This window comes from Lactuca sativa, chromosome 8, assembly GCF_002870075.4.
Source record: "Lactuca sativa cultivar Salinas chromosome 8, Lsat_Salinas_v11, whole genome shotgun sequence".
NCBI lineage: Eukaryota > Viridiplantae > Streptophyta > Magnoliopsida > Asterales > Asteraceae > Lactuca > Lactuca sativa.
The window spans coordinates 183735728-183807816 of record NC_056630.2 but is presented as its reverse complement, the minus strand read 5'-3'; the positions used below and the strand labels follow the sequence as shown (position 1 = coordinate 183807816).

Here is a 72089-nt window from a genome sequence, read left to right as displayed (position 1 = left end):
GCCGAGTCTCCCCTCAACACCCAAAATAAAAGAACAAAAATATAATACATGGGAAACCGGATGTTACAATATTTATATTCGTAGTCATTACTACTAATTTATTAATAAGATTTATCAGCGACTATAAGTCATAATAGTTATGGATCCTACTTATGAGAGTGATGTCTAGGTTAGATCTAGTGAGGTGTTTAAAGTGAATTTTTCAAACAGTATATTTTATATACCAAACAAATCCTACCTTCGCTAGGACCTTACTCAATCAAGTGAGTGCATAGTTATTTTCATGAACATGATTTTAACACAATATTTTATTAGACGTATTAAATATTTATTGAAAGTTTATATATGAATTAATTGCTTATTATTCTGAATATGAGTTAAATATATATTTGATGAAACTATGAAAATGGTTATTTTTATTTATTATTTTTATCACGTTGTCGTGTTTTTTTTGTGTTTTTATTGAGACATGATTGTCTTAACGAAAAAACATGATATCATGTCGTTTTTGGGTTAAGAAATAATAACTTATGTCTTGTCGCGTTAGGCAAAAACATGAAACGACTGCTCGATATACACCCTACTAATAAGAATTGGTGCTCGCATGGATGATCAAATTCTATCTCCTCCTCATCCTTTTGTCTAGTTTTTTGATCCCGATGTCCATTACATTATAATTCTCGAATCACAGTTCACAAAATATTTTCTCTAAGTCTCTTGTATCATTCACTTTGATAAACCTCACAAACCTAAACCTTATGCCCATTATTGATAACTTTCGTGCAATGTAGACATCTATCATTGTATTAGTCTTCACATAATGATTCCACAGTTCACGTAAAGATTTGTCACTAAATATGATACTGAGATCTTATAAACGAATTCATACTTCTTTTCAATTCACAATTCCCCATGGTTACCCTTAACTGGCCTTTCGCCTCCAGTCCTTTGTTGTGGACCATCACGTCCCCTACATTGGATGGTGTACACAACACACCTTAGACCTTTGACATTTATCACGATCGAAAAACATGAAAGTTAATGTTAGTGTAAAAGTTAACGTACGCCTAGGATGTTCTACAAAAGAGGCATGTTTAATGTTTCATCAATCAAATGATTTTAACTATGATTTCCATAATTTCATATAATTAACCATTTTACATAAATTTGAAACCTAAATCTGCAAATTTTAAAGAAAAGATATATATATATATATATATATATATATATATATATATATATATATATATATATATATATATATATAAATTCCGGGTGTTTCTCTTTCACTAGTTTAACGGTCAATATAAAAAATCAAATGATAATAAGAAGATAATATGTAAGGACTTGTAATTATTTCTTAGGTATTTCGTAACTCTTTGACATTAAAACACTTATAGGGGTACAATATATCAAACTTATGGTAAACCACTAATTCAAAATAGAAATTTAAATAAGAGAAAGTGACATTATGTGCATGATGTGTATGCTACAACTTTCTAAGCTCATTCAAATTGAATGACCAAACAACTTTTTACCATAACCACATGTCACACACACTATTTTCATACCAAACATCTTTGTAATCAGTAAAAAAAATAAAAGTAATAAACAATTACTCTATCTTCATATACCTAATCCTAATCAATAGAAATTTATAATTCAAAGTAACAAACAACAATTCTATTTTGATATGTCAAATTATGCAAAATAAGTACGTTTTTTTATTCACTTTTATAATATAATTTAGTTTTATAAATAACAAAAATATGCTTATCATTTTTTCCATAAGTAATATATAACAGATGCTTGCAATATACTTACAAGTTTTATTTATAAAGTGATATTAACTAAAAATCTAACCTAATTTATTGGTTATTTTAATAACCAAATCATGAAATGAGGAAGCTCAAACTTTAGATTTTAATCTCAAATATGAAGAAATTAAAGAAAAGTAGATTACATACCCATTTTCATGGAGATTTTCGGATATGGAGATTAAAGTTGTTTTTCCGGTTAATCTCAAGACTATCTATAAAATCACTCAACATAAACCTTTAGATTTTTTGTGTGTATTTTGTCTATTATGAATATGTTTCTCATCACATGTATGTAAACATGGAGATATAACATAATGTGAGAAATAAAAGGGATATAATGGTTCTTGAGGCAAACTGGGAACTCAATCCACAATAGCAAGTAAATATCTTAATTTATTAATAAAATCACTCCTTCAACAAATTTATATTATTACCATAATAACTGGATTTAATGATAATGACACACACATTTATAAAGTGGTCCCAAAATTATGTAACAATCATTGCGAACACCCAAATGGATATATAACCATATAAACCCTTTAATGTATGTTATCATGATATTAGTACCCTTAAACATTCTCTTTCATGAATCATAATTATATAGGATAAAGGCAGTCTTTGTTACTGAAAGGTTTTGAACATAGTACCTAAGAAGATCTAGCAACGAAAACATATAACGGTTTTCTAGTAAAATGTTCAACAAACCTACAAGGATCCTACTATTCATACTATTATTGTAACTGATGGGTTTTGAGCACTATAACAATCCTATGGTGCACATACAACCTTAATTCTTTGGATCTAAGTTTTCTCAAGTTATACATGCAATTTTCAGTTTTCCAAAGCATGAACCCTAAATAGCATACGATTTAGAGATTTACAACATAAAACAAGTTAGATGAATACCTCTTGTTGTAGCTTGTAGAACTTGGCCTTTCAAGAGCTTAGTACCTTAAGTGTGATACCTCAAATAAGTGACAAACACCAAAAGCATGAGGAGGCTTATGAGAGAGAGGTTAGGAAGCACCAAAATCGGCTAGGGTTTCACCTTGGAAGAGACAGGCCGATTTTGGGATGGCTAGGGGTTCAATTTATAGTGTGGAATCCTTAGGATTTCATACATAAAACCCTAATTTACTTAAACATTTAAGTATTCCAATGATCCATATGATAGGGCCTTTGGACTAACTCTTCATGGACTCTCACATAGATTTAGTCCATCCCTAATCCACATGGATCATTAGCCCAAACTATAAGTATTACTGATTTACCTAATCAGTCCCTATAAATTTATCTGCCTCTTTTAATCACTAAATTAATTCTTGATCAATACTAATTAAATAATATGATTTCTCAATCAATATATTATTTATATAATATATTAATAAATCACAAATAACCTCTTTCTCAATTATCCATCCTATCAAATTGCTCCGGTGAAGGCAACCCAAAAGGACCACGCTACTATCGGGTCAAGTACATATTAATTATAGTTATGAGCTTAGATACCTAATCCAATAGTCTCACAATTGGATAAGTCTAATAACTATAACTGCCAATGTAACTTCAAAATACGATTAGCAATCGTAGCTCTCAAAAGACACTGTCTTTTAGATAAGGGATCATATAGTCCTCTGTTCTTCAAGATATCGTGTAGACAAAGACATGGAATAAAGTCATACTCATTATCCAACAATTTTTTTCCAAATTTCTAATTTTTTTGACATAGAACTTAATTGAACACATTAATTAAGTCCTGACTCGGCCCGACACATAAGTCAAAACAAAATCATCGAGGGGCACAAGATATCGCTTTTAATCCTCTTAGGATAAAAAGGAACAGATAAACTTCGAATTATATGCTTGTACTAATTACTTGTTAAATTATTCACAACAATACGGTTTATAACATCAAGTTGCTGATGTGTTTTCGTACTATCAATGCACAACCAAATCGTAATCAACAACTTATATATATTGGTTTGAAAAATAAGCGATATTATCGTTTCAAAATCACTCGTGATAAATTCCATGAAGTGACTCATGTGAGCGTGCGTTTAATCCAATACTCAAATGTTATCTCAAGAGCACTCATGAACGTTGTAGCAAACTTTTGCTATGTCTAAACAAGTTAGACAATCTACAAGCGAATTCTTGACAATCTAACCTCATAGCTTACTTCTAAAGTATGATTTACTGTGGATAGTTCGAATAATCATATTATTCTGGAAGTCAAAACATGCAAAAGTGAAACATCAAATAAACGATTGACAAAAGACAGTAAACTTTATTTACAAACAAAATCCTTATTATTTAATCATCAAATGTCAATTACATTTATTTATCACAAGTTTCTAACTTTCTATTTAATCACTAAAACTAATATTCTCTCTTATACCAATGCTCTTAGAATGCTGCAAATGCTTAACCCTACTCAATCCCTTGATAAAGGGATTTACTGGGTTATCCTCTGAAGATACCCTCTTCACTACGAGGAGTCCCTCTTCTACTCGATGTCTTATGAAGTGATATTTTCTATCAATGTGCGTGGATCTGCCATGATCCCTTGGTTCCTTGGTTAAGGTGACCGTACCCTCGTTGTCACAGAAAATCTCCATAGGCTCCTTTACAACTGGTACAACTCCAAGTTCTTCGATGAAGTTCTTTAGCCATATTGCCTCCTACGACACTTCTCTTGCTGCTATGTACTCTGATTCGTACGTTGAGTCAATTAAAGTTTCCTGTTTGGAACTTTTCCATGTTAATGCTGTATGAAAAAAGGGCTAGCCGATTTTGATAAGTGTAGAATTCTCTCAAGCTATTCTAAGTGTTTTGATGATTGTGATTCCATTTGAGGTGTCACACTTGGGGCACTAGGCACTCAAGCTTCATGAAGACTTTCTACATCAAAGAGGTATGTATTCTATCTTGCTATAGTTATTGTTTTGTATGCTAGATTAGGATAATACCTTGGAAGTTCTTATTTGCATGTATAATAGAGAATACATAGATCCAAGGTATTTAGGGTTGCATGTACACTTAGGAGTGTTAGAATGCTCAAAACCCAACAGTGGTATCAGAGCCTAGGCTTGTTTTCTTGTTATACCTGCAATAGAAGCTGAAAAAAACGAATCTGGTGCTGTCTGGCCATCAGACTCGGCGAGTCCATGCCTAAAAAGTGATGAATTCGATCCAACTCGCCGAGTTTGTTCATGCACTCGACGAGTTGGACCCCCAGACAGCATATTTTCGAGTTTTTTGGCTAGAAATGGACTAGGAACATTACCCTAAGTTGTTTTTGAACTTATAAACTTGTTTTTGATGTGGTAATGTTCATGCTAATCCATTTTCAAAGATAATTGTCAATAGATTCATGTTTTGTATTAGTTTAAGGTTTAGACTAATTACATGAAAAAGTTTGATTTGATTATCTTGTTCTTATGAGTTGCTTAGATTAATAGAAATGTTGAGTGAAATAGTTGTTTTCAATCCATTTTAATCTAAGAGTTGAGTATAAAATGTGTTTGTGTAACTTGTCCTCAAGTTACATGAAGAGTCACATTAAAGACTCATAAAACTCATAATAGTTGGCAATGGTTACAAAATGAAGAGTCTTGTGTCATTGAATAACTTTTTTATGACTCCATAACTTGTCCTCAAGTTATGGAAGTTCAAGAGTCACTTCATTAAAGAAAAATATGTAACCATAATTAAATCCATAAGTTATAAAATAAAGAAAAAGTTAGTTCTTTTATTAGTTTAAAGTCTTCCATAACTTGTCCTCAAGTTATGGAACTTGAAGAGTTTTTGGATTAAAACTACTTTAAACACATAAGTTATGGAATTAATTAGTTTTGAATAGTTTCAAAACTTGCCCTCAAGTTTTGGAATTTGAAAAGTTTTCAAGTGTGAATACTTTAATTCCAAGTTAGCCCTTAGAATTTTAAAAGTTAAAATTCAACCCTTATACTTTATAATATTATAAGTTAATAATATATATATATATATATATATATATATATATATATATATATATATATATATATATATATATATATATATGTATAAGAGTAAAGTCAGTCTTACCGCTAGTACGCCTCATTCACGAAGCCGGTCTATAAGGTGGGTATAAGGTTGTTGCCTATAAAATGGCAACTTAATGGGTGTCCACTCTCACCCACCGCTTGCTTGACTGGTGGAGGGTCGTTAGCCGAACGGGTTTGACAGGACTAGAATTCTCCCTTCATTAAAAGTATTAATGAAAATACTAAGTAACTAAACCCTTAATAATACCCAATCTTAGTTACTTAGGAAAAATGTGAATAAGGTGCTAATCCATGAAATTACACTTTGCACTTTGTTTAAGTCGTTAGTGGAGCGTGTGTGGTTAACCGGCACACTAACTTGGACTTAACAAGGTAGGTAAAGGGTGACTTAATATTTATCATAGTATCGATGGAGCGTGTGTGGTTAACCGGCACATCGATTGAGGGGTAATTTATTAAGGGTACCAAGTGATTTGCATGGTTACTTCACACCTCGTTTTGTGATCCTCGGCATCCCAGTCACAAAACTTGGAGGGCACACTCGAGATTGAAACATGCCTTTGAAAAGTTCAATGAATCTCAAAGATCTAGGAGTTTCAAAACCAATTAAAACCTAATAATACATTTCGTTTATCTTGGTGGAAATTGGTGAATCGTCATTCACCTACCTTCAAATATTTTATAGCTTGGATTACAGCATACCTCTTCTAAGTTATAAAATAGTTTGTTGGGTCCTAGCCTTAATATTTCATATTGGGTGTCATATTAAGGACTTAAAATCAACTATCTTGAATATCTCCCAAAAGATGTCTGTAATAGACACCTATGATCTTCCGAATCTCTCTAAACAAGGTTTCCTAATGAAGATGATGTCCCAGGGATATCATACTTCTTTCTCCAATTATTCTCCCTAACCCATAAGTTCTTGAAAAGTTTAAGGTCACTCAAGCCCTATTGGCAAGGCAAGGTCTAGGTGTGGTCACATCTTGGAGATGTAGTCACATATTGACAAGCCGGGAGAGTTGGGTGTCAAAGTCTTGAAAAAGTTGGTGGTTCAATCACTTTCTAAGTCACATAGTGAGTTCTTTTGGAACACCTATGAAACAGACTATGACAAGACCCTTAATGATCTTATCTATTTGTTAAGATCAACTTCCTTAAAACTTGATGGACATTGACAATAGTGACACGGGAAATCCAGAAAAGCATTCTCTTCCCAATGGAAAGGGATCGGCCATAGTCAACTCGGTTGACCAAATGGTAAAGAGGAAAGCTAAGTCTGTGAAAGTCTCGTGTACCATTATCAAAGGGTCCATATGTTTATGTTGCCAAAGGAAGGGGCATTGGTTGCGAAGCTGCCAAATTTACCTAAGGATGTTAAAGTCAATAAGTTTGACTCTACTTCAGGTAAAAGTCCACTATCTAACTCTGTTAAGTTTCTATTCTGAGATTCTTGATACATGATGTGACTGGGTCACATGGTGATGTTTAAGAATCAAAGAAAAGTAAAGGAACTTAAAGAAAGAATATGCTGAATCTGATCGCGTAGATGGATTTCTATCGCATAGTTTGAAGATCGGATTCTTGAGCTACTTCTTAGGAGTTATGAGATATTGCTTAAGGAATAGATAACAACAAGTTTTCATATGGATTGTAAGGATAAGTTTTTCCGCAAAGTTTTAAAATAAAAGAAAAATTGTTGATTTTATTTATTTTAAAATATCCTTACAATGGCATTTAAGGAAAAATTGTTGCTTATATGATTCCATTAAGAGCAAGAGTGGAAATATGAAATTGATTCTTTCATTTGTGGTAATGTCTAAATTTACCAAATAAGGAAAGATTCTCATCACCCAACTTTCAATTGGACCGGAACTTGGAATCATGCAAGTTGTATAGCATGATGAATGAGAACTTTCAAGTTTTGGAAAATTAAGACTAATTACTTGTTCACATGGATGTGTGAGTCAAGTAAAGGACTAAGGGATCGAGTACACATTCTTGTGCACTGATTAAGTCCACCACAAAAGTTTGATAAGACTATTCGTCATAGTTTACTAAAGCTCAGTAAATATGATTATACTTACAAGCTTAAGTGTAACTCTGAGACATTGGAAAAGGTTCCAATGTATGGCAGAGCGAATAAGAAGAATCAAATTAGGCAGAAAGATAAAAGTTTCTCAAATCTGAAAAGATGGGAGAGTACTTTAGTATCAGTTTTGTGATCATCTTAATGATTAAGAAACCATATCACAATTATTTCTCTAAGGAAATCTTAGTGCATTCTTATGACTAAGAAGAGGGATCTTGAATTGTTGAAGTGGTTAAATCAAGAAGATGAGTCATACTTCGTTCCAATACAAGTCTTAGAGTCATACTCCAAGATTGTAACTTGAGTGACATGTCTTAAAGAAGGTTTAAAACACTTGTCAAATGTAAGAGTAAAAGTTTTCTACTCTTGTACATTTGAAATTGGTAAGTTGTGATGTTTTGGATAAAACAAAGATCAACTAAGGCCAATTGTGTGAAGTGTTTGTCTTGATTAGAATCCACACGATCTCTTGGATATTTGACAAGGGAGTCTTATAGGTCAAGAGGAAAGTGGGAGTCTTAAAGGTCTTGAAAGTCTCAAGAACTAATCAAGAATAGAACCTAAAGTTCTTCACTAGCACACAACTTGAGGTTTATAACCTATCGTGTTGACATATTCTGTGCCCATTCCAGTTAAAGTTGGTTTTGCATATGAGTTCTTAGAGTTCTCAATTTGTTGCACAACAACTTGGAAGCAATGGCAGGCCCTTGAGCTGCCAGGAGGCAAGAAGTTAAGATTGAGTTCGGTGCATATGAGTTTGGATTTGTCATTATCTTTGTCTTGTGATTATGGTTTTGACAATTCACATGGATAAGAACACATACACCATTAAATCTAAGTGTCATAAGGTTTCTCTCCGATTCATGAAAATGATGGTGAGGAAACACTTTCACTAAGTAGATTTTAGCTAGATAGCAATTGTGATATTTGCATTCTCAAAGTCGTTAGTGGAGCGCGTGTGGTTAACCGGCACACTAACATGGACTTGTGAGAAGTGGCAAAAAAGGTCTAAACATTATGATTACGGCATCCCTCTTCATAATTGTTTAGATACACAAGTGTGCTATCTAAGGGAAGGTGTATGATTTTGATAAAGACTTATCAAAACAATCTAGTATCAGAAATCTGAACTTTGGTAAGAAAGTCAGCTGATTTCTGAGTACATGTCAAAGCTAGTGGGAGCATAAGTGTTATGCTAATAATCATCATGTTAGTGGGAGCATGATAATTAGCAATGTTAATTATAGAAAACAAAAGGTTTCAATTGGGAAAAAGTTGTTTTGCTATAATTAAGGGAGAGGAAATTATACTTCATCTCAAATCTATAAGCTTAGATCGTGAGGTTTTAATCATTTAGTCAAGGATATATATATGAATTTCATGTTGGAATGGCTCAACATAAGGAAATTCTGTATATGGGTCCATTATTTGCATTCTAAAATTCGATTATGATTACGGCATCCCTTTTCATAATCTGAATTATGAGAACTTGGCAAATTGAAATGGAAATGTTATAACAAAAGACTGGATTAGTCTTTATGTGAGACATCATGAATCGATTCCCATATGCTTCGTATATAGGATCGATTACATGTGCTATATTCATCCTTTCTAAAATTTTCCAAATGCCTGGGGCATTAAGAAGGGAAAAGGTTTAGAACTGGATATGACTAAAAGGATTAAACAATTGTCGAGGACAATCTAAGGTTTACCAAAGATTGGTTACTCAAGGACAATTGGAAGTATAGTGATAATTCTGGAAGGACCATATTGACATAATCTGTAAGGAGACAACTCTTGTTCAGAAGTGATAGTCAAAATGGAATCTGGAAATGTTTCAAAGTTAGAATTTTCAATCTGTGTAAGATTAAGGAAACTTAATGCAAGAAGGATGTTTCCAAGGAGTTGATCTCCTTTGGAATACTCTGTAATGATTGTTGCCAAGTCTTTATGACTTTGTGCATAATCATTACAAGAGGATCAATGCATATAAGTTTAGAATCTGACAGATTCCAGTAAATGGCATGAATTTGGAATTCTTGCATTTGCAGTAAGGATTTGGGAGTGTGAAAAGAGAATCATTGAAGTAATGTTCAATTGATCTAGTTCACAAAGTAAAGATCATAGACAAACATAGTATGCATACTTGGTGTGTGGCATGACTAGTGTTTAAGAAAAACATAAGTGTACATTCTTGGAGCATGGGACAACTATTGTTTTAAATTCAAGATTAAAGTTGATAGCTGAAACAGTATACAATGAATAATGTGTAATCATATGGTGATAAATAAAAGGTGTTTTATTTATATTCATAAGTTCTGAGACCATATTGGATTCAATTATTATTGTGTTTCACTTTGCATGTTTTGACTTCCTGAATAAACTGGGTTATTCTTCCGGAATGACTAAGTTATTCAAACCATCCACAGTCGGTCATATGTTGGAAGTAGATATGAATTAAGACTGTCATGATGGGTTGTAGAGGTCTAAGGTGTTGGACAAGGCTACAACAATCATGAGTGCTCATAAGTTCTGAGTATTGGATTCAACCCGCGCTCATTGGAATCACTTCATGGATTTTATCACGAGTGATCATGAGACGATAATATCTTATATTCTTCAAACCTAGAGATATGAGTTGTTACTATGAGTTGATAGTACATTGATTGCATGAAACCGCATTTGGTAACTCTGTGCTATAAAACGTGCCTTTGTGTATGATTCAACAAGTAGTAGAACAAGCCATATGAGTCGAAGTTTATCCATTCCTTTTACCTTCGGGATAAAAGTGATATCTGTGGGCCCCTCGATGATTTGATGATGACAAATGGAAGTGCTCGGCCGGGCCAGGACTGATTTGATTTGTTCAATTAGTTAGTCGTCATAAATTGCAAATCGGGAAACAACAAATGGACAGAGAGAATGATTATAATCCATGTCTCAGTCCATATGATATCTAGAATGGAGGAATATATGATCCCTTATCTAATGGACAAGTCATTGACAAAGGTCAGAGTTTATCTACAAGGTCAGAGTTCGACAGAAGCTTTTGAGAGCTACGATTGCCAGTTGGTTCCTGAAGTCATATGCAATAATAGTTTTAGACTTATCCAAGTGGGAGACTGTTGGATTAATGTCTAAGTCCATAACTATATTTGGTAAGACTTGACCCGACCCGGCATGGTCCATTTGGGTTGCATACCATCATGCACTTGGATGAGAGAAATAAGACACTTATGGTTATTAATATATTATAAGTTCTAGTATATTAATAATAAGAATAATGAGATTATTTAATTAGTATTGATCAAGAATTAATCTAGGATTAATTAAGTGATCAAAAGAAGACTAATTAAATATATGGGTTGATTGTGTAAATCATCCACACTTGTATAGTGGGCTAATGCTCCATGGATAATCAAGTTGGGCTAAAACCCATAGGATGGTCCATGGATGCTCCATGGTGTATTTGTACCCATGGATCATGGAAATGAAAGGCCATGTCAATTAGGGTTTACATGGTGTAACCCTAACTATATAAGCATCTTATTCTTGACCAAAATCGGCCACTAGAGTGTATGAAAAAAGGGCTAGCCGATTTTGATAAGTGTAGAATTCTCTCAAGCTATTCTAAGTGTTTTGATGATTGTGATTCCATTTGAGGTGTCACACTTGGGGCACTAGGCACTCAAGCTTCATGAAGACTTTCTACATCAAAGAGGTATGTATTCTATCTTGCTATAGTTATTGTTTTGTATGCTAGATTAGGATAATACCTTGGAAGTTCTTATTTGCATGTATAATAGAGAAAACATAGATCCAAGGTATTTAGGGTTGCATGTACACTTAGGAGTGTTAGAATGCTCAAAACCCAACAAATGCTCCTCCATTTAGGGTAAATACCCAGACCAACTGAGAGCGGAAATTATCTTTGTCGGTCTGAAAGTTGGCGTCACTATACCCAATTACTCTCAAGTCATCACTCCCACCGAGGGTAAGGACCCAGTCCTTAGTCCTTTATAGGTACTTAAGAATGTTCTTTACTACTATCAGTGAGTTCTAATAGGATTCCCTTGATATCTACTAACCATGCTCATAGAAAAAGCCACATCAGGGCAAGTACATGTCATAGCATACATGATCGAGCCAACGGCAGAAGAATATGGTACTCGACTCATTTTTGCTATTTCGACATCGATACTCGGACTCTGAGTCTTACTCAGTTTGGTATTGCTCTGGATAGGCAATTTTCCTTTCTTGGAATTCTCCGTGTTGAAACGTTTCAACACCTTGTCAAAGTAGGTACTTTGACTAAGGCTTATTAGTCTTTTACTCCTATTTCTCAATATCTTTATACCCAGAATGTAAGCATCCTCTATGAGGTCCATCATAGCGAAACACTTCCCAAGCCAGGACTTAGCTTCCTGCAAGGTTGGAACATCGTTTCTACGAGCAGTATGTCATCCATATACAATACCAGAAAGCTAACTATACTCCCACTAGCTTTGAAATATACGTAGGACTCATCCTCACTTCTCGAAAAACCAAACTATTTGACTTTCTCATTGAAACAAAGATTCCATATGTGAGGTGCTTGTGATAATCCATAAATGGATTTCTCAAGCTTACACACTCTATTAGGGTACTTCGCGTCTACAAAACCCTCTGGCCGACTCATGTAAAAATCTTCAACCAACTTTCCATTAAGGAAAGCGGTTTAGACATCCATCTGCCATATTTCATAATCGTTAAACGCAGCTATGGCTAGCATAACCCTTATAGATTCAATCCTCGCTACTGGTGAGAAGGTTTCGTCATAGTCAACTCCAGGAGTTTGAGTAAAGACCTTCGCAGCCAATCGTGCCTTATATGTGTGTACTTTCCCATCCTTTTAGGTCTTCTTCTTGAAGATCCACTTGCACCTAACCATATTACGAGCTGGTACATTTTCAACCAAGTTGCAAACTTTATTGTCATACATGGACTGAATCTCACTGTCCATCACCTCTTTCCACTTTGCAGACTCTTAGCCCTCCATTGCTTCCTTGTAATTGTTAGGTTTATCAAAATTTATCAATGTACTATTACGGATAAATGTATCACCTTCAGTTTTTATATGAAAACCATATAACACAGGTGGAACACTAACTCTACTGGAACGTCTTAGAGGTACGGACTCATCAACTGGTTCAATAGGAGTCTCATCCTTAGGTTGATTGCTAGTGTTAGAGGTTCCTTCATTGCTTAACTCTTGAAGCTCTTCAAGGTCAATTTGCCTCCCACTATCCTCGTGGCATATGATTTATTTTTCACGAAAGACAACCCTTCGCACTACGAAGACCACGTTCTCACTAGGTCTATAGAACAAATATCCAACGGATTTATGTGGGTAGCTGATGAAAATACAACGCTCACTACAAGGTTTGAGCTTATCGTGAGTCTCTCATCTTACAAAAGCCTCACAACCCCAAACCTTGATATGCACTAACGAGGGAACCTTCCTTATCCACATTTCATGAGGTGTTTTGACAACTTTCTTAGTTGGGACTAGATTAAGGATATAAGCGGCAATCTCTAAGGCATACACCCAAAATGAGATAAGTAACGAAGCTCGACTCAACAAGGAACGAACCATGTCCAACAAGGTTCGATTGCACCTCTTAGCCACACCATTAAGCTATGGTGTCCTAGGTGGTGTCAATTGTGAAACAATTCCACATTCTTTAAAATAGTCGTGGAACTCGATACTAAGATACTCACCACCACGATTGGATCGGAGCATCTTTATCTTCCTACCCAATTGATTCTCCACTTCTTGCTTAAACTCCTTGAACTTTTCAAAGGTTTCCAACTTGTACTTGATTAAGTAGATATATCCATATTTGCTATAATCATTAGTAAAGGTTACATAGAAGCGGTTAGCATCCCTTGTGGCAGATCTAAAGGGTCCATACACATCGGTGTGTATGAGATCCAACAGACCCTCACCTCTTTCAAAAGTACCAGTGAACGATGAGTTGGTCATCTTTCCAAGCAAACAAGATTCACATGTGTCATCCGACTTTAACTCAAATGACTCCAACACTCCGTCCTTTTGGTGTTGGGCTATGCACTTGTTGTTGACATGTCTAAGACGATAATTCGACAAGCATGCCTTGTCCAAACCATTGGACGAATCAATATGCAATACATTATTTCCTAGGTTGTCTACAACCATCACAGTTTTATATATACCATTACAAGGCAATGCTTCAAAATAAAATTTACCATCACAAAAAGCATTAATAGAACCAATTTCATTGTTAGATGAAAATCTAAAACCTTTTTATATAAAAACCATGAAAAGAAATAATGTTTCTCGCCATATCTGGCAAGTAGCAATAATTGTTCAAATCTAACCCTAACCCATTACTAAGTAGTAAAGAATAAACTCCAATCTTGGTGATAGGCGACGCTTTCCTATTCCTCATGATCAAGTTCATCTTCCCGTGCTCCACATCCCCACTTCTTCTTAGGCCCTGCAAATCAGAACAAATGTGAAAATCACATCCTGTATCAAGGACCCAACAACTAGAATGTGATGAGTTTTTAGATTGAATAGTGTAAATACCTGCAAAGGTGGGGTTTATCTTCCTATCCTTAATGTCATGCAAGTATTTTGGGTAGCTTCGTTTCTAGTGCCCTTTTTCATGACAATGGAAGCACTGTGCTTCCTCTGGATTGGATTAGGGAGCAGTAGAACCACCTTTAGACCCACTAGAAGAGGATCCATCATGAGAATTTCACTTTTGATTCTTTGAGGAAGCGTTCCTCTTCTTTCCCTTCCCATGTCCAATTGCCAGGACTGGGGCAGCAGTAGGAGTGGATACAACATACTTGCCTTTTAAACTACTTTTAGCAGTTCTAAGTAGGCCTTGAAGCTTGCTCAGAGTGACTTCCTCCTTGTTCATATGATAAGCCATTCTGAACTGATCATAACAAGGAGGCAAGGAGTGTAGGATAATGTCAATATCCAACTCTTCATTGAAATTTACATTTAACTTTAGCAAGCGGTCCACATATCTTTGCAACTTTTGCAAGTGGGCCGTGATGGACTCTCCATCCTTCATTTTTATGGTTATCATGGAGGCAGTGATTTCATACCTTTCATGTCGAGCACTCTGATGGTACCTTTCCATCAAGTCTTGGTGAATCTCAAAAGGCCAGAAGTCCTCATAGGACTTCTGAAGCTCAGAAGTCATAGTAGCTAGCATGATGCATGACACCTTTGTCGCGTCCTTCTCATGACCCCGATACTCAGCCAATTGCTCAGGAGTAGTGGTTTCTTTATAAATATCATTTAGCTCTTTGTCGAGGACCTATTCCATTTCATCATATCGAATGGCCTTGTAAATGTTTCGAATCTAGTCACTGAAATTCGACCCATCGAAAATGACCCTCCAACATAAGTTCATGAGGGAGAAAGAGCTAGAAGCATTTGATTTTGAAGCGTTGTTTGAAGTAGACATCTAAAAAAGAAAGACATCTTTCATTAGATAGAAATATTAAGGCTAGGACCCAAACACAACATTTCACAATTCGGAAGAGGGATGCTGTAATCCAATTGCAAAATATTTGAAGGTAGGTAAATGACGATTTACCAAATTCACCACCCTAAAACTAAAATTTTAAAGAAGTAAGTTTTATGAAATTCCTAGTTCTTTGAGATTCATTGAACTTTTCAATGGCATGTTTAAATCTTGATTATGCCCTTCAAGTTTGTGACTGGGATACCGAGGATCACAAACAAGGTGTGAATAACGATGCAAATATGCATGGTACTCTTTATGTCATTTATCACCTAATCAATGTGATGGTGAACCACACATGGTTCAATGAAGCTCTCTCACAAAATTTATCAAATAGCTTCCGTTCACAACCCTTTCCGATGAATCTGATTCCAGGTCTACATGAAGATGATCAATTACAAACCAAAACAGTAATGTGTTTACTTCATATTAACAAAACCAAAATAGTAAATGATATCTTTATCATCATATTTTTAGAAGCAATTAAAGAAACTCAGTTTAAGAAGCATTATACGAAACTCAAAGTAGGAATATATTGTTATTGTACCTTTATATGCATCTCTTTCAGCCTCAAAATCCAAGGGGCCTCTTGATTTGTGTAACATCCCGATTTCTAGGTATGGGATTTATTCTTTAAAAAGCAAGTTTCCTTTGAAAATCGGCGAGTTGATGGCCTGAACTCGGCGTGTGGAAAGGCTTTTTGGCCGTGCATCTTTTTGGACTAACTTGTCAAGTTGGTGAGGAGAACTCGACGTGTTGGTGACCATGTGAGAAACCCTAAATTTTAGGGTTTTGCACCCTATATAACCTCCTTAAGTCCTTAAGGTTGATTTTTATCATCCTTCAAACTCTCAAATCGGCCTTTGTGAACCTTAATCATCACTACCTCTTATATTATGAGCTAGTATGGCCTTTTGGAGCAAAATAAGGAGAAGGTTGGGAGAAGAAACAAGGATCTAGCAAGCGAAGCTCTTATATGTGGTTTGAATCTTTTTTGTACCTTGTAAGTGTTTAAGATCCGATTTTTATCTATCTATGTAGCTAGATATTGAGTTTTTCCCTTGTTCTCCTTGCTCTTGGATGTTGCAATAGATAGACTTCATAAAGTTTGTAGATTTATGAATGTCCAGGTCAAAGTAACCTTATAGTGGGTTGGATCTTGTATTTAGCCAAGCCTTGATGCCATACATGGAGTTTAGTTAATATTTTCCTTTTTTATGCATTTTGGGTTCAATACATACAATGGACATGCATGTCTATAAATCACCATTCTTTGGGACGTTCTTGAGGGTAGAATCATTTCTAGAAAGGTTAGGTTTCAGATCTCAAGGATTTTGTGCTTAATGGTTAAGCCCTTGAGTTTTCAAGCCTTGTAGAGGGGTTTTTGAGCATTTGGAGTAGCCCCAAAGGATAAGGTTGGAAACTTTATCCGTTTAGACACATTTGGAGTTTAGATCTAAGCCTTAGAGTCCCAGGAATCAAAGAACCATATGAATGTGTAAGTTGGGGAAAACTCGGCGAGTTGTCCAGCCAACTCGGTGAGTAGTCCAGCCAACTCGACAAGTTGTCTAGGGTTTTCTCGACCTTCTGAGAACTAGTGAAACTCGACGAGTTCATTGGTGCACTCGGTGAGTTGGGTGAACATGGATTGGTGACCTTGACCGTTGACTTTGACTTTGACCATGGTTGACCAAGTTGGACTTTTGAGGGCATTTTGGGTATTTCAGAATTTTGATGGGATTTGTTCATGATGGTTGTAGGCATTGGGTCAGGAGCTGAGATTTGGAGTTAGACCTTATCAGTTATGCACTACTTGTGAGGTGAGTCTCCTCCCTGTACTTCCAAGTCGAAGGCACCAAAGCCGGACCTTTGGATTTGATATCCTGTTGTGCATGCTATAGTGTTGTAGTAATATGTTAAGTTGGTCTCCTTGTATTTAGGATGTTGTTATGCTTTGTTATTTGTGAGATCTGTCTATCTGTTTGCTGATTGGTTAGTAGTATGTTATTTGTATTATGTGCACATGATTGGTTGGTAGCTGAGGCTTCACTACTTTGTGCATAAGCCAACAAGCCGATGCATTTTAACCTAATGGTTGAGGGGCTAGGGTATTCCATCCTGAGGATGATTGGACCCATAGTATGTTGGCAGTTCAACCCTGGGGTTGAGGGCTTGGGGTATTCCATCCTGAGGATGATTGAACACATAGTATGTCGGCATTCCTACCCGATGGTTGAGGGGCCTGGGTTATTCCAACCTGGTGGTTGATTGGGTCCATAATATGTTATTATTATAATTGTGCTATTTGTTATGTATTGGTATTTTGGGGGAAATCACTAAGCTTTGGGCTTACAATTTGAGTTATGTTTCAGGTACCTCAGTGGATCGCGAGAAGGCGAAGGCGCGATCATGCGCCTCCTCATGTTTTTGCTTTTACGATTTTGGGATTTCTCTGATATGAAACTTATTTTAAAAATAAATTGTAATAAATGATGGTTTGTGGATGTTTAAAAAGTTTATAATTTTCAAGAATTTTATGAATGTTACAAATTAGTATCAGAGCCTTGGTTTGAGTAAAGTGGAGGAACACTCATGTGAATCCGGTCTCAAACTAAGGAAAAGATTTGCAAGTTGATTTTTAAATGTTTTTCAAAATACTCAAGGAGGATGTGATGTGTATGATGTGTGCAAAAGTACCTACTAGTTTTAAATTTATGACATAACTAACTTAAATAACTAAAATGCACCTAGGCAGTGTACCTTGTCGAATTATAGAATAGTTTGGGTAAGTCGGGTGTCGATCACAAGGAATGGTTTTAAATAATTAATCTACCTACTATTAAATTAACCTAATTTTTAATAAAGGAAGGGGTTTTATCTAATTTTGCAAGTTTAGAAGAACTTAATTCTTTAACACAAATTCAATCAATAAACAAAACACTTATGTTAGTTCGAATCCACTTTCCCTCAATGGTTTATAAATTAGTTATGACAATTACTGTTGGTTACCAATTAAGATAGTATTATCAATTCAATTCTAAATTTACTAACATTAATTAATTCATGTTGATTTATGTATGGTCACACAATAGTTAACACATAATTAATTATTCAATAGAATTGGAGCCACATAAGTTTGATTTGAAAAACACACATATGGTCATAATACGAGTTCTCTAGCACATCCTAATTCAATAGGTCAATTACTTATCTAAGATTGGTTCTATCTTAGCTCTAATAATCTAATGTTCACTAAATCACTAGGTATTCAAATTCATGCAGATTCATATTCACTAACTACACCGAACGGGAATTTAAAGCAATCAAATATTAAGGCAAGCATGCTAGGTTCAATCAATCAAACACAAGACATAACCAACAAGTAAATCAAAGCTAAAGTATTTAAACCATGAGTTCCAGCTTCATATAGCTAATAGAAGTAGCTAGATTTAGCTGGACATCCTAGCAAACAAGCACAAACAAACCTTAGTCTTAATCATGTTTTGAATGTACCAAACTAATAAGTTGAGTATGAACTCTTCCTTCTTCTTTGGTATGCAACCTAATTCTAGACCTTTTCTTCTTCTGATTTTTGACTCCAAAAACTCTCCAAGTCAGCGAAAAGTTTTTTTTTACGTCGTAGGGAATAAGCCAATATATAGTTTTCTGATTTTCCGCGCTCACATTGTGAACAAATATGTCTCACGACGTGAATATAGTAATTATCCGTGTTGGGCAAGGACTCCTCTACGCATATCCTATCTTCTGGAATATTCATACTCACGTCGTGAATAGATATGTATCATGACGTGAATGTAGCTGATTACGTCAGTTTTCTTCTCTTTTACTCTCCAAGCCTCCAAAGTTCCAATCTTTGTTGATCTTAGTCCTTTTCTCCAAAAATGCTTCTATTTGGCTGCAAAGTACAATTACAGCTTATAAGCATCATTATTCAATGCAAATAACCAAAATATGTATAAAAATATCAATAAATATTGCCTGAAAGCATGCATAAATATGGCAATATCAAAGGCCACACTTATTCTTTGCTTGCCCTCAAGCAAATCTAATTATTTAAACTCAAAGTCTTATCACTAACATCACATAGAGCAATCCAATTCAAACATAAACATTATGCTAAGAACGCAACGCATGCATTGGTGTCTAAAATTTTCCTAAGGACCCCTCTAATTCTAAATACTCACAATCCTCATAAACACTCGCCCACTTCTTTTGAGCAACGCTCATTCTATGCATCCCTCCAAATCCATCCGCATAAATCTTTCCAACCTCACGGTATTTTTGTAAAGCTACCCAAGCATACATAATCTAGAAATTACAACTTTTGATACCACAATGGAACTCTCGGAATTCTTCACTTCTTGAATATTTGATCTTTAATTTTCTTTGAATTCACCACCTTTTTGTGTGATTTTTTGTATCTTCAACTTTTGAATTTCTTCAGAAATTTTGATCTTTGATCTTCATACTTTATACTTGAATGCTCTAAAAATTCTTCAACTTTTCACTTTATAGTAATTTCTCTCTCTTTTTTTTAACATGTAACTCATTTTTTTTTTCACTCAAAAACCTACATGCTTAAGCAGGGGCACTCAACTCTATCCTTTATTGGTTAAGGATATTAGTTTTCTTGGATACATTTCAAGTACACGATGCTAAACATATTGCGATCCTCAAACTAAGCGAGGTTGTGTTTTTGTCCCATGATTTCCCTACAATAAAGGGGGCCACAAATGCATTATAACATATATTGGTTCAACTAAACATTCATCGGATCACCTCATATAATACTAGCAACTTAAGTTCAAATTATTATCGCTAGATTAAATTATTAGATTATTATTTCAAACCTAATAAAAAGTTTAAATTTTAAAATTTACCTAATTCTAGTAATTTACTTTATCTACCCCCTACCCTACACCTATTACATACAATGCCCTCATTGTATGCATAAAATAATATAAAAGTAATAAAAGGGAGAAAAAGGAACAAACTCCCTTGGGATAGCAGTGGCATGATCGAACTCCAAATATGTGGAAAAATTGTGCATCTTGAATACGTACTCTTCTAAATAGGAAGTTGGATCTTGATTACACGAGACATGTAATGTGCCAGCAAAAATATGGAATCGAGCCTAGGTCTTCAACAAATGCGGTGCAAAACTCCAAAGCATGAGGAACAATGTAGGAAAGCATACGCCACATTATATGGTAGAGCAAATAAGCCATAATAATCTTCATAATAACCCCAAGAAGAATATTGGTGACCCAAGAAATAATATGTGTGAATGGTCTTCATTATATAGAAATATAAGATTCATGACATGAGTGTAATAATAGTCACGTCGAGAGGTCGCTAAAACACGAATTCTTGGAACCATTAAAACTTGATTCACGATGTGAACATTAAGGATTCACGGTGTGAGTACTGGACAAACAGAAAGTAATTATGCCTTCAACTCTTAACTTCAACCAAATTTCTTAATGGATTAAGACCCTTCTAATGCATCATTTTATGACTCTTCTCTAACTCTATCCTCTCTGTTGACTCACCCCACACTTATTTCTAATTGTGGGTCTCGACTCTCAATTCTAACGCTTTCTCGGCTAAACATGAACGCACTAATTTCTCGACATTCCTCTCCAGGGACTCCTCGAGTACATCTGAAAATTAATAACCAAAGGAAGTAAAAAGTAACATAATAATTTAAATAGTTTACAATCCAACCAAATTTCAAAACAAAAAAAACAAACCAAACTAAATCAAACTAAAAACTAAAAATAAATAAACAAAATTATCAATCTTCCTCATCGTCCTCGTGTGCTCCAGTCGTTCCAGCCCCATCTCCCTGCGGTATCCAAAGTTCTCGGGATATACAGGCAATGTGGCGGCACGGTGGGTGGTCGCATCACACCCATGTGGGAATAAATACCCTCGACAAGTTGGGTATTATAAGTAAATCCCCCATGAATGTTGTCCAAATATGTACCCACCCAAATTTGGAATGGGTCGGTGGGTATACTGCCTTCAAATCTTTGAGCACTTCCTTGTTTCTCCACGTCCTCTCACATTTCGTCGACGAGGTCTCGGCTGCGGTTGTTTCTCGGGTTGCACGCTTGGTTATTCTTCACCATCATCATCGGAGTGCACGATCCCCCAATATGTTCCATGGTTCCTCACCACCCTCATTATCTCCAAATAACCCAAGGACAACTCATTCCCCTCAATATAAGTCAAGGACCTCGTGATGTCGAGAATTATCACACCATAGGACTGGGCCAAACTGGTGATGAAATGTCTTCCACAAATCGGGCTCCCAGGGCAGGAACACACAACATACTCCGGTAAGTAGAGGGCCAAAAAGTATGGGATGTTGCAACACACTCTTGGCTTCAGAATAGCCCATAAGAAAAACAAATTCAACTTTGTAACATTGTCTCCATGGCACTTGTGGTGGATGGAAAAAGTAATGAGCCGGTGAATAAGACGGAGAATGGGTGGCTTGATGCTACTTTGCGGTGACATACTGGAATTGAACACTCCCGACGTGATATTGCTCCAAAATTCAATCCCCGATACCTCTCCATCATAATCTCGGGCAGCCTCTCGCAAAAACATAACGAACTCGGGAGTCTTGGCCTCGTGGGCCTTATACAAACCCATTCTTCACGAGAACTCAACCAAGCTACACTACTGGTATTCTCCACCTAAACGGAAAACCAAGGCTTGTGGATAAGTGGGATCTTGGACATTCTCATGAAATGCCATGGTAGAGAAAAATTCCACACGTAGCTCCTTATAAACCTGTTTCTAGATAACAAAAAGATTGTTCCACCCTTTACATGTGATAGAGTACCCGTTCCCCATAAATAATTTTGTAAGAAATGGGTTCAGCCTATCAACAATTCCAACATCCCTCAAGCTTTGCCAATTCACAATCGGGGCGACAGCAAACTCACGGTTATGTAACCACCCCAGACGGTTGTTATAAAGAGTAAGAACATCCCGCGACAAATTCGTTGGGAAGACATAAAGTGGGTGCAAGCTAGCCAACCCAGCTGGAATCTCTCGCCTAGGAGCCATTTCATGCAAAACAAGAAACAACATAAACCAAAACAAAAAAATATCTAGCAGACTAGAATTAAACAGCATAAGGTTTTGTTGGATTAGGTGTCTAAGTTCATAACTATTTCTGGAATGTACTTGACCCGATTAGCATGGTCCATTTGGGTTGCATGACATCCTGCATTTAGATAGACTAAAATGAGAGAAATAACACTTAAGGTTTATTAATATATTATAAGTTCTAATATATTAATAGTATTATTTAATTAGTATTGATCAAGAAATAATTTGGAATTAATTAAGTGATCAAAACAAGACTAATTAAATATATGGGTTGATTGTGTAAATCATCCATACTTATATAGTAGGCTAATGCTTCATGGATTATCAAGTTGGGCTAAAACCTATAGGATGCTCCATGCATGCTCCATGGTGTTTATAGAACCCATGGGTCATGGAAATGAAAAGTCATGACAATTAGGGTTTACATGGTGTAACCCTAATTGTAACACACTATATAAGCATCACTTTGTTCACCAAAATCGACTACTAAGAATACATGTGAGGGCTAGCAGATTATAATGGCTAAAATCAAAATTTCATGTTTACATGTGAGGGCTAGATGGTGTAATGGTTTTTCTAATCCAAGTATAATTGCTAAAATCAAAATTTCATGTTTATATGTGTTCATATGTTCTTGGAATTTTGATAGGAATATTCATGTTCTTATGAGTTCTTGATAGATCATATGAATTACTTGTTAAAATTGGTTAATGTTTAATTCATGATCATTATGTGTTTTAATGGAATCGATTATTTGTCCTTAAGTTATGGATTACCAAAAGTCTTTCTTTTAAAGTCCATTATTAAACACATAGGTTACATAAAATGAAAGGTCACTAATTTTATTAAGTCATTAACTCATAAGCTATGAAATGAAAAGTTTTGTAACATGTAAAGTCACTCTAAAAACTTTAGTTCTAACCCCTAGAATTTTAAAAGTTAAAATTCAACGTTTATACTTTATAATATTATAAGTTTAATAATAATTATATATATGTATAAGAAAAAGTCGTTTTACCGTTAGTAGGCCTCATTCACAAAGCCGATCTATAAGGGGGTATAAGGTTGCTGCCTATAAAACGTCAGTTTAATGGGTGTCCACTCTCACCCACCGCTTCCTTGATCGGTGGAGGGTCGTTAGCCGAACGGGTAAGACAAGGAATTTAAATCTTCATTAAAAGTATGATGAATATAAAGTAACTAAATATTTTTTTTTTTTATAAATTCTCAATCTTAGTTATTTTGGGAAAATGTGAATTAGGTGCTAACCCATGAAATTACACTTTGCACTTTCATTAAGTCATTAATGGAGCATGTGTGGTTAACCAACACACTAACCTGGACCTAACAACATAGGCAAAGGGAAACTTAATATTTATCATAGTATCGGTGGAGCGCGTGTGGTTAACCGACACATCGATTGAGGGGTAAATATTACGGGTACCAAGTAATTTGCATGGTTACTTCACACCTTGTTTTATGATCCTCGGCATCCCAGTCACAAAACCTGAAGGAAACACTCGAGATTGAAACATGTCATTGAAATGTTCAATGAATCTCAAAAAATCTAGGAGTTTTAAAACCAATTAAAACCTAATACTTCGTTTCGTTTTTCATGGTGGAAATTGGTGAATCGTCATTCACCTACCTTCAAATATTTTATAGCTTGGATTACGACATCCCTCTTCTAAGTTATAAAATATTGTGTTGGGTCCTATCCTTAATATTACATTTGGATGTTTTATTAAGGACTATCTTTATATCTAATCTAAACTTGTCTTTCTTCTTTTTAGATGTCTTCCAGGAATACTGCTTCTAGCTCTAACCCTACCGGCTCCTTCTCTCTCATGAACCTTTGTGGGAGAGTCATCTTTGATGGATCAAACTTTATGGATTGGATCAGGAACATCTGGATGGTCACTCGGTATGAGGAAAAAGAATATGTCCTTGACAAGGAACTTGAAGAACTTGAGTCATCTACTACTCCCGAGGAGATCGCTGAATATCAGGCCCATGAAAGAGATGCTACCAAAGTGGAATGCATCATGTTGGCCACTATGACAGTCGAGCTCCAAAAGTCCTATGAGGACTACTATCCTTTTGAGATGCACCAAGATTTGATGGGCCGCTACCAACAGATTGCTTGTCAAGAGCGATATGAAATCATCTCCTCCATGATAACAACCCGGATGAAGGATGATGAACCTATCATGGGCCACATGCAGAAAATGAAAAGGTATGTGGACCGTTTGCTGAAGCTAAATGTGAATTTTCCTGATGAGTTAGCAATAGACATCATTTTGCACTCCTTACCTTCATGTTATGATCAATTCCATATGACATACCACATGAACAAGGAGGAAGTTACACTCAGCAAAGTTCAAGGACTTTTGAAGACCACGAAAAGTGGTCTTAAACGTAATGCGGTTGTTACCACTCCTACTCCTACCGCAGCCCGTGTCTTGGCAATCGGGTAAGGCAAAGGAAAGAAAAGGAAGAGCTCTTCGAAGGGCACCAAGCGGAATACCCTTGATGGCTCCTCTTCAAGTGGAACCAAGAAAGGTTTTGTCACTCCTTCTGCTAACCCTAAAGAGGCGGAATGCTTATATTGCCATGAAAAGTCGCACTGGAAGCGAAACTGCCCAAAGTACCAGCAAGATGTGAAGGATGGGAAAGCTAAACCCAACCATGCTGGTACATACACTATTTTGTCTAATAATTCACTCCATTCTAATTCTTGGGTCCTTGATATAGGTTGTGTTATTCACATATGTACTGATTTGAAGGGACTAAGAAGAAGTGAGAATATGGAGCATGGGAAGATAAACTTGATCATGGGGAATAGGAAAACTTCACCTATCACCAAGATTGGAGTTTATTCTTTGTTGATAAGTAGTGGATTAATATTAGATTTGAATAAATTTTGTTACTCATCTGAAATGGCGAGAAATAGTATTTCCTTTCATGGTTTGTACAAACAAGGTTTTACATTTTCATTTGATAATGATAGTGGTGGTATTAATGCTTTCTTTATTTTAAAGCATTATCTTGAGATGGTGTATATGAAACTATGCCAGTTGTTGATAACCTAGGAAATAATGTATTGTGTATCGATTCTTCCACTAACTTGGATAAATCATCTTTATGGCATTGTCGTCTTGGACATGTAAGCAAGAAACGCATAGTCCAACTCCAAAAGGAAGGAGTCTTGGAGTCATCTGACCTAAAGTCAGATGATAGTTGTGAATCTTGTTTGCTTGGGAAAATGATAAAGTCACCCTTCACTGGTACTTGTGCTAGGGGTGAGGGTTTGTTGGACCTCATACGCACTGATGTGTGTGGAGCCTTCAGAACCGCCACAAGAGATGCTAACCGCTTATATGTGACTTTGCTGATGATTTTAGTAGATATGGATATATCTACTTAATCAATCATAAGTCAGAGACCTTTGAAAATTCAAATAGTTCAAGCAAGAAGTGGAGAATCAGTTGGGCAGGAACATTAAGATGCTTCGATCCGATCGAGGTGGTGAGTATCTTAGTACAGAGTTCCTTGACTATCTTAAGGAATGTGGGATTATCTCATAATTCACACCTCTCAGGACACAACAGCTTAATGGTGTGGCTGAGAAGCACAATCGAACCTTGTTGGATATGGTTCGTTCCATGATGAGTCGAGCTTCGCTACCAATCTCATTTTGGGGGTATGCCATAGAGACTGCCGCCCATATCCTTAATCTTGTTCCTACAAAGAAGGTTGCGAAAACACCTCATGAGATGTGGACCGGAAAAGTTCTCAATCTGGACCACATCAAGATTTGGGGTTGCGACGCTTTTGTGAGGCGCGAGTCTCACGATAAGCTCAAACCTCAAAGTGAGAGGTGTATTTTCATTGGCTACCCACATAGATCCTTTGGTTACCTCTTCTACAGACCTAGTGATAATGTGGTATTTGTAGCAAGGAGAGGAGACTTTCGCGAGATAGAATTCATGAGCCAAGGAAACAGTGGGAAGCAAATTGACCCTGAAGAAATTCAAGAGTCAAGTGGTGAAGGAACCTCAAACCCCAGCAAACAAACTGAGGAGGAAACTCCTGTTGATCTGACAGAAGAGTCTGTACCTCTGAGGCGTTCCACGAGAGTTAGGAATGCACCTAAGCATTACTATGGTTTCCATATTACTATGGAAGGTGATACACTTATCAGTGATAGCACACTGGTGAGTCTGTATGAAACTAACAGCTACAAGGAAGCCATGACAGGCCCTGATGCTGCTAAATGGAAAGTGGCTATGGATAGCGAGATACAATCCATGTATGACAATCAAGTTTGGAACTTGGTTGACAATGTACCAGGTCGCAAGACAGTCGGGTGAAAATGTATCTTCAAGAAGAAGACCGACATGGATGGTAATGTCACTACTAGAATATAGGCCTTTAATGACGCGCAAACCATGACACGCAGTGATATACGATACGCAAAAGCGTGTGTTCTAAAAATAATGTTATCTCTTCCAAAATTTGAAGGATTTTGGACGCGCATTTTCACGCGCCTTTAAATTTGTGTCAGAACAAAAAAAACACGGAGGGCACTCAACATAAAAGACGTGTCGTCTATGCATGTCGTTTTATAAAATTTTCATCAAACGCGCGTTCTTCATCCTTAATAGCTAAGGGGGGAAATCAAATCCCAAAAAATTAAAACACCCCTTATTTTCATCTTCTACCAGCCTAAAACCCTTTCTCTTTTCCACGACCTAATTAATGAAGCTCTGAAAATTCCGTGGCTGCTTTCATATCTATAGATACTCTTTGAATCAGATCTAACCATACCTTTGCCCAAAATTCTTCTATATGGTCCGTCTTCATCTTTTATCTTCGAATATGGCCCATCTTAACATAAGCAATAAAGATCCTAGGGTTTGAACCGGACCTCACATAATTCTTAGAGCTCACATCAACTTTTCATGCTTACAAGAGATTGTAAAAATGGTATGTTCAAACCCTTCCTGCATCTCGTTCCTCCCTTTCTTAATTATCGATCAACAACCACAGTCTCCAAAATTCATTTGTTCCTTCTCCCTTCAATCGATCGGATGTTTTCTTCCCTCTTCACACTTCGAGCGACAAGTCAGGTCACCTAAAATCACCGGTTATATTTTTCCTTTCTCAAAATCGACCGCACCACCAAGAACCGCAGATATTGTTTTTTCCTTTTCTGGTTCGATTACATCCCCTTCTTCTCCCTTCTTGTTATTTTTTTTTTCGATTTGAATGTGAGGTTGTGAGGTGGCGCTTCAAGGTTGTAAATGGGTGTTGATGATATGATGTTTGGTGATTGTTCTGTGATGGAGAAATAAGGGTGTGTTTGTATGGCTGTTTAACAAGGATTCAATGGTGTTGAATGCTTTTTTTTTTTGTATTTATAAGGCTTCATGTTTCCCGGTTCCTCCCACCGTATTCATGTTAAGTTGTGTTCATTGTTTAGCTGTTGGTTTTCAAGCCTTTAAAATGTAGAGGAATTCTATTTTTATGTGGATTTTGGTTGTGCACACCAACTCTTTGTTGAATTTCCCCCAATTTTACTGTCATTTTTTAGATATCGTTTATAGACAACACTTAATCCAGGTCTCTCTTTTTTACTTAAAGCTGAAAGTAAAAAAAAAAAACTTGTTACAAATCTGCTCTCATTATTTATTGCTTGTATTTCCGGTAGTGTGCAATGAAAAATAGGGCCTTAAATATAGAGGTGTTCCTTTCTGACTTTGTGCAGGAAGAACAAGTTAACAGAGAAAGTCATAACCGTGATTTATGTTTTCCTTCAATTCCCCAAGTTTGCCATATCATTTTTGAGATGTTTTTGAAACATGAACAACTATTTTGAAAAGAAATAGAATATGGTTGATGAATAATTAAGTTATAATATGACAGTGTTGTAACGATGGTTCTAATCCAACAGATATAAATGTTAAAAAGAAGGATCAACACTAGAAGATAAAAAATATTATGAATCTGAAACTGAAAGAAGCCATGTCACCACCTTCTTGTCCCTTATGTAAAACTTGCAGGCTGTAAACCTGTTTCGGAAGTGGCTCAGGATGTCAATTGTTGAACAAAGTGGGGGAACAATACCATATTATCATTGTTGATGGGCAAGTAGGAATGGAATAACGGATTGTTTGTAAAGGAAGAGTAAGTGATTTTATTTTGTATATTTGTATTTGTACCCGTAAATTCTCTTATATATCTAAGTTTCCTTCATGACCATTTATGACTATCACTAACACCAAGTATTACTATTATTTATAATCTCTCTCTGCACAGATAGTCAATGTACACGAGAAAGGGGCTAGAAAGCATCCTTGGTTTTGGAGAACCTGTTCGTGCTAATATGAGAAATGATAAACTCACTAACGCTTCAGTCACATGATCTTTACTTTAATATGTAAGCTTTCAAGCCTTTTCCTACTTCAATATTTCATTCTCCTGTAGTTAATTATTTTCTGTCTTTCTTATTCAGTTTGAAAGTAGAGATCTTATAGCTTATGGACAGATTTCGGAGTTTACAGGATGTTTTCCCATTTTACTTAGTTTATCAGCTCTAACTGAGGACCAACTTGTTCAAGTTAATATCACATCACCTATTCTATTCTATGAAACACAAAAGTGCATACAAACTTTACTCTTTTTGCTAATATTTTGTTGATTTGGTTCGAGAGTTCATGGTTTCAAATTTGGTCATTGGTATTTTATACGGGTTTGTGAAGGTTGTTTTCGTGCTTGTTCTTGTTACTGAAAGCTTTAGGAGCAATGGCTAATGTTTGTGAATCCATTACTACAATGTTCGTGAGAAGGTCAGGAATATAAAGAAGAATCTTTCCTTGTTGCTGAAAGCTTTGAGAGCAATGGCTATAGCTAATCATGTGTTCACACACAGGGAGTTACTCTTACTGGTTAGTCTTTATATATAACATTATATAAGATTGGATATCTTCTAAGAATACAAGGATTCATGGTGATGTACTTCGGATAATTTTCCTACATATGGACCCAATATTACCCTTCCACAGACTTAAAATGCTTTCAGTTAAGTTTCTAATTACCTACACATTATTTCTTTTTTCTTTTTCATTTCTATTTTGCTTAACATATGGATACTTTGTGCTACTTGGCAGGTTCTATATCACATGCTTGGGGCTATACCCTCCTATCAAGGGTCTCTTGGGCCAGCATTAACTGAGTTGTGTCTTGGTGAGGATATGATTGATTCTGGTTGGTTAAGGAGATAAGGGATTGCATTGGCTTTACATGCTGCTACTGATGTACTTAGAACCAAAGACCTTCCGGTTGTTATGACTTTCTTGATATCTCGAACCTTGGTAAAGTTTTAATTTTTTGTTCAAATTTTTTGATAGTTAGATTAGATATTATACAAATGCAGCTTTCAAACTTTTGACGATTTCAACAACAGGCTGATACCAATGCTGATGTTCGAGGAAGGATGATTAATCTTGGTATCATGATCATTGACAAACATGGAAAAGATAATGTCTCACTTTTATTTCCAATATTTGAAAATTACTTAAACAAAAAGGTCAGTATATGTTGTAAATCAAAGTTTTCACTTAAGGTTAAGTATGCTATAATTATACATATAAGTTTATATAATTTCTATCTCTTATATTTTAAATATTTCCTTTCAGGGGCCTGTTTGGGTTTTGGCATTGATAGTGACGTATGTGGTGAAGGGGGAGCTGAACTTATTGCAAGTTCTTTTCAAAATATCATTATATAATTTACGTTATTTATTTTTGTTACAAACATGAAACATTTACCAAAAAAGCCCTCCCCCACTAACCAGACTTAGCAGCCAACCAGTACCCCGACCAAGTGAAAATTTAGCCACTAGCATACCGTTATCTCCTACACCCACTTCCATTACTCTTCTGCAAGCAGACCACCTGCCATCATCTTCATTCTTGGATGATGATCAGCTTTCACCACCAAGCAGAATGGAGACGCCTGTCATGGAGGAAACATCTATTGATTTACCTGCAGTCCCATCTTATGTGTAGTTGACTGAAGAATAGCAAACAGATGCAAGGAAAATGGCAATCAAAAGGATTATAGACTCTTATAAGCAGTTAAGAGGGGCGGAGTTTATGCAGACACGCATGGAATTGCTTTCTCAATTGGTTACTCAGGTAGGGGTAGACTCCTCTTTTGACTGGTTAACATTTCTCCAGTTTAATTGTTTTTCTTGTTTCTCCTTTGGGGAGATATTCTTATTGTTTCTAACTTTCTTTTACTTATTATTACGTATGAGTACCATATCTTTATTTATAATCTTAAATGTATGATAATTTTGTAAAAGAAACCAATACATGTTTTATATGTGGGGTAATATAATATGTTCTTTATAATATAATTGATTTTTTTTGTGTGTGTGTAATGTGGTTCATGTTGTAATGTGTCATGCTCAAATCATTCATATCTGATATATTCTTTTCATGGGAGCTTATATAAACAACATCAAACCATTACTTTAACTGACAAGTGACAAGGTCAAGCATCAAAACATTTCTAAAACCAAACATATCAGCTACATAAACGTGGCCTTATATATAAAGTTATTAAAATATTTTTCCCAAGTAATTTGTAAACTGTAAATAGCAACTTAGCAGGTTGGTTGTAAACAGGGGCTTATAGTTGATAGAGAAATATTGTACTTGATGCTTCTGCTGCTTAGTTTTTTAGGAAAGATGACATGAACATGTATATGGTCATAATTACTTAGCAGGAACATGCTTCTGTTGCTCTTTTTTAGAAAAAGGTCATAGTTATCACGAAGTAAGATTAAAGACAAGATACTAAAAAAGTTCAGGTCACCAAGGTCAGCTACTGTATCAAAGCCACCAGGGAGTGCTTTCTCCTCACAATAGAAGAGTGGAAAAAGGCTAACAATAAAGTTAGACTCTATCATTTTAATTTCAATAAAGTTTCTTTCAATTGCTTTCAGTAAAAATGTAAAATAATAACTTTTGTTGATATGCATGAATCAGCAGTTGCATTGGCCTGTTTTTGAGGAAGGAGGTTTACCCGATGGAACCGAACTAACTTATGTTTCTCATGTAAAGGTAACAGGTTTTTATTTTATTATTATTTTTTTATATTTGTTAACATCATATCATTTTCTTGAAAAAAAATCTGACATTTATTTATCAACAGAAACTTCTAGATGGTTATAAGTTAGGTCATGAAATATTCTGTTCATGCTGCAAGACTGAGGTATATGCATTTCCCATTTTGACCCTGTGTTTTTTTTGAAAAAAAATTAAAACTTCATTAACGTTTTTACATCCATGAACAGATAAGCACCTCACAGTTTGAAGCGCATGTTGGTTGGCCTTCACGCAAAAAACCGTGAGTTTTCTTACAATAAATATTTTTCATGTGAATTTGCTATAATTCCTTAATTCATAACTACTGCTTACATATTTTCTTTTCTGATTTTACTATATTATTAATTATTATATTTATATTTATAATAGGAAGGGTTTTGACCCTATTATTGATGCTACAAGTGGACGTGATTTTATTCCATCCATGGTGTATGGGTAAGAATTAGTTAATGGAACATATATTAATAAATTTCTCCTTTTTTATTTAATAATCTAATAAACACACACCCTCTCTCTCATCTTAACAGAAGGAAAATTTGTAGTCAAGATTTTGCAGGGATGCTTTGTTCCATATTGACTATAGAGTAAGGCCATTCTTTCTTTTTGTGCTTTTTAATCATTAAAAACATAGTAAATTATATTAGCATATTACTGGAACCCGAAACACCAAATGGATCAAATATCATATCTCAAGTGTGGTCCCACATTCTTCGGATGGAGCTTTTGGTGAAGAAGGAATTCAGTTCTTCACCATTCCGTTAAAGAGGTACTTCATCCAAGTCTACATGATACTTTTCAATAAATATAGTTACTTTCTACTATTTTGTGACTTTTTCCCCTGACACTTGAAATCACAGGGCAATGAGATCATTCTAAATATTCTGGAAACTTTAAAAGAAGAGGAATATGGGTACACAGAAGATTTTGGAAGTTTTAGTCATGTTTCTTGTAGATGACTTGGTCCTTCACTTTGCAACAAAGCCTCCATCACTTGGTATGTGTTGTTATCTTCTCTCTAGTCTTTACTTACAGTGATTTTAATCAAAGTGGCATATTTCTATTTGTGCTTGTGCTTGACATAACAAGTGCTATTGGCTACTTGTTGTGCCTTTGAAGGGGTATGATTCTCATCACATCACTGAAGAACATCTAGGTGGCAAAATAATATCACGTTTTGTTCTTCTTTCTACCTTTGAAACTGCAAGAGATGTTGGAGCCCTTAGAGAACCTAAGGACAAAATGGAGAAGTGAGTTGAAGAGCTGACATGGAGATTAGACTTTGAAAAGCATTTGAGGGTATATTTTTTATATTTCTTGTATCTAATTAGTTTGTAAATTTTTGTTTCAATGGAACGATTCTTTGTATGACATTAAATTTTATGCAATGGATTGTATTTTTTGTATATGATATATTATTTTATATTATGAGACATTAAATACAAAATTAATTTGAAAATTAGTAAATCTATAAATAATATTTTTTTAAACATTTAAAATTATGATACACAAATGTGTGTCATCTTCATTTATGACATGGCCTTTCTTGACAGGGGCTTTCTTGATACGCATTGCGTGTCATTAACACGCGTGTCGTAAGGTTATGACATGCGAATGTGTGTTTTCTTCCTTTATGACAGGGCCTTTCTTGGTACGTATTGCGTGTCGTAAACGCGCGTCGTAATTGCGCGACGTAAATGAGCGTCGTAAATGCGCGTTGTCTATAGATGACGCGCAAAAGCGCGTCGTCTCTCTTTATGACATGACTTTCCTTGACGCGAATTTGCGCGTCGTCTGAGCCTTTTACGACGCGCAATGAGCATCGTAAAAGGCTGTTTTTCTAGTAGTGTGTACACACATATAAGGCGCGACTAGTTGCAAAGGGCTTTTCTCAAACTCTAGGAGTTGATTATGATGAGAGCTTTTCACCAGTAGCAAAGATTAAGTGTATTAGGGTTATGTTATCCATTTGTTGCATTTCATGATTATGAAATATAGAAAATGGATGTCAAAACCTCTTTCCTTAATAGAAACTTGGCTGAGGATGTTTACATGAGTCAGCCGGGAGGGTTTTGTCAGTACAGAGTACCCTAATAGAGTGTGTAAGCTTGAGAAATCCATTTATGGATTAAAGCAAGCACCTCACAAATGGAATCTTTTCTTCGATGAGAAAGTCAAAGAATTTGGATTTTCAAGGAGTGAAGATGAATCTTGTGTATATGTCAAGGCTAGTGGGAGTATATTCAGCTTTTTGGTACAGTATGTGAATGCCATAATGCTCATAGGAAATGACATCCCAACTCTGTAGGAAGTTAAGTCCTGGCTTAGGAAGTGTTTCGCTATGAAGGACCTTGGAGAAGCTGCCTATATCCAAGGGATAAGGATTCTGAGAGACAGGAGTAAAAGACTAATTGGACTTACTCGGAGTACCTACTCGGAGAAGGTGTTGAATAGATTCAACATGCAGAATTCCAAGAAAGGAGAGTTAACAGTCCAGAGTAATGCCAGACTGAGTAAAACTCATAGTCCGAGTACAAAGGCTGAGATAGCAGAAATGAGTCGAGTACTATATGCTTCCGTTGTAGGCTCGATCATGTATGCTATGAATTGTACTCGTCCTGATGTGGCCTTTGCATTGAGCATGGTCAGTAGATACCAGGGGAACCCTGGCAAGGCTCACTGGACTACGGTAAAGAACATTCTCAAGTACCTGCGGAGGACTAAGGACTGGCTCCTTACCCTCGGTGGGAGTGATGACTTGAGAGTATTGGGGTATAGTGATGCTAGCTTTCAGACTGATAGGGATAATTTCCGCTCTAAGTCAGGCTGGGTCTTTACCTTAAACGAAGGAGCAATTTCTTGGAAGAGTTCCAAGCAGGAGACAGTAGCTGATTCAACTTGCGAATCAGAGTATATAGCGGCAAGCGAGGTAGCAAAGGAGGCTATATGGCTAAAGAACTTCGTTGGAGACCTTGGAGTTGTACCAACTATTAAGGATCCGATAGAGGTTTCTGTGATAGTGAAAGTGTAGTTGCCTCAGCCATGGAACCAAGGGATAATAGGAGATCTAGACACATCGACAGAAAATATCATTTCATCAGACATCGAATAGAAGAAGGACTCCTCGTGGCAAAGAGGGTATCATCGGATGAGAACCAGACAGATCCCCTCACGAAGGGACTGGGTAAGGTTAACCATCTCCAGCATGCAAGGAGCATATGGCTGAAGGATGATATTAGTTTTAGTGGTTAAATAGCTTTGAAATGTGTAAAGTGTAATTAACATTTGATGATGAATAAAAGTTGTATTTATTTATGAGTAAAGTGTTGCTATCTTTTGTCAATCGCTTACTATCATTTCATTTTGCATGTTTTGACTTCCAGAATAATTATGTTATGTTGTTTCATATTATTCAAATTCTCCACAGTCGGTCATATGTTGGAAATAGATATGAATTAAGACTGTCATGGGTTGGCTTGTAGAGGTCTAAGATGTTGGACTTAGCTACAACACTCATAAGTGCTCATAAGTTCTGAGTATTGGATTCAACCCACGTTACTAATATATATTCATGGAATTTATCTTGAGTGGTCATGAGATGGTAACATCATATAAGTCTTTAAACCTAGAGATATGACTTGTTGCCTACGAGTTGGTTATACTTTGATTGTACGAAAACGAATTGGTAACTTGATGTTATAAATTGTGCCTTTGTGTATGATTCAACAAGTAGTAGAACAAACATATAAGTTGAAGTTTATATGTTCCTTCTTGGATTAGAAGTGATATCTAGGTCCCTCGATGATTTTGTGTTGACCCATGTACCAAGCCCGGTCAGAACTAAGTTGATGTGTTCAATTAAGTTCTATGTCAAACAAATCAAGAAATCGAGAAACAAACTGTTGGACAATAAGTAAGACATTGTTTCATGTATTTGTCCAGCTGATATCTAGAATAGAGGATTATATGATCACTTATCTTAAATGGCATATCATCATCATCTTAGTTTCGAGAGACCTTGAAAGAGCTACGATTGCTGATCGGTTCGTATAGTCATTCTTGCAGTTATAGTTATTAGACTTATCCAAGTGGGAGACTGTAGGATTAGGTGTTTAAATTCATAACTATTTCTGGAATGTACTTGACCTGATTAGCATGATCCATTTGGGTTACATGGCATCATGCATTTGGATAGACTAAAATAAGAGAAATAACTCTTAAGGTTTATTAATATATTATAAGTTCTAATATATTAATAGTATTATTTAATTAGTATTGATCAAGAATTAATTTGGAATTAATTAAGTGATCAAAAGAAGACTAATTAAATATATGGGTTAATTGTGTAAATCATCCATACTTATATAGTGGGCTAATGCTTCACGGATTATCAAGTTGGGCTAAAACCTATAGGATGCTCCATGGTGTTTATAGAACCCATGGGTCATGGAAACGAAAAGTCATGACAATTAGGGTTTACATGGTGTAACCCAAATTGTAACACACTATATAAGCATCACTTTGTTCACCAAAATTGACTACTAAGAATACAAGTGAGGGCTAGCCGATTTCAACGTGTTCTTTATTTCTCTCTAATTTATTCCATGTGTATTTGGTGTTGTGTGAGAAATTTGAGGCATCACACTTGAGGTGCTAGGCTCACAAGGTTTTAAAGGAATCCAATCTACTACAAGGTATGTTTTCTTGCTTACTATTATGATTAAAAGTTCCCTATGTATGCTAGATAGGATATAAACCTTGGAAAAACAAATTTTACATGTATCATAAATAATACATAGATCCAAGGTTTCTAGGGTTGCATGTACACCATAGGAGTTTTAGAATGCTTAAAACCCTACAGGTTCGCCATGCCCAGAATTCACGTCGTGAATTCCTAGGAACTCACGTCGTTACTTCGATAGTGCAAGTTAGAATCGTTCAATGCAGTGTATAATTTGATCCAATAAAATGTTTGGGGTTTACTCCTATAACAATCCTAAGCATAATCCAGTCACATGCAGCGGTTATAACACGAATTTTAGGGTAACATCTCAACAATTTACTAAACACAAGCCCTATCCCTATATTGAACAATTAAAGAAAAAATTAACCATTAAAATCAAGAAATCAATACCTTAGAGTGTAGATGAAGTAAGCTAAAATGGAATATTGAGTTTTATATGGCCGCAATCAGAATGGGGGGACTAGGAGAAACAGCCTCACTTCATGGGAATGGAGAAGTGATTAGGTCAAAGTGGGTTCTGGTCCTTTATCTATGCTCCCGTGTAATTCACAATCCACGTCGTGAGTTTTTAATTACTCACGTCGTGAGGCTTCCTGGGCTAAGCAGTCGGGCCATCCAATTAATCATCAAGTGGACTTATATACATATTAGGCTAACAGTAAAGTGGTTCATAAGTCCTCCTGGACTCACGTCGTGAGGCATACATACTCACGTCGTAAATTCTATCTGATCAAACATTCACTTAATATATCCAATCTTTTATTAACTATAAATCTTAATTAATTACCACTTAATTCTGGGACCCTACACTTAATGTTTTTTACCATTAATAAAATTACTTAGATGATGAGATGATTGATTTTCCTAAAACTAAAAGGAAAAAAAATCAAATCGGGCTCGAGTTCCCTCCCGAGAAGCGCTTCTTTTTCATGGAGTCGTGAGCCGGACTCCATGCCTCCTTACGTTGAGTTTTCTGAAGAGTCCATCACCAAATGAACTTTCTGCTCCTTCCATCACCTTTTGTAAGCTTGAACTAGCCTAATGTATGCTTTTTTCAAATTCTCCTTTTTAGTTTTTTTCTCATCTACTTCGAGCTTGCGTTTAACCCCTTTATTTTCCAAATTTTCTTCATTCTTTTTAAGCTCCATGGAAACCTTCTTTTCTTCAGCAACCGGATCTGTCTCCTTAGAAGTAACCTCGTTATCATCACTTGACACCAAGTCGTCACTTCCGTCACTCACCAGAGATGTATTTTTATAAGCAAATACTTCAAAAACAAGTGGAACGGATGCTCTTGCTTTGGTGCATTTGACTTGTTGAATTGTCTTAATTTCTTCTTCCATTAACTTCTCCAATTCTTCAAGTTCATCCTCTTCATCAATGTTGAAAACCTCGCCTTGAACATCACTTCCTTGGAACCTATCTTTGTAACGACCAAAATTGCAAAACAATTAAAACTTTTCAAAAACCACCCATTTTAATAACGTTGTTACAAAAAGGTTTTCAATACATTATTTAACAGAGTATTCTTCCCAGGTTCAAATCATAAAACACCAACACGGGGAACGGTACGATCACGCCTTTGCCTTGCCACAGACTCCTGAGAATCTGAAAACATAAAACCACAACTGTAAGCCCGAAAGCTTAGTGAGATACCCCCAAAAATACCAACCACAAATGCGCCTTTCCAGGCCACGACCTTCCGGTCCAATACATATTGCCTTCCGGCCCATAGCATATTGCCTTCCGGCCCATAACATATTGCCTTCCGACCCATAACATATCGCCTTCCGGCCCATCACATAAAATGCCCACATAACAGATTATAGAACAACCTTACATATCGGGTCAAACCCCAGACCAAGCAACTGTGCACATAACATATAATCATACAACAGATCACAGTCAACAAATCGATCAACAGATCACATAACATATCATTACCCTAACCAAGATACCGGCCTAACCGGTCACTAGCATAATATCGCCCTACGAATCAGTCAACATACTAATTACACACATACGCCTTTCTAGGCCATGACCTTCCGGTCCGTATCGCAATGCCTTCCGGCCCACAACATGTAATGCCTTCCGGCCCACAACATATAATGCCTTCCGGCCCATATTCCGCAATATCATAACAACAGACACTACCCGGATTTCCATCTGAGAAAGGGTCGGCCTTGGTGCCTTAAACCCTATTGATATAGTGAGGATAACTCACCTCGAAACTGCCGACTGAATAGATAACCCAAGCTGCTCCGATCACTGATACTATCTCCACCTCTAGACAGCCACCAATGCACTGAACTCAAACAATAATCAACAATTACCAAAATACCCCTGGAAACCACTGGTCAACCCTTGGTCAAAGACAAGGTCAAAGTCAACCCCTGACTGACCCTACTCGCCGAGTCAACCCGATGACTCGCCGAGTTCCCATACTCAGAACTTCACTCAATCCGCGACCTAACTCGTCGAGTCACCCCGAGACTCGCCGAGTCCCACAACTTCTGAGTCCTCTTGCACACAACTCACCGAGTCATCCCTTGACTCACCGATTCTCGACTCAACCAGAGAATATCGGAACTCTTCGACAAGACTCGCCGAGTCCAAGAACAGACTCGCCGAGTCTATGGCTATCTTCAACCTACTCGCCGAGTTGTTCATACAACTTGCCGAGTTCCAGGCCATCTTCATCCAACTCGCCGAGTTGTTCTTCCAACTCGCCGAGTCCCAGCTCATCTTCAAACAACTCGTCGAGTACCACCGGTCTGAATCCATACAGAAGCACTCCAAGCCATGCAATTGATCCAAAACATAGATCTATCTTCCTACAACCCCTTCATCACGTAAAGTGGCAAACTTTATGTGAATCCAAAGAGATCTAGGCTTTTTTGCACTTTGGTTTAGGGTTTGGGACATGTAAGCTTCACTAAACACTCCAACACATGGACTTTCATGCTCTCTGATTCTTCTCCATTCCAGATCTGAGGTAGCAACCTCAGATCTAACCTCTAAACTTCATTTTACATCCATAGACAAGTTCCCACAAACCCCAAAATGAAGAAACAACATAATAATAGCCCGAGAACGAGATATTACCTCCAAGGGATGACCCAACTGCAAAGTAATTCGAATCCAAGCAAAGCCCCTTGCTCCAAGCCTTCAATCTCCCAAAATCCCTTCAATAATCATCTCCTTCAAGCTCCCAAATGAGATATGATCACTCACACATGAAGGCTAATGGTTTCTGGACTTAGGGATGAATAAAGAGGCTGAGAGTGGGCTGTTATGTTCTTTATATAGGGCTCAACCCCGGGAATTAGGGTTTTCTCCACTCAGCACCTACTCGTCGAGTCCTCCTTACCGACTCGCCGAGTCGGCTACTTAACACGCGACCCAGTCGCGACTCCACTCGCCGAGTCCATCCATGGACTCGCCGAGTCACTCTTCCACAACTTACTCTTTTAGCCCTTCAACTCTACTCTTGATGTTTCGGGATGTTACAATTCTCCCCCACTTATATTAGGCTTCGCACTCGAAGCCTATAACAACTCCACTCCAAGGATACTCCCACTACGCTCCACCTGGCCTTAACCGGACCAGGTCCCTCAAGGCATACTTATCGAAAATCGAACACACTTTCCCCTCCTTCACGGTGTCCTGACCACCGTCTCGAACCGGGCACCGACTGTACCCCTGATCATCATTCTCAATAACTGAGAATTACCCAATATACAACTCTGCTCCAAACCTCAGCAATCACTCGACCCATAAGGGTTAGAAATCCATGAACCATCGGATCCCCGATCCGAATCCCACTCTATCCATTCCGGGACGACTAAGAGAGCCATTCTCAATCTCAGAGCAACTCTCACGAGTTCTCCCCTTGCAACCGCATACACATGCTGAACTAGCTCTAACACCCTCAGGTTGGGAAAATCTGATACACTGATAATACCCTCAAACATCCACCAGGATGAACCACTAATAAACACCCCATACCCTGATCAGAATCACACTGAGAGTTCAAGACTCTCTCTCCCCCTGCATCCCTTCCGAGCCTCTTGGCTCTACACATGCGGGTTTCCGTCCGCGACCTCAGCAGACATTCCAAACCGGATGAGCTTCTAATCCACTGCCGCAAACACACTATTCAATAACCATACTCGAATTGCTTTAATCATAACTCTGCTCTGCCACTTTCACTTCCGTGAACTTGCACTCCCTCTCGGAGTTACACGCCTCTTACCTCTTTCTCTTCCTTTACCAAGGAATCCACCCGACCATAATGTCACTCCGACAAATACCACGGTGCTCGCCCTACGCTACACCACCCTTAGCGTGTCTGCTATCCATCCAACACACTTACTCTGACTCTCCTCGTAGGGACTCTCAAGCCCATGCACTACCTCAACTAAACAAGATCACTATTCGGGGCCAGACCTTCCAATGCAATCACACTGCAACATACACAATCCGCAATCTCAAACTGATCCAACAATACCAGCAGAGTCTCCAGCATGACTGGACCGACTCACATAACACATATTAGCCACTCAAGGCTATATCTCTGTGGGTCCGTACACCCAAACTCTGTGAACCCTCAGGTTCTAACTCTGGGAACCTTCCGGTTCCAACTCTATAAACATGCACAGCATAAATCCCATAGAATTAATGCAGTACAACACATCACGTACATAAAGCATACAAATACTCTGATCACATAACCTCGGTTACCTACTCAAACTTGATCCCGGCCTGCTTCTAGGCCTCCACAATCAAATGCCCTAGGTCTGTATCCCGCCCCGCATGCCCGACACTCGCTCCTATCAGCCTATACTCTAGGCTGACAGAACACTGCTGAATCCCAACAGCTAAGCACCCTCAAATACTCATCGATCTCCCGGAGAATTCTCCAATTCTCCCCCACTTAAAGCACTGACTAACAACCACCGGTCGCCATTAACGACCTTCCAGAACAACCCCACACAAAGAGAACACTTACACACTGACTGCTTCCCACAAAAATAAGCAACCCTCAGCAAAACACATCTCCTCACTGATCAATCTGCTCAGAAAGAATCCGATCTCCAATTATCCCTTCCACGAATGTAGATGCTACCCGACAATCAACCCAATGCCGCATCTCCACTAATAACCCTCACGAATGATAACTAACGATAGAACAAAACACCAAACTATAATCATACCAAACCCTCAGGGAACAACGGATACCAAGACGAAAACCCGAAACACGAATCCATAACCATGCCAAACCCGCAAAACGACGAATACCGCATCGAAATCCACACAAAGATACTAGCACAAACAATACACCGCAATAATCGCAAGATAACAAGACATCAAGAAAGAAACATACCCGCAGCTGCATCGGACACTACTCTAACCTCCTCTGCCGCAAGCTGATAAGCGCGACCCTGAGCCCCTAGGGGCTCCGCTCCACCCTGACCTCCACCTGAAATCCTCAAAGTGGCCGGTGCTGGAGCCTGCACCGGTCCTGCAGAAAGTTGTGGATAGTTGACCCTCAAATGTCCAACCTGACGACAATGATAACAAATCCTCAAATCCCGAATCGGCACCGATTGCCAACAATCCCGCGCATAGTGCCCCTCCTTTCCGCACTTGCGGCATGCACCACCGGACCAACAAACTCCGGTGTGACCCCTCCCACACTTCCTACAAGTGTGGCCGCTCCGATCCCCCTCTCTAACATCAACGGTCCTGGACCGTTTCGGCGCCGGCTGCGACTGCATCGGAGCCTGCCTCAGCTCACACAACTACAACTCAACCTCTAACTCACGCCGCCTGGCGGCCTCCTGCAACTCCAACAAGGTCTCGCACCTCTGCGCAGACACGAACTGTCTGATATCCCCCTTGAGCATACTCAGATATCGGGACATCTGAGCCTGCTCCGAAGCGAACTCAGGGCAAAGCATCGCCCTCTCAGTGAACATCCTGGTGATCTCAGTCACCGACTCCGAATCCTGCTTCAGCTCAAGGAACTCCTGAGCCAATCTCTCCCTCTCATCCTGCGGAACATAGCGAGTGCTGAACATCTCTCTGAATTGACCCCATGAAACCGCAGCCCTCTGCGCATCCGAGTATGACCCCGTGGTCAATCTCCACCAATCCTTCGCCCCGAGCCTCAACAGGTTCAGAGCACACCTCACCCTCAGATCAGCAGGGCATGAACACATGAAGAAACACCCCTCCACGTCCGTTAACCACCTCATAGCAACCATCGGGTCCTGAACTCCATCGAAGGTGGGAGGCTCCGCATCATCGAAGTCCCGATACTGACAATCCCTATCAGCTCCTCCCTCTGCCGTTGCTACAGCCACTATAGCTGCCGTGGCAGCCGTCTCCGCAAGAGTCGCATAATGCTCATCAAAATACTCAACCATGGCGGTCTTGATCGACCCAAACAGTTCCGGAAACTCAGCCCGGAACAATGCAGCAACCTCATCATGCAGGATCTCGTGAATCCTCGCATCTAACTCGCTCGTGCTCATCTGATCGACAACCTCAGACGGCACCGATCCACCCGGAACTCTCTCTCCAGCTCCCGATCCTGATCCGGATCCACTCTCATCATGCCTCGGAATCTCCATACTGAAAAACACCATACCAAAACTCACACTTATCCCACAAACCTGGGATCCAACTCTCTCAACCCACCCTAGAGATCATGGTTTCCCTGATACGCATATGGGTCCTGTGCTTTCAGTAGTACGGGCACATACTACCTTCCACACCTACCCATATTTGTATGAAGTACTACCACAATACCCTAGAGAACATGCATAACAAAGATCAACCCTCACCACCAGAGGAACACTGAGAATCTCCCATAAGGGTCCCTAGGCTACAGGCATCACAAATCAGGCAACATTATCATGAAATCCTGAAGATCCCTAGCCTAACTCTAGCATGGTGTTCTATCAAAGCTCAATAAAACAAGTGTCACGAATGGTAAATTTGGGGTTACTTACTGGCTCCAGCTGATCATACCTCCGCGTCCCCCTTTTACTTAATTTGAAAACCATTTTAATTTCTCTTTTAAAACCTTCCTCGATTTGAGACTGGAGTTACACGAGTGTTCCTCCAATTCACTCAAACCAAGGCTCTGATACCAACTTGTAACGACCAAAATTGCAAAACAATTAAAAATTTTCAAAAACCACCCATTTTAATAACGTTGTTACAAAAAGGTTTTCAACACATTATTTAATAGAGTATTCTTCCTAGGTTCAAATCATAAAACACCAACACGGGGAACGGTACGATCACGCCTTTGCCTTGCCACAGACTCCTGAGAACCTGAAAACATAAAACCACAACTGTAAGCCCGAAAGCTTAGTGAGATACCCCCAAAAATACCAACCACAAATGCGCCTTTCCAGGCCACGACCTTCTGGTCCAATACATATTGCCTTCCGACCCATAGCATATTGCCTTCCGGCCCATAACATATTGCCTTCCGGCCCATAACATATCGCCTTCCGGCCCATAACATAAAATGCCCACATAACAGATCATAGAACAGCCATACATATCAGGTCAAACCCTAGACCAAGCAACTGTGCACATAACATATAATCATACAACAGATCACAGTCAGCAAATCGATCAACAGATCACATAACATATCATTACCCTAACCAAGATACCTGCCTAACCGGTCACTAGCATAATATCGCCCTACGAATCAGTCAACATACTAATTACACACATACGCTTTTCTAGGCCATGACCTTCCGGTCCGTATCGCAATGCCTTCCGGCCCACAACATGTAATGCCTTCCGGCCCACTACATATAATGCCTTCCGGCCTATATTCCGCAATATCATAACAACAGACATTACCCGGATTTCCATCCGAGAAAGGGTCGGCCTTGGTGCCTTAAACCCTATTGATATAGTGAGGATAACTCACCTCGAAACTGCCGACTGAACAGATAACCCAAGCTGCTCCGATCACTGATACTATCTCCACCTCTGGACAGCCACCAATGCACTGAACTCAAACAATAATCAACAATTACCAAAATACCCCTGGAAACCACTGGTCAACCCTTGGTCAAAGACAAGGTCAAAGTCAACCCCTGACTGACCCTACTCGCCGAGTCAACCCGATGACTCGCCGAGTTCCCATACTCAGAACTTCACTCAATCCGCGACCTAACTCGTCGAGTCACCCCGAGACTCGCCGAGTCCCACAACTTCTGAGTCCTCTTGCACACAACTCACCGAGTCATCCCTTGACTCACCGATTCTCGACTCAACCAGAGAATATCGGAACTCTTCGACAAGACTCGCCGAGTCCAAGAACAGACTCGCCGAGTCTATGGCTATCTTCAACCTACTCGCCGAGTTGTTCATACAACTTGCCGAGTTCCAGGCCATCTTCATCCAACTCGCCGAGTTGTTCTTCCAACTCGCCGAGTCCCAGCTCATCTTCAAACAACTCGTCGAGTACCACCGGTCTGAATCCATACAGAAGCACTCCAAGCCATGCAATTGATCCAAAACATAGATCTATCTTCCTACAACCCCTTCATCACGTAAAGTGGCAAACTTTATGTGAATCCAAAGAGATCTAGGCTTTTTTGCACTTTGGTTTAGGGTTTGGGACATGTAAGCTTCACTAAACACTCCAACACATGGACTTTCATGCTCTCTGATTCTTCTCCATTCCAGATCTGAGGTAGCAACCTCAGATCTAACCTCTAAACTTCATTTTACATCCATAGACAAGTTCCCACAAACCCCAAAATGAAGAAACAACATAATAATAGCCCGAGAACGAGATATTACCTCCAAGGGATGACCCAACTGCAAAGTAATTCGAATCCAAGCAAAGCCCCTTGCTCCAAGCCTTCAATCTCCCAAAATCCCTTCAATAATCATCTCCTTCAAGCTCCCAAATGAGATATGATCACTCACACATGAAGGCTAATGGTTTCTGGACTTAGGGATGAATAAAGAGGCTGAGAGTGGGCTGTTATGTTCTTTATATAGGGCTCAACCCCGGGAATTAGGGTTTTCTCCACTCAGCACCTACTCGTCGAGTCCTCCTTACCGACTCGCCGAGTCGGCTACTTAACACGCGACCCAGTCGCGACTCCACTCGCCGAGTCCATCCATGGACTCGCCGAGTCACTCTTCCACAACTTACTCTTTTAGCCCTTCAACTCTACTCTTGATGTTTCGGGATGTTACAATTCTCCCCCACTTATATTAGGCTTCGCACTCGAAGCCTATAACAACTCCACTCCAAGGATACTCCCACTACGCTCCACCTGGCCTTAACCGGACCAGGTCCCTCAAGGCATACTTATCGAAAATCGAACACACTTTCCCCTCCTTCACGGTGTCCTGACCACCGTCTCGAACCGGGCACCGACTGTACCCCTGATCATCATTCTCAATAACTGAGAATTACCCAATATACAACTCTGCTCCAAACCTCAGCAATCACTCGACCCATAAGGGTTAGAAATCCATGAACCATCGGATCCCCGATCCGAATCCCACTCTATCCATTCCGGGACGACTAAGAGAGCCATTCTCAATCTCAGAGCAACTCTCACGAGTTCTCCCCTTGCAACCGCATACACATGCTGAACTAGCTCTAACACCCTCAGGTTGGGAAAATCTGATACACTGATAATACCCTCAAACATCCACCAGGATGAACCACTAATAAACACCCCATACCCTGATCAGAATCACACTGAGAGTTCAAGACTCTCTCTCCCCCTGCATCCCTTCCGAGCCTCTTGGCTCTACACATGCGGGTTTCCGTCCGCGACCTCAGCAGACATTCCAAACCGGATGAGCTTCTAATCCACTGCCGCAAACACACTATTCAATAACCATACTCGAATTGCTTTAATCATAACTCTGCTCTGCCGCTTTCACTTCCGTGAACTTGCACTCCCTCTCGGAGTTACACGCCTCTTACCTCTTTCTCTTCCTTTACCAAGGAATCCACCCGACCATAATGTCACTCCGACAAATACCACGGTGCTCGCCCTACGCTACACCACCCTTAGCGTGTCTGCTATCCATCCAACACACTTACTCTGACTCTCCTCGTAGGGACTCTCAAGCCCATGCACTACCTCAACTAAACAAGATCACTATTCGGGGCCAGACCTTCCAATGCAATCACACTGCAACATACACAATCCGCAATCTCAAACTGATCCAACAATACCAGCAGAGTCTCCAGCATGACTGGACCGACTCACATAACACATATTAGCCACTCAAGGCTATATCTCTGTGGGTCCGTACACCCAAACTCTGTGAACCCTCAGGTTCTAACTCTGGGAACCTTCCGGTTCCAACTCTATAAACATGCACAGCATAAATCCCATAGAATTAATGCAGTACAACACATCACGTACATAAAGCATACAAATACTCTGATCACATAACCTCGGTTACCTACTCAAACTTGATCCCGGCCTGCTTCTAGGCCTCCACAATCAAATGCCCTAGGTCTGTATCCCGCCCCGCATGCCCGACACTCGCTCCTATCAGCCTATACTCTAGGCTGACAGAACACTGCTGAATCCCAACAGCTAAGCACCCTCAAATACTCATCGATCTCCCGGAGAATTCTCCAATTCTCCCCCACTTAAAGCACTGACTAACAACCACCGGTCGCCATTAACGACCTTCCAGAACAACCCCACACAAAGAGAACACTTACACACTGACTGCTTCCCACAAAAATAAGCAACCCTCAGCAAAACACATCTCCTCACTGATCAATCTGCTCAGAAAGAATCCGATCTCCAATTATCCCTTCCACGAATGTAGATGCTACCCGACAATCAACCCAATGCCGCATCTCCACTAATAACCCTCACGAATGATAACTAACGATAGACCAAAACACCAAACTATAATCATACCAAACCCTCAGGGAACAACGGATACCAAGACGAAAACCCGAAACACGAATCCATAACCATGCCAAACCCGCAAAACGACGAATACCGCATCGAAATCCACACAAAGATACCAGCACAAACAATACACCGCAATAATCGCAAGATAACAAGACATCAAGAAAGAAACATACTCGCAGCTGCATCGGACACTACTCTAACCTCCTCTGCCGCAAGCTGATAAGCGCGACCCTGAGCCCCTAGGGGCTCCGCTCCACCCTGACCTCCACCTGAAATCCTCAAAGTGGCCGGTGCTGGAGCCTGCACCGGTCCTGCAGAAAGTTGTGGACAGTTGACCCTCAAATGTCCAACCTGACGACAATGATAACAAATCCTCAAATCCCGAATCGGCACCGATTGCCAACAATCCCGCGCATAGTGCCCCTCCTTTCCGCACTTGCGGCATGCACCACCGGACCAACAAACTCCGGTGTGACCCCTCCCACACTTCCTACAAGTGTGGCCGCTCCGATCCCCCTCTCTAACATCAACGGTCCTGGACCGTTTCGGCGCCGGCTGCGACTGCATCGGAGCCTGCCTCAGCTCACACAACTGCAACTCAACCTCTAACTCACGCCGCCTGGCGGCCTCCTGCAACTCCAACAAGGTCTCGCACCTCTGCGCAGACACGAACTGTCTGATATCCCCCTTGAGCATACTCAGATATCGGGACATCTGAGCCTGCTCCGAAGCGAACTCAGGGCAAAGCATCGCCCTCTCAGTGAACATCCTGGTGATCTCAGTCACCGACTCCGAATCCTGCTTCAGCTCAAGGAACTCCTGAGCCAATCTCTCCCTCTCATCCTGCGGAACATAGCGAGTGCTGAACATCTCTCTGAATTGACCCCATGAAACCGCAGCCCTCTGCGCATCCGAGTATGACCCCGTGGTCAATCTCCACCAATCCTTCGCCCCGAGCCTCAACAGGTTCAGAGCACACCTCACCCTCAGATCAGCAGGGCATGAACACATGAAGAAACACCCCTCCACGTCCGTTAACCACCTCATAGCAACCATCGGGTCCTGAACTCCATCGAAGGTGGGAGGCTCCGCATCATCGAAGTCCCGATACTGACAATCCCTATCAGCTCCTCCCTCTGCCGTTGCTACAGCCACTATAGCTGCCGTGGCAGCCGTCTCCGCAAGAGTCGCATAATGCTCATCAAAATACTCAACCATGGCGGTCTTGATCGACCCAAACAGTTCCGGAAACTCAGCCCGGAACAATGCAGCAACCTCATCATGCAGGATCTCGTGAATCCTCGCATCTAACTCGCTCGTGCTCATCTGATCGATAACCTCAGACGGCACCGATCCACCCGGAACTCTCTCTCCAGCTCCCGATCCTGATCCGGATCCACTCTCATCATGCCTCGGAATCTCCATACTGAAAAACACCATACCAAAACTCAGACTCATCCCACAAACCTGGGATCCAACTCTCTCAACCCACCCTAGAGATCATGGTTTCCCTGATACGCATATGGGTCCTGTGCTTTCAGTAGTACGGGCACATACTACCTTCCACACCTACCCATATTTGTATGAAGTACTACCACAATACCCTAGAGAACATGCATAACAACGATCAACCCTCACCACCAGAGGAACACTGAGAATCTCCCATAAGGGTCCCTAGGCTACAGGCATCACAAATCAGGCAACATTATCATGAAATCCTGAAGATCCCTAGCCTAACTCTAGCATGGTGTTCTATCAAAGCTCAATAAAACAAGTGTCACGAATGGTAAATTTGGGGTTACTTACTGGCTCCAGCTGATCATACCTCCGCGTCCCCCTTTTACTTAATTTGAAAACCATTTTAATTTCTCTTTTAAAACCTTCCTCGATTTGAGACTGGAGTTACACGAGTGTTCCTCCAATTCACTCAAACCAAGGCTCTGATACCAACTTGTAACGACCAAAATTGCAAAACAATTAAAAATTTTCAAAAACCACCCATTTTAATAACGTTGTTACAAAAAGGTTTTCAACACATTATTTAATAGAGTATTCTTCCTAGGTTCAAATCATAAAACACCAACACGGGGAACGGTACGATCACGCCTTTGCCTTGCCACAGACTCCTGAGAACCTGAAAACATAAAACCACAACTGTAAGCCCGAAAGCTTAGTGAGATACCCCCAAAAATACCAACCACAAATGCGCCTTTCCAGGCCACGACCTTCTGGTCCAATACATATTGCCTTCCGGCCCATAGCATATTGCCTTCCGGCCCATAACATATTGCCTTCCGGCCCATAACATATCGCCTTCCGGCCCATAACATAAAATGCCCACATAACAGATCATAGAACAGCCATACATATCAGGTCAAACCCTAGACCAAGCAACTGTGCACATAACATATAATCATACAACAGATCACAGTCAGCAAATCGATCAACAGATCACATAACATATCATTACCCTAACCAAGATACCTGCCTAACCGGTCACTAGCATAATATCGCCCTACGAATCAGTCAACATACTAATTACACACATACGCTTTTCTAGGCCATGACCTTCCGGTCCGTATCGCAATGCCTTCCGGCCCACAACATGTAATGCCTTCCGGCCCACTACATATAATGCCTTCCGGCCTATATTCCGCAATATCATAACAACAGACATTACCCGGATTTCCATCCGAGAAAGGGTCGGCCTTGGTGCCTTAAACCCTATTGATATAGTGAGGATAACTCACCTCGAAACTGCCGACTGAACAGATAACCCAAGCTGCTCCGATCACTGATACTATCTCCACCTCTGGACAGCCACCAATGCACTGAACTCAAACAATAATCAACAATTACCAAAATACCCCTGGAAACCACTGGTCAACCCTTGGTCAAAGACAAGGTCAAAGTCAACCCCTGACTGACCCTACTCGCCGAGTCAACCCGATGACTCGCCGAGTTCCCATACTCAGAACTTCACTCAATCCGCGACCTAACTCGTCGAGTCACCCCGAGACTCGCCGAGTCCCACAACTTCTGAGTCCTCTTGCACACAACTCACCGAGTCATCCCTTGACTCACCGATTCTCGACTCAACCAGAGAATATCGGAACTCTTCGACAAGACTCGCCGAGTCCAAGAACAGACTCGCCGAGTCTATGGCTATCTTCAACCTACTCGCCGAGTTGTTCATACAACTTGCCGAGTTCCAGGCCATCTTCATCCAACTCGCCGAGTTGTTCTTCCAACTCGCCGAGTCCCAGCTCATCTTCAAACAACTCGTCGAGTACACCCATGTGACTCGCCGAGTACCACCGGTCTGAATCCATACAGAAGCACTCCAAGCCATGTAATTGATCCAAAACATAGATCTATCTTCCTACAACCCCTTCATCACGTAAAGTGGCAAACTTTATGTGAATCCAAAGAGATCTAGGCTTTTTTGCACTTTGGTTTAGGGTTTGGGACATGTAAGCTTCACTAAACACTCCAACACATGGACTTTCATGCTCTCTGATTCTTCTCCATTCCAGATCTGAGGTAGCAACCTCAGATCTAACCTCTAAACTTCATTTTACATCCATAGACAAGTTCCCACAAACCCCAAAATGAAGAAACAACATAATAATAGCCCGAGAACGAGATATTACCTCCAAGGGATGACCCAACTGCAAAGTAATTCGAATCCAAGCAAAGCCCCTTGCTCCAAGCCTTCAATCTCCCAAAATCCCTTCAATAATCATCTCCTTCAAGCTCCCAAATGAGATATGATCACTCACACATGAAGGCTAATGGTTTCTGAACTTAGGGATGAATAAAGAGGCTGAGAGTGGGCTGTTATGTTCTTTATATAGGGCTCAACCCCGGGAATTAGGGTTTTCTCCACTCAGCACCTACTCGTCGAGTCCTCCTTACCGACTCGCCGAGTCGGCTACTTAACACGCGACCCAGTCGCGACTCCACTCGCCGAGTCCATCCATGGACTCGCCGAGTCACTCTTCCACAACTTACTCTTTTAGCCCTTCAACTCTACTCTTGATGTTTCGGGATGTTACAATTCTCCCCCACTTATATTAGGCTTCGCACTCGAAGCCTATAACAACTCCACTCCAAGGATACTCCCACTACGCTCCACCTGGCCTTAACCGGACCAGGTCCCTCAAGGCATACTTATCGAAAATCGAACACACTTTCCCCTCCTTCACGGTGTCCTGACCACCGTCTCGAACCGGGCACCGACTGTACCCCTGATCATCATTCTCAATAACTGAGAATTACCCAATATACAACTCTGCTCCAAACCTCAGCAATCACTCGACCCATAAGGGTTAGAAATCCATGAACCATCGGATCCCCGATCCGAATCCCACTCTATCCATTCCGGGACGACTAAGAGAGCCATTCTCAATCTCAGAGCAACTCTCACGAGTTCTCCCCTTGCAACCGCATACACATGCTGAACTAGCTCTAACACCCTCAGGTTGGGAAAATCTGATACACTGATAATACCCTCAAACATCCACCAGGATGAACCACTAATAAACACCCCATACCCTGATCAGAATCACACTGAGAGTTCAAGACTCTCTCTCCCCCTGCATCCCTTCCGAGCCTCTTGGCTCTACACATGCGGGTTTCCGTCCGCGACCTCAGCAGACATTCCAAACCGGATGAGCTTCTAATCCACTGCCGCAAACACACTATTCAATAACCATACTCGAATTGCTTTAATCATAACTCTGCTCTGCCGCTTTCACTTCCGTGAAGTTGCACTCCCTCTCGGAGTTACACGCCTCTTACCTCTTTCTCTTCCTTTACCAAGGAATCCACCCGACCATAATGTCACTCCGACAAATACCACGGTGCTCGCCCTACGCTACACCACCCTTAGCGTGTCTGCTATCCATCCAACACACTTACTCTGACTCTCCTCGTAGGGACTCTCAAGCCCATGCACTACCTCAACTAAACAAGATCACTATTCGGGGCCAGACCTTCCAATGCAATCACACTGCAACATACACAATCCGCAATCTCAAACTGATCCAACAATACCAGCAGAGTCTCCAGCATGACTGGACCGACTCACATAACACATATTAGCCACTCAAGGCTATATCTCTGTGGGTCCGTACACCCAAACTCTGTGAACCCTCAGGTTCTAACTCTGGGAACCTTCCGGTTCCAACTCTATAAACATGCACAGCATAAATCCCATAGAATTAATGCAGTACAACACATCACGTACATAAAGCATACAAATACTATGATCACATAACCTCAGTTACCTACTCAAACTTGATCCCGGCCTGCTTCTAGGCCTCCACAATCAAATGCCCTAGGTCTGTATCCCGCCCCGCATGCCCGACACTCGCTCCTATCAGCCTATACTCTAGGCTGACAGAACACTGCTGAATCCCAACAGCTAAGCACCCTCAAATACTCATCGATCTCCCGGAGAATTCTCCAATTCTCCCCCACTTAAAGCACTGACTAACAACCACCGGTCGCCATTAACGACCTTCCAGAACAACCCCACACAAAGAGAACACTTACACACTGACTGCTTCCCACAAAAATAAGCAACCCTCAGCAAAACACATCTCCTCACTGATCAATCTGCTCAGAAAGAATCCGATCTCCAATTATCCCTTCCACGAATGTAGATGCTACCCGACAATCAACACAATGCCGCATCTCCACTAATAACCCTCACGAATGATAACTAACGATAGAACAAAACACCAAACTATAATCATACCAAACCCTCAGGGAACAACGGATACCAAGACGAAAACCCGAAACACGAATCCATAACCATGCCAAACCCGCAAAACGACGAATACCGCATCGAAATCCACACAAAGATACTAGTACAAACAATACACCGCAATAATCGCAAGATAACAAGACATCAAGAAAGAAACATACCCGCAGCTGCATCGGACACTACTCTAACCTCCTCTGCCGCAAGCTGATAAGCGCGACCCTGAGCCCCTAGGGGCTCCGCTCCACCCTGACCTCCACCTGAAATCCTCAAAGTGGCCGGTGCTGGAGCCTGCACCGGTCCTGCAGAAAGTTGTGGACAGTTGACCCTCAAATGTCCAACCTGACGACAATGATAACAAATCCTCAAATCCCGAATCGGCACCGATTGCCGACAATCCCGCGCATAGTGCCCCTCCTTTCCGCACTTGCGGCATGCACCACCGGACCAACAAACTCCGGTGTGACCCCTCCCACACTTCCTACAAGTGTGGCCGCTCCGATCCCCCTCTCTAACATCAACGGTCCTGGACCGTTTCGGCGCCGGCTGCGACTGCATCGGAGCCTGCCTCAGCTCACACAACTGCAACTCAACCTCTAACTCACGCCGCCTGGCGGCCTCCTGCAACTCCAACAAGGTCTCGCACCTCTGTGCAGACACGAACTGTCTGATATCCCCCTTGAGCATACTCAGATATCGGGACATCTGAGCCTGCTCCGAAGCGAACTCAGGGCAAAGCATCGCCCTCTCAGTGAACATCCTGGTGATCTCAGTCACCGACTCCGAATCCTGCTTCAGCTCAAGGAACTCCTGAGCCAATCTCTCCCTCTCATCCTGCGGAACATAGCGAGTGCTGAACATCTCTCTGAATTGACCCCATGAAACCGCAGCCCTCTGCGCATCCGAGTATGACCCCGTGGTCAATCTCCACCAATCCTTCGCCCCGAGCCTCAACAGGTTCAGAGCACACCTCACCCTCAGATCAGCAGGGCATGAACACATGAAGAAACACCCCTCCACGTCCGTTAACCACCTCATAGCAACCATCGGGTCCTGAACTCCATCGAAGGTGGGAGGCTCCGCATCATCGAAGTCCCGATACTGACAATCCCTATCAGCTCCTCCCTCTGCCGTTGCTACAGCCACTATAGCTGCCGTGGCAGCCGTCTCCGCAAGAGTCGCATAATGCTCATCAAAATACTCAACCATGGCGGTCTTGATCGACCCAAACAGTTCCGGAAACTCAGCCCGGAACAATGCAGCAACCTCATCATGCAGGATCTCGTGAATCCTCGCATCTAACTCGCTCGTGCTCATCTGATCGATAACCTCAGACGGCACCGATCCACCCGGAACTCTCTCTCCAGCTCCCGATCCTGATCCGGATCCACTCTCATCATGCCTCGGAATCTCCATACTGAAAAACACCATACCAAAACTCAGACTTATCCCACAAACCTGGGATCCAACTCTCTCAACCCATCCTAGAGATCATGGTTTCCCTGATACGCATATGGGTCCTGTGCTTTCAGTAGTACGGGCACATACTACCTTCCACACCTACCCATATTTGTATGAAGTACTACCACAATACCCTAGAGAACATGCATAACAACGATCAACCCTCACCACCAGAGGAACACTGAGAATCTCCCATAAGGGTCCCTAGGCTACAGGCATCACAAATCAGGCAACATTATCATGAAATCCTGAAGATCCCTAGCCTAACTCTAGCATGGTGTTCTATCAAAGCTCAATAAAACAAGTGTCACGAATGGTAAATTTGGGGTTACTTACTGGCTCCAGCTGATCATACCTCCGCGTCCCCCTTTTACTTAATTTGAAAACCATTTTAATTTCTCTTTTAAAACCTTCCTCGATTTGAGACTGGAGTTACACGAGTGTTCCTCCAATTCACTCAAACCAAGGCTCTGATACCAACTTGTAACGACCAAAATTGCAAAACAATTAAAAATTTTCAAAAACCACCCATTTTAATAACGTTGTTACAAAAAGGTTTTCAACACATTATTTAATAGAGTATTCTTCCTAGGTTCAAATCATAAAACACCAACACGGGGAACGGTACGATCACGCCTTTGCCTTGCCACAGACTCCTGAGAACCTGAAAACATAAAACCACAATTGTAAGCCCGAAAGCTTAGTGAGATACCCCCAAAAATACCAACCACAAATGCGCCTTTCCAGGCCACGACCTTCTGGTCCAATACATATTGCCTTCCGGCCCATAGCATATTGCCTTCCGGCCCATAACATATTGCCTTCCGGCCCATAACATATCGCCTTCCGGCCCATAACATAAAATGCCCACATAACAGATCATAGAACAGCCATACATATCAGGTCAAACCCTAGACCAAGCAACTGTGCACATAACATATAATCATACAACAGATCACAGTCAGCAAATCGATCAACAGATCACATAACATATCATTACCCTAACCAAGATACCTGCCTAACCGGTCACTAGCATAATATCGCCCTACGAATCAGTCAACATACTAATTACACACATACGCTTTTCTAGGCCATGGCCTTCCGGTCCGTATCGCAATGCCTTCCGGCCCACAACATGTAATGCCTTCCGGCCCACTACATATAATGCCTTCCGGCCTATATTCCGCAATATCATAACAACAGACATTACCCGGATTTCCATCCGAGAAAGGGTCGGCCTTGGTGCCTTAAACCCTATTGATATAGTGAGGATAACTCACCTCGAAACTGCCGACTGAACAGATAACCCAAGGTGCTCCGATCACTGATACTATCTCCACCTCTGGACAGCCACCAATGCACTGAACTCAAACAATAATCAACAATTACCAAAATACCCCTGGAAACCACTGGTCAACCCTTGGTCAAAGACAAGGTCAAAGTCAACCCCTGACTGACCCTACTCGCCGAGTCAACCCGATGACTCGCCGAGTTCCCATACTCAGAACTTCACTCAATCCGCGACCTAACTCGTCGAGTCACCCCGAGACTCGCCGAGTCCCACAACTTCTGAGTCCTCTTGCACACAACTCACCGAGTCATCCCTTGACTCACCGATTCTCGACTCAACCAGAGAATATCGGAACTCTTCGACAAGACTCGCCGAGTCCAAGAACAGACTCGCCGAGTCTATGGCTATCTTCAACCTACTCGCCGAGTTGTTCATACAACTTGCCGAGTTCCAGGCCATCTTCATCCAACTCGCCGAGTTGTTCTTCCAACTCGCCGAGTCCCAGCTCATCTTCAAACAACTCGTCGAGTACACCCATGTGACTCGCCGAGTACCACCGGTCTGAATCCATACAGAAGCACTCCAAGCCATGCAATTGATCCAAAACATAGATCTATCTTCCTACAACCCCTTCATCACGTAAAGTGGCAAACTTTATGTGAATCCAAAGAGATCTAGGCTTTTTTGCACTTTGGTTTAGGGTTTGGGACATGTAAGCTTCACTAAACACTCCAACACATGGACTTTCATGCTCTCTGATTCTTCTCCATTCCAGATCTGAGGTAGCAACCTCAGATCTAACCTCTAAACTTCATTTTACATCCATAGACAAGTTCCCACAAACCCCAAAATGAAGAAACAACATAATAATAGCCCGAGAACGAGATATTACCTCCAAGGGATGACCCAACTGCAAAGTAATTCGAATCCAAGCAAAGCCCCTTGCTCCAAGCCTTCAATCTCCCAAAATCCCTTCAATAATCATCTCCTTCAAGCTCCCAAATGAGATATGATCACTCACACATGAAGGCTAATGGTTTCTGGACTTAGGGATGAATAAAGAGGCTGAGAGTGGGCTGTTATGTTCTTTATATAGGGCTCAACCCCGGGAATTAGGGTTTTCTCCACTCAGCACCTACTCGTCGAGTCCTCCTTATCGACTCGCCGAGTCGGCTACTTAACACGCGACCCAGTCGCGACTCCACTCGCCGAGTCCATCCATGGACTCGCCGAGTCACTCTTCCACAACTTACTCTTTTAGCCCTTCAACTCTACTCTTGATGTTTCGGGATGTTACAATTCTCCCCCACTTATATTAGGCTTCGCACTCGAAGCCTATAACAACTCCACTCCAAGGATACTCCCACTACGCTCCACCTGGCCTTAACCGGACCAGGTCCCTCAAGGCATACTTATCGAAAATCGAACACACTTTCCCCTCCTTCACGGTGTCCTGACCACCGTCTCGAACCGGGCACCGACTGTACCCCTGATCATCATTCTCAATAACTGAGAATTACCCAATATACAACTCTGCTCCAAACCTCAGCAATCACTCGACCCATAAGGGTTAGAAATCCATGAACCATCGGATCCCCGATCCGAATCCCACTCTATCCATTCCGGGACGACTAAGAGAGCCATTCTCAATCTCAGAGCAACTCTCACGAGTTCTCCCCTTGCAACCGCATACACATGCTGAACTAGCTCTAACACCCTCAGGTTGGGAAAATCTGATACACTGATAATACCCTCAAACATCCACCAGGATGAACCACTAATAAACACCCCATACCCTGATCAGAATCACACTGAGAGTTCAAGACTCTCTCTCCCCCTGCATCCCTTCCGAGCCTCTTGGCTCTACACATGCGGGTTTCCGTCCGCGACCTCAGCAGACATTCCAAACCGGATGAGCTTCTAATCCACTGCCGCAAACACACTATTCAATAACCATACTCGAATTGCTTTAATCATAACTCTGCTCTGCCGCTTTCACTTCCGTGAAGTTGCACTCCCTCTCGGAGTTACACGCCTCTTACCTCTTTCTCTTCCTTTACCAAGGAATCCACCCGACCATAATGTCACTCCGACAAATACCACGGTGCTCGCCCTACGCTACACCACCCTTAGCGTGTCTGCTATCCATCCAACACACTTACTCTGACTCTCCTCGTAGGGACTCTCAAGCCCATGCACTACCTCAACTAAACAAGATCACTATTCGGGGCCAGACCTTCCAATGCAATCACACTGCAACATACACAATCCGCAATCTCAAACTGATCCAACAATACCAGCAGAGTCTCCAGCATGACTGGACCGACTCACATAACACATATTAGCCACTCAAGGCTATATCTCTGTGGGTCCGTACACCCAAACTCTGTGAACCCTCAGGTTCTAACTCTGGGAACCTTCCGGTTCCAACTCTATAAACATGCACAGCATAAATCCCATAGAATTAATGCAGTACAACACATCACGTACATAAAGCATACAAATACTCTGATCACATAACCTCGGTTACCTACTCAAACTTGATCCCGGCCTGCTTCTAGGCCTCCACAATCAAATGCCCTAGGTCTGTATCCCGCCCCGCATGCCCGACACTCGCTCCTATCAGCCTATACTCTAGGCTGACAGAACACTGCTGAATCCCAACAGCTAAGCACCCTCAAATACTCATCGATCTCCCGGAGAATTCTCCAATTCTCCCCCACTTAAAGCACTGACTAACAACCACCGGTCGCCATTAACGACCTTCCAGAACAACCCCACACAAAGAGAACACTTACACACTGACTGCTTCCCACAAAAATAAGCAACCCTCAGCAAAACACATCTCCTCACTGATCAATCTGCTCAGAAAGAATCCGATCTCCAATTATCCCTTCCACGAATGTAGATGCTACCCGACAATCAACCCAATGCCGCATCTCCACTAATAACCCTCACGAATGATAACTAACGATAGAACAAAACACCAAACTATAATCATACCAAACCCTCAGGGAACAACGGATACCAAGACGAAAACCCGAAACACGAATCCATAACCATGCCAAACCCGCAAAACGACGAATACCGCATCGAAATCCACACAAAGATACCAGCACAAACAATACACCGCAATAATCGCAAGATAACAAGACATCAAGAAAGAAACATACCCGCAGCTGCATCGGACACTACTCTAACCTCCTCTGCCGCAAGCTGATAAGCGCGACCCTGAGCCCCTAGGGGCTCCGCTCCACCCTGACCTCCACCTGAAATCCTCAAAGTGGCCGGTGCTGGAGCCTGCACCGGTCCTGCAGAAAGTTGTGGACAGTTGACCCTCAAATGTCCAACCTGACGACAATGATAACAAATCCTCAAATCCCGAATCGGCACCGATTGCCAACAATCCCGCGCATAGTGCCCCTCCTTTCCGCACTTGCGGCATGCACCACCGGACCAACAAACTCCGGTGTGACCCCTCCCACACTTCCTACAAGTGTGGCCGCTCCGATCCCCCTCTCTAACATCAACGGTCCTGGACCGTTTCGGCGCCGGCTGCGACTGCATCGGAGCCTGCCTCAGCTCACACAACTGCAACTCAACCTCTAACTCACGCCGCCTGGCGGCCTCCTGCAACTCCAACAAGGTCTCGCACCTCTGCGCAGACACGAACTGTCTGATATCCCCCTTGAGCATACTCAGATATCGGGACATCTGAGCCTGCTCCGAAGCGAACTCAGGGCAAAGCATCGCCCTCTCAGTGAACATCCTGGTGATCTCAGTCACCGACTCCGAATCCTGCTTCAGCTCAAGGAACTCCTGAGCCAATCTCTCCCTCTCATCCTGCGGAACATAGCGAGTGCTGAACATCTCTCTGAATTGACCCCATGAAACCGCAGCCCTCTGCGCATCCGAGTATGACCCCGTGGTCAATCTCCACCAATCCTTCGCCCCGAGCCTCAACAGGTTCAGAGCACACCTCACCCTCAGATCAGCAGGGCATGAACACATGAAGAAACACCCCTCCACGTCCGTTAACCACCTCATAGCAACCATCGGGTCCTGAACTCCATCGAAGGTGGGAGGCTCCGCATCATCGAAGTCCCGATACTGACAATCCCTATCAGCTCCTCCCTCTGCCGTTGCTACAGCCACTATAGCTGCCGTGGCAGCCGTCTCCGCAAGAGTCGCATAATGCTCATCAAAATACTCAACCATGGCGGTCTTGATCGACCCAAACAGTTCCGGAAACTCAGCCCGGAACAATGCAGCAACCTCATCATGCAGGATCTCGTGAATCCTCGCATCTAACTCGCTCGTGCTCATCTGATCGATAACCTCAGACGGCACCGATCCACCCGGAACTCTCTCTCCAGCTCCCGATCCTGATCCGGATCCACTCTCATCATGCCTCGGAATCTCCATACTGAAAAACACCATACCAAAACTCAGACTCATCCCACAAACCTGGGATCCAACTCTCTCAACCCACCCTAGAGATCATGGTTTCCCAGATACGCATATGGGTCCTGTGCTTTCAGTAGTACGGGCACATACTACCTTCCACACCTACCCATATTTGTATGAAGTACTACCACAATACCCTAGAGAACATGCATAACAACGATCAACCCTCACCACCAGAGGAACACTGAGAATCTCCCATAAGGGTCCCTAGGCTACAGGCATCACAAATCAGGCAACATTATCATGAAATCCTGAAGATCCCTAGCCTAACTCTAGCATGGTGTTCTATCAAAGCTCAATAAAACAAGTGTCACGAATGGTAAATTTGGGGTTACTTACTGGCTCCAGCTGATCATACCTCCGCGTCCCCCTTTTACTTAATTTGAAAACCATTTTAATTTCTCTTTTAAAACCTTCCTCGATTTGAGACTGGAGTTACACGAGTGTTCCTCCAATTCACTCAAACCAAGGCTCTGATACCAACTTGTAACGACCAAAATTGCAAAACAATTAAAAATTTTCAAAAACCACCCATTTTAATAACGTTGTTACAAAAAGGTTTTCAACACATTATTTAATAGAGTATTCTTCCTAGGTTCAAATCATAAAACACCAACACGGGGAACGGTACGATCACGCCTTTGCCTTGCCACAGACTCCTGAGAACCTGAAAACATAAAACCACAACTGTAAGCCCGAAAGCTTAGTGAGATACCCCCAAAAATACCAACCACAAATGCGCCTTTCCAGGCCACGACCTTCTGGTCCAATACATATTGCCTTCCGGCCCATAGCATATTGCCTTCCGGCCCATAACATATTGCCTTCCGGCCCATAACATATCGCCTTCCGGCCCATAACATAAAATGCCCACATAACAGATCATAGAACAGCCATACATATCAGGTCAAACCCTAGACCAAGCAACTGTGCACATAACATATAATCATACAACAGATCACAGTCAGCAAATCGATCAACAGATCACATAACATATCATTACCCTAACCAAGATACCTGCCTAACCGGTCACTAGCATAATATCGCCCTACGAATCAGTCAACATACTAATTACACACATACGCTTTTCTAGGCCATGACCTTCCGGTCCGTATCGCAATGCCTTCCGGCCCACAACATGTAATGCCTTCCGGCCCACTACATATAATGCCTTCCGGCCTATATTCCGCAATATCATAACAACAGACATTACCCGGATTTCCATCCGAGAAAGGGTCGGCCTTGGTGCCTTAAACCCTATTGATATAGTGAGGATAACTCACCTCGAAACTGCCGACTGAACAGATAACCCAAGCTGCTCCGATCACTGATACTATCTCCACCTCTGGACAGCCACCAATGCACTGAACTCAAACAATAATCAACAATTACCAAAATACCCCTGGAAACCACTGGTCAACCCTTGGTCAAAGACAAGGTCAAAGTCAACCCCTGACTGACCCTACTCGCCGAGTCAACCCGATGACTCGCCGAGTTCCCATACTCAGAACTTCACTCAATCCGCGACCTAACTCGTCGAGTCACCCCGAGACTCGCCGAGTCCCACAACTTCTGAGTCCTCTTGCACACAACTCACCGAGTCATCCCTTGACTCACCGATTCTCGACTCAACCAGAGAATATCGGAACTCTTCGACAAGACTCGCCGAGTCCAAGAACAGACTCGCCGAGTCTATGGCTATCTTCAACCTACTCGCCGAGTTGTTCATACAACTTGCCGAGTTCCAGGCCATCTTCATCCAACTCGCCGAGTTGTTCTTCCAACTCGCCGAGTCCCAGCTCATCTTCAAACAACTCGTCGAGTACACCCATGTGACTCGCCGAGTACCACCGGTCTGAATCCATACAGAAGCACTCCAAGCCATGCAATTGATCCAAAACATAGATCTATCTTCCTACAACCCCTTCATCACGTAAAGTGGCAAACTTTATGTGAATCCAAAGAGATCTAGGCTTTTTTGCACTTTGGTTTAGGGTTTGGGACATGTAAGCTTCACTAAACACTCCAACACATGGACTTTCATGCTCTCTGATTCTTCTCCATTCCAGATCTGAGGTAGCAACCTCAGATCTAACCTCTAAACTTCATTTTACATCCATAGACAAGTTCCCACAAACCCCAAAATGAAGAAACAACATAATAATAGCCCGAGAACGAGATATTACCTCCAAGGGATGACCCAACTGCAAAGTAATTCGAATCCAAGCAAAGCCCCTTGCTCCAAGCCTTCAATCTCCCAAAATCCCTTCAATAATCATCTCCTTCAAGCTCCCAAATGAGATATGATCACTCACACATGAAGGCTAATGGTTTCTGGACTTAGGGATGAATAAAGAGGCTGAGAGTGGGCTGTTATGTTCTTTATATAGGGCTCAACCCCGGGAATTAGGGTTTTCTCCACTCAGCACCTACTCGTCGAGTCCTCCTTATCGACTCGCCGAGTCGGCTACTTAACACGCGACCCAGTCGCGACTCCACTCGCCGAGTCCATCCATGGACTCGCCGAGTCACTCTTCCACAACTTACTCTTTTAGCCCTTCAACTCTACTCTTGATGTTTCGGGATGTTACAATTCTCCCCCACTTATATTAGGCTTCGCACTCGAAGCCTATAACAACTCCACTCCAAGGATACTCCCACTACGCTCCACCTGGCCTTAACCGGACCAGGTCCCTCAAGGCATACTTATCGAAAATCGAACACACTTTCCCCTCCTTCACGGTGTCCTGACCACCGTCTCGAACCGGGCACCGACTGTACCCCTGATCATCATTCTCAATAACTGAGAATTACCCAATATACAACTCTGCTCCAAACCTCAGCAATCACTCGACCCATAAGGGTTAGAAATCCATGAACCATCGGATCCCCGATCCGAATCCCACTCTATCCATTCCGGGACGACTAAGAGAGCCATTCTCAATCTCAGAGCAACTCTCACGAGTTCTCCCCTTGCAACCGCATACACATGCTGAACTAGCTCTAACACCCTCAGGTTGGGAAAATCTGATACACTGATAATACCCTCAAACATCCACCAGGATGAACCACTAATAAACACCCCATACCCTGATCAGAATCACACTGAGAGTTCAAGACTCTCTCTCCCCCTGCATCCCTTCCGAGCCTCTTGGCTCTACACATGCGGGTTTCCGTCCGCGACCTCAGCAGACATTCCAAACCGGATGAGCTTCTAATCCACTGCCGCAAACACACTATTCAATAACCATACTCGAATTGCTTTAATCATAACTCTGCTCTGCCGCTTTCACTTCCGTGAAGTTGCACTCCCTCTCGGAGTTACACGCCTCTTACCTCTTTCTCTTCCTTTACCAAGGAATCCACCCGACCATAATGTCACTCCGACAAATACCACGGTGCTCGCCCTACGCTACACCACCCTTAGCGTGTCTGCTATCCATCCAACACACTTACTCTGACTCTCCTCGTAGGGACTCTCAAGCCCATGCACTACCTCAACTAAACAAGATCACTATTCGGGGCCAGACCTTCCAATGCAATCACACTGCAACATACACAATCCGCAATCTCAAACTGATCCAACAATACCAGCAGAGTCTCCAGCATGACTGGACCGACTCACATAACACATATTAGCCACTCAAGGCTATATCTCTGTGGGTCCGTACACCCAAACTCTGTGAACCCTCAGGTTCTAACTCTGGGAACCTTCCGGTTCCAACTCTATAAACATGCACAGCATAAATCCCATAGAATTAATGCAGTACAACACATCACGTACATAAAGCATACAAATACTCTGATCACATAACCTCGGTTACCTACTCAAACTTGATCCCGGCCTGCTTCTAGGCCTCCACAATCAAATGCCCTAGGTCTGTATCCCGCCCCGCATGCCCGACACTCGCTCCTATCAGCCTATACTCTAGGCTGACAGAACACTGCTGAATCCCAACAGCTAAGCACCCTCAAATACTCATCGATCTCCCGGAGAATTCTCCAATTCTCCCCCACTTAAAGCACTGACTAACAACCACCGGTCGCCATTAACGACCTTCCAGAACAACCCCACACAAAGAGAACACTTACACACTGACTGCTTCCCACAAGCATAAGCAACCCTCAGCAAAACAAATCTCCTCACTGATCAATCTGCTCAGAAAGAATCCGATCTCCAATTATCCCTTCCACGAATGTAGATGCTACCCGACATTCAACCCAATGCCGCATCTCCACTAATAACCCTCACGAATGATAACTAACGATAGAACAAAACACCAAACTATAATCATACCAAACCCTCAGGGAACAACGGATACCAAGACGAAAACCCAAAACACGAATCCATAACCATGCCAAACCCGCAAAACGACGAATACCGCATCGAAATCCACACAAAGATACCAGCACAAACAATACACCGCAATAATCGCAAGATAACAAGACATCAAGAAAGAAACATACCCGCAGCTGCATCGGACACTACTCTAACCTCCTCTGCCGCAAGCTGATAAGCGCGACCCTGAGCCCCTAGGGGCTCCGCTCCACCCTGACCTCCACCTGAAATCCTCAAAGTGGCCGGTGCTGGAGCCTGCACCGGTCCTGCAGAAAGTTGTGGACAGTTGACCCTCAAATGTCCAACCTGACGACAATGATAACAAATCCTCAAATCCCGAATCGGCACCGATTGCCAACAATCCCGCGCATAGTGCCCCTCCTTTCCGCACTTGCGGCATGCACCACCGGACCAACAAACTCCGGTGTGACCCCTCCCACACTTCCTACAAGTGTGGCCGCTCCGATCCCCCTCTCTAACATCAACGGTCCTGGACCGTTTCGGCGCCGGCTGCGACTGCATCGGAGCCTGCCTCAGCTCACACAACTGCAACTCAACCTCTAACTCACGCCGCCTGGCGGCCTCCTGCAACTCCAACAAGGTCTCGCACCTCTGCGCAGACACGAACTGTCTGATATCCCCCTTGAGCATACTCAGATATCGGGACATCTGAGCCTGCTCCGAAGCGAACTCAGGGCAAAGCATCGCCCTCTCAGTGAACATCCTGGTGATCTCAGTCACCGACTCCGAATCCTGCTTCAGCTCAAGGAACTCCTGAGCCAATCTCTCCCTCTCATCCTGCGGAACATAGCGAGTGCTGAACATCTCTCTGAATTGACCCCATGAAACCGCAGCCCTCTGCGCATCCGAGTATGACCCCGTGGTCAATCTCCACCAATCCTTCGCCCCGAGCCTCAACAGGTTCAGAGCACACCTCACCCTCAGATCAGCAGGGCATGAACACATGAAGAAACACCCCTCCACGTCCGTTAACCACCTCATAGCAACCATCGGGTCCTGAACTCCATCGAAGGTGGGAGGCTCCGCATCATCGAAGTCCCGATACTGACAATCCCTATCAGCTCCTCCTTCTGCCGTTGCTACAGCCACTATAGCTGCCGTGGCAGCCGTCTCCGCAAGAGTCGCATAATGCTCATCAAAATACTCAACCATGGCGGTCTTGATCGACCCAAACAGTTCCGGAAACTCAGCCCGGAACAATGCAGCAACCTCATCATGCAGGATCTCGTGAATCCTCGCATCTAACTCGCTCGTGCTCATCTGATCGATAACCTCAGACGGCACCGATCCACCCGGAACTCTCTCTCCAGCTCCCGATCCTGATCCGGATCCACTCTCATCATGCCTCGGAATCTCCATACTGAAAAACACCATACCAAAACTCAGACTCATCCCACAAACCTGGGATCCAACTCTCTCAACCCACCCTAGAGATCATGGTTTCCCTGATACGCATATGGGTCCTGTGCTTTCAGTAGTACGGGCACATACTACCTTCCACACCTACCCATATTTGTATGAAGTACTACCACAGTACCCTAGAGAACATGCATAACAACGATCAACCCTCACCACCAGAGGAACACTGAGAATCTCCCATAAGGGTCCCTAGGCTACAGGCATCACAAATCAGGCAACATTATCATGAAATCCTGAAGATCCCTAGCCTAACTCTAGCATGGTGTTCTATCAAAGCTCAATAAAACAAGTGTCACGAATGGTAAATTTGGGGTTACTTACTGGCTCCAGCTGATCATACCTCCGCGTCCCCCTTTTACTTAATTTGAAAACCATTTTAATTTCTCTTTTAAAACCTTCCTCGATTTGAGACTGGAGTTACACGAGTGTTCCTCCAATTCACTCAAACCAAGGCTCTGATACCAACTTGTAACGACCAAAATTGCAAAACAATTAAAACTTTTCAAAAACCACCCATTTTAATAACGTTGTTACAAAAAGGTTTTCAATACATTATTTAATAGAGTATTCTTCCTAGGTTCAAATCATAAAACACCAACACGGGGAACGGTACGATCACGCCTTTGCCTTGCCACAGACTCCTGAGAACCTGAAAACATAAAACCACAACTGTAAGCCCGAAAGCTTAGTGAGATACCCCCAAAAATACCAACCACAAATGCGCCTTTCCAGGCCACGACCTTCTGGTCCAATACATATTGCCTTCCGGCCCATAGCATATTGCCTTCTGGCCCATAACATATTGCCTTCCGGCCCATAACATATCGCCTTCCGGCCCATAACATAAAATGCCCACATAACAGATCATAGAACAGCCATACATATCAGGTCAAACCCTAGACCAAGCAACTGTGCACATAACATATAATCATACAACAGATCACAGTCAACAAATCGATCAACAGATCACATAACATATCATTACCCTAACCAAGATACCTGCCTAACCGGTCACTAGCATAATATCGCCCTACGAATCAGTCAACATACTAATTACACACATACGCCTTTCTAGGCCATGACCTTCCGGTCCGTATCGCAATGCCTTCCGGCCCACAACATGTAATGCCTTCCGGCCCACTACATATAATGCCTTCCGGCCTATATTCCGCAATATCATAACAACAGACATTACCCGGATTTCCATCCGAGAAAGGGTCGGCCTTGGTGCCTTAAACCCTATTGATATAGTGAGGATAACTCACCTCGAAACTGCCGACTGAACAGATAACCCAAGCTGCTCCGATCACTGATACTATCTCCACCTCTGGACAGCCACCAATGCACTGAACTCAAACAATAATCAACAATTACCAAAATACCCCTGGAAACCACTGGTCAACCCTTGGTCAAAGACAAGGTCAAAGTCAACCCCTGACTGACCCTACTCGCCGAGTCAACCCGATGACTCGCCGAGTTCCCATACTCAGAACTTCACTCAATCCGCGACCTAACTCGTCGATTCACCCCGAGACTCGCCGAGTCCCACAACTTCTGAGTCCTCTTGCACACAACTCACCGAGTCATCCCTTGACTCACCGATTCTCGACTCAACCAGAGAATATCGGAACTCTTCGACAAGACTCGCCGAGTCCAAGAACAGACTCGCCGAGTCTATGGCTATCTTCAACCTACTCGCCGAGTTGTTCATACAACTTGCCGAGTTCCAGGCCATCTTCATCCAACTCGCCGAGTTGTTCTTCCAACTCGTCGAGTCCCAGCTCATCTTCAAACAACTCGTCGAGTACACCCATGTGACTCGCCGAGTACCACCGGTCTGAATCCATACAGAAGCACTCCAAGCCATGCAATTGATCCAAAACATAGATCTATCTTCCTACAACCCCTTCATCACGTAAAGTGGCAAACTTTACGTGAATCCAAAGAGATCTAGGCTTTTTGCACTTTGGTTTAGGGTTTGGGACATGTAAGCTTCACTAAACACTCCAACATAGGGACTTTCATGCTCTCTGATTCTTCTCCATTCCAGATCTGAGGTAGCAACCTCAGATCTAACCTCTAAACATCCAATTACATCCATAGACAAGTTCCCACAAACCCCAAAATGAAGAAACAACATAATAATAGCCCAAGAACAAGATATTACCTCCAAGGGACGACCCAACTGCAAAGTAATTCGAATCCAAGCAAAGCCCCTTGCTCCAAGCCTTCAATCTCCCAAAATCCCTTCAATAATCATCTCCTTCAAGCTCCCAAATGAGATATGATTACTCACACACGAAGGCTAAGGGTTTTTGGACTTGGGGATGAATAAAGAGGCTGAGAGTGGGTTGTTATGTTCTTTATATAGGGCTCAACCCCTGGAATTAGGGTTTTCTCCACTCAGCGCCTACTCGTCGAGTCCTCCTTATCGACTCGCCGAGTCGGCTACTTAACACACGACCCAGTCGCGACTCCACTCGCCGAGTCCATCCATGGACTCGCCGAGTCACTCTTCCAAAACTTACTCTTTTAGCCCTTCAACTCTACTCTTGAAGTTTCGGGATGTTACAATCTTGGACTCCACAAGTTTCCTCTTCATCTCCAATCCTCAAGGTAAGCTTGGATTCGCAAATATCAACCAAAGCTCTAGCAGTATTTAGTAATGGGCAACCAAGAATGATTGGGGCATTGACATCTTCCTTCATGTCCATAACCACAAAATCAACTGGGAAAACAAAATTCCCATTTTTTTACCAGGATGTCTTCTATAATGCCTCTGGGATGTGTCACAAAACGATTGGCCATGTGAATGGTCATTCTTATAGCCTTCATTTTCTGAATATTCAGCTTCTGGTAAATGAATAAGGCATCAAATTTATGCTAGCCCTTGAATCAGCTAAAGCATAAGTCTTCAGATTATTCCCAAACTCACATGGAAGAGTGAGGCGTCCAGGATCTCCCATCTTCTTAGGTAACTCTCCCGATACGACTCTTGCGCTCTGTTCACTTAGAATAACCTTGGGATCTTTCTTCAACTGCTAACAAGTGTCTATCAAATCTTTTAGGAGCTTCGCGTACTCGAGAATCATAGATAATGACTCGATAAAAGGAGTATTAATTGGAATCCCTTTTACTTACTTCATGAACTCCAGATGCTCCTACTCCAGTGGATGGATAGTAGCTCGGGAAGGGAACGGTAAAGGTGCATTATAAGCCGGATCAAATTATGCAGTTTACTGTTCAGACCAGGACCACGTCGAGAGCATAGAAGACTCACGTCATGAACTCGGTGTTTCAGCAGCATTTTTATTTTCGAGCTTCGACTTCTTTGGCTTCGGTTCGGTCTTCTTTGGCTCCACTTCTAAGGCTTCTAGGAACTCATAAATAGCCTCTTCTTCAGTATCGATCACCATGACATAGGATTGAGTCTTTTTTTCGGGAAATTTTGGTGAAAAATTTTCGTTAGCCAAAGTTGTTAGTTGACCAAGTTGGGCTTCGAGATTGCGTATTGATGCTTGATGATTTCTTAAAGATGTTTTCTGGTCAATCATCGTTTCCTGATGCTCTTTCATCATTGATTGTTGTTCTTTTATCATTATTCTTTGATCCTTAAGTGTTGCATCAATATCATCATGCCTTTTCTTAGAAGCTTCCATAAAACGAACTAGCATGTTTTCCAAGTCAACTTTCATCTCAGTTGGTGGTTGCTCTTTTTGGTAGAAGCCTCGGCCTGTCGGCCTATATTTCTCCTCCTTCTCCTTCTTGTATTCATCATATGGTAGCCACTCTTTCTTTGGTTTTCTCCAGTCTTCATAGTATTTATCTCGATAAGCAAACTTGAGCTCTTTTATTCCCATATTCATCCAAGTAGCAATCCTTAGTCAAGTGTGGACCATTGCACCTTTCACAACCAACTCTTATAGCATGTATTGACTGGTCCATCTTGGTCATCCTCCTATCCATAGTGTTGAGCATGGCTAGTATAGCAACCATGTCTGCAGAACTTCCTCCCTTAATTCCTTTAATGCCTTCATGCCTTGGATTGTGGTACTCACGAGAATGCTTCGCGAACTCTTCAATTAGCACCTTGATCTCATTTGTATTTTTCTTTGTAAGTGGTCCTTGATAATCAAGGAGTTTTCTTGTCATGAAATTGACCCCATCATAGAATATGGATACTTCTTGTTAAATGTTAAGGTAATGTTGAGGACAATTACTTAACAAACCTTTGTAGCGTTCCCATGCCTCGTAAAGTGACTCACCCGGATTTTGATCAAAATTGGCTATTGCCTTCTTGAGTTTAGCTATCTTGGAAGGTGGGAAGAATTGTTCTAGAAATTAATCACGCATCTGTGCCCAAGTAGTGATTGCACCAGGTGGTAATGCCTTCATCCAGTCTTTTGCAGCTCCTTTAAAAGTGACTGGTAGCATCCTCAGTAAAGCTGTCTCTCTAGGAACATTAGGGGCATTGAAATAATCCGCAATGCCATTGACCTCATCTAGATGCTTAACAGCATCCTCATGGTCCTTCCCATAAAATGGAATATCCTTAAGTGCAGTAAGGATGTGTCCTTTCAGCTCGAATGTGGCAGTGGCAGGAATTTCAGGTTGTACTAACCCCTGACCAAAATCATCTCTAATTCGCTTCTTGTAAGCTCCCATAGACATATTCCCAATGTTTGCCATCTCGTTTTCTGGCTCGTCTTCGGATTCATTTCTATGTAGTTCGAATTCTGGGTTAGATTCGTACTCGGATTCTTGTGGGTTAGTTTTTTTTATCAAAGCTTTCAACCTTTGATGATGTACTAGATTCTCCCACTTTCGTTCCTGACTTCTTTCCAAAAACCGACTTTAGATATTTAAAAAGTGATTTCTTTGGTGTTTGGTTCACTCCTGTGTTCTTATCCGTCTTCTTGTGAAGAGCCGACTCTGGATCTTCAAGTGGTGGCACCAAAGGTGTGTTAGAGCCTTTGGTCATGAACTTCAGCAAAATAAACAAAAATAAAAACGCAAAACCGAATTAAAATTAACTAAAAGTTGCCTACTGACTAGTCACCACGACGTAGTAAAGAGTACCACCTCGTGTTGTCGCAGAAAATTTAACAGAAAAGAAAAACAAAGAAAAACGAAAAACTACTGTACTCACGTCGTGAGCTTAAGGCTCACGTCGTGAGTCTAGTACTGAAACAAAAATGTAGGCTGAAAAATTAACTTTTTGCAGGTTTTATCCCACAAAAAAGGATCGATTAATTTAAAGAAAATAAATCAACAACTAAATAAGTCGTTCCCTGGCAACGGCGCCAAAAAAACTTGATGTGCACAAAACTACCTACTAGTTTTAAATTTATAACCTATCTAACTTAACTAACTAAAATGCACCTAGGCAGTGTACCTAGTCGAATTATAGAATAGTTTGGGTAAGTTGGGTGTCGATTATAGGGAACGGTCTTAAATAATTAATCTACCTACTATTAAATTAACCTAATTTCTAATAAAGGAAGCGGTTTTATCTAATTTTGCAAGTTTAGAAGAACTTAATTCTTTAACACAAATTCAATAAATAAACACAACACTTCTGTTAGTTCGAATCCACTTTCCCTCAATAGTTTATAAATTAGTTATGATAATTATTGTTGGATACCAATTAATATAGTATTAGTAATTCAGTTGTAAATTTACTAACATTAATTAATTCATGTACATCTATGTATGGTCACACAATAGTTAACACATAATTAATTATTAAATAGAATTGGAGCCAGGTAAGA

The 72089-nt window shown here is 41.3% G+C and overlaps 1 non-coding gene across 1 annotated transcript; it reads left to right on the top strand.

The window, feature by feature from the left end:
* The first annotated feature begins 70516 nt into the window (after window positions 1–70516).
* On the top strand, window positions 70517–70623 carry LOC111913137 (small nucleolar RNA R71). The gene has a single exon (XR_002857439.1). It is a non-coding gene; the product is annotated as a small nucleolar RNA R71 (small nucleolar RNA).
* Window positions 70624–72089: the final 1466 nt, after the last annotated feature.